The sequence below is a fragment of the Thermobia domestica genome, chromosome 1 (assembly GCF_964235325.1).
Source record: "Thermobia domestica chromosome 1, izTheDome1.hap1.1, whole genome shotgun sequence".
Lineage (NCBI taxonomy): Eukaryota > Metazoa > Arthropoda > Insecta > Zygentoma > Lepismatidae > Thermobia > Thermobia domestica.
Window position 1 is genome coordinate 164,728,411 of NC_137454.1, and position 72,089 is coordinate 164,800,499.

General features: G+C 35.9%; 2 protein-coding genes across 8 annotated transcripts in view; both read left to right on the top strand.

The window, feature by feature from the left end:
* Window positions 1-14,387: 14,387 nt before the first annotated feature.
* On the top strand, window positions 14,388-49,593 carry LOC145690646 (uncharacterized). Of its 4 annotated transcripts, none has more exons than XM_081765760.1 (5): window positions 14,388-14,559; window positions 23,757-23,894; window positions 34,564-34,732; window positions 38,877-39,090; window positions 44,331-49,593. In XM_081765760.1, the coding sequence occupies exons 2-4, from the start codon at window positions 23,771-23,773 to the stop codon at window positions 39,061-39,063; spliced, it is 480 nt and encodes a 159-aa protein (XP_081621886.1). In that variant the 5' UTR covers window positions 14,388-14,559; window positions 23,757-23,770; the 3' UTR covers window positions 39,064-39,090; window positions 44,331-49,593. The 4 variants fall into 4 exon arrangements, with proteins under 4 accessions (XP_081621886.1, XP_081621893.1, XP_081621877.1 ...); XM_081765751.1 differs by lacking the exon at window positions 14,388-14,559 and adding an exon at window positions 14,752-14,877 and having other exon boundaries at window positions 44,810-49,593; XM_081765742.1 differs by lacking the exon at window positions 14,388-14,559 and adding an exon at window positions 14,754-14,877.
* Window positions 49,594-70,963: 21,370 nt separating this feature from the next.
* The window catches only part of LOC145690662 (protein SERAC1), a 95,997-nt gene continuing 94,871 nt past the window's right edge, over window positions 70,964-72,089 (top strand). For 2 of the 4 annotated variants that reach the window (XM_081765792.1, XM_081765800.1), the window contains exon 1: window positions 70,966-71,274. Coding sequence is in view for 2 of the 4 variants with exons in the window: in XM_081765810.1 (XP_081621936.1) it covers window positions 71,208-71,274 (67 nt within the window). In the remaining 2 variants the exon portion in view is untranslated. Of the gene's footprint in view, window positions 71,275-72,089 lie in introns of all 4 variants that reach the window. The other 2 variants (XM_081765810.1, XM_081765782.1) reach the window with 2 other exon arrangements.

The window sequence follows — 72,089 nt, forward strand, 5'->3', positions numbered from 1 at the left end:
GAGAAGATCGAGAAGAAAGCACTGGAAGTTAAACCCAAGTCCAAAGAAATTGAAATGATGACTGATAGGAGGAAGTTTAGACCTGATGAGTCAATTTGGGATAATAATTCTAACAGGAAAGGCGTGCAGGAGAAGGAGGACAATGAATGCATGGTTTCCAGGGTTGCCAGTGGTGAATGCATGAATCCAGGGTTGCCAGTGGTGAATGCATGATTTCCAGGGTTGCTAGTAGTAAGCCTACGAAGAACATGAGCAAATTAATGCCTAGATTTATGAAGTTTTTGGTAAAGAAGCACTCAGAAGATAGAGCTAAAAGAAAGGATTAGAGACAGACAAAATGTTCCTTAAAGAATTGTTGTTGAAGTTTTGGAAAATAAAAACAAAAATGTAAAGGGGGGAGAGTGTTGGTAGAAAGTGTCACGGTAGACTACACATACTGTGTAGCGTAAGATTTATAGTCTGTGATTGTCAAGAAAAACTAGAGATGGCCAAGATAAACAAGATATAATGAAGATTCAGATTGTATGTCGTGAGGACAAGAATAGAAAGAATAATTAAGTATATGAATATGTAAGATTCAGAGAGAAACTGCTAAGAAGTATTCAAAATAAAAGTACGATTCCAAGTAAGATTATTCTTTGTTGATTTATATGTAGTGAGCACAGAAGTTTAATTACTTGAGATATACTATTTCAGATAGTTTATGATAGTAGTAATTGAATCTACTAACACTAGCCAAATTCTCCTTGTACATTTTTATAAAGTAACACGAAGTCCTGTCATCTCTGAATGCCGGGTATGCTAAACTCTATTAATAAAGGGAATCTGGGTAGTTCGATTTCCTTTGGAGAAGTAATAGCACTTACAAGTAGAAATTTAACTTGTTAACTGCTGTAGCAGTTACTTTTCCTTATTCTTTTACTTTATCCCATTAATGTTTTGTATATTGTTATTTTGTAATTTAACATGTTTATGTATTTTTATGTATATGCTTTAATATATTGGATACACTCAATATATTAAATTGTCTTCTTTCTTTAAATAAATAAATAAATAAATTGAGGTAAGTGATCGCGAGCTCCAGTTAGCGTGACCCCAGTTGAACGAAGTGTGCGAGCGAACCTAGTGCAAAATGTTTATCTGCGATTTTTGCCCACGCTGTATTTGCTAGCGCTGTTTTTGTCCGCGCTATATTTGCATGTATTGTTTTTGTCTGTGCGCGGTTTTTGCTCACGCTCTATTTGTATGCACTGTTTTTGTCCATGCGCGGTTTTTGTCCACGCTGTATTTGTATGGGCTGTTTTCGTGCATGCGCGGTTTTTGTCCACGCTGTATTTGCATGCACTCTTTTGTCCATGCGCGGTTTTTGTTCATGCGCTGTTTTTTCCACGTTGTATTTACACATGCTCTTTTCGCTCAACGCTGTTATTGTTTGCGTGGTTTTGACCTAGAACCAACGTCCTTATAACGTTTAAACTAGTAGATTAAAAAATCGCTAAAAGTTTGTAGGATAAAAATAACAACAGTGGAACATTGTCTGCTAATCTTGCAATATCACATTATCATTGTTTCCAATCCAACATATTTTTTTCTTCATATGGCACTACGTCAGATTGTTATATTTAAGCTTCTCGTGCAAGCAAGAAATCTTTCTTCTTCCCGACAAGTGAGCTTTGTGGTGAACAGACATCTTGTGCGGATGTTCTCTCAGAGTTCTCCTGCTTCCCCCTACATTCTTCTTTCCACCATTATTATTAATCTCATTATTAACGTCTCCCATAGCCTCGGAACATAATCATGGGACGTAGTAAATTTTAAAAAGAGAAAAAGAAACCTTGTGCAAGAAAACGCAGCGGTCGAATATGTCCAAGTAAAACGTGGAGGGAAGCTTTCTTTTTATTGTGGATAGAAGCTCTCCTAGTGTAAACTTGTACCGAATTGTAATAGTCATATGCAGTTCTGTAGACTGCAGACGACTACTTTGTCGAGAGAGAAATTTTATTTGCTTGAGATAAAATTCAGAATAGCGTAAATTGTTTCGTATGTGTTTTGTTTTTCTTTCTTTAGGACAGTGTCGGATCCAGAAGAGAAGTACGATATGCGCGTGTGCCCCTGAAGATACATATAATAATTGTTTTTGAGTTATTTCAACGAGATGACACGATAAGAATATTTTTCTGTCAATGTAATTGTCTAATAATCTGCTTTCAGTGTATTGTTATAACAAATAAGCTAATATCCCCGAATGTTATACAGAGTAATATTTTGCGCTCCTTCCGAACCTGCAATCCTTTTGCGCAATAATAAGGAAATATAAGTCCTCCGTGGCCAAGCGGCGTCTCCAGAGGGTATTGCTCTTTCCCTTTGAGGGACTTTTTTGGATGTTTTTACAAGACAAGGAAACGAATACTTTTTTCTGTTAACATATTAGACCAATAATCTGCTTTCGGGTTATTGTTACTACAACAGGTAATATATTGCGCCCCTCCGAACCTACCACCCTTTCGTTCAAAAGAGAAGAAATATAAACCTTCCGAAGACAAAGACTAAGTCAGGGTTTCTCAACTGGCTGAAGAGATAAATATAATTAGAATCTAATACCGTAAAACGGGGTTACTTTGCACAAAATATGAAAAGTGTTTTACAGTTCTCTGTCGATAAAACCATGAACTGTGAAGGGGAAATTTCAACTGCCACCATAAGAATATCTAACTGTATTTTGGCTATAATATTGGGGGTTAACGTCAGTTATAATTACCCAGAGGGTTTGTTGTTGTACTCGTAGAGGTATGAAAAGCAGTCACTCCAAAGACTGTCAAAATTTGAAACATGTCACCTACAAGAATTTCCGTCAAAATTAAGTCAGTTTCTTAAATTACTACTGTGTATAATGTGACTTTGATGCAATAGTTGAAATTGAAATGTGAAGCATTCTAATGTAAAAAAAATAAAACTCGGAGAAGGCGGTTTCAGTCTCTAATCGGGGTTACTTTGCTTAGGTTTAAAATATCGCTTAGATAGGAAATTATTACTACTGGAACGTTCTGCATTCTCAATTTATGTAAATTTCGTATTTAGGTAGACGCCTGAATGAAATTCTTATTCGAAAATAAATTATGAACAGTGGCGCATCCAGAAAAATATTCTGAGAGGTGCTTAGTAGATTGTTGGACAGTTCTCTACATTGATTAATTGTTTTTAACCCTTGTAAGGGCAAGCTATTTTTGTAACGTAGACGGCAACTGGGGCTTTATTAACCCTGTTAGCCTTACCAACTCGATATGCTCATGACTTTAACTTCGACTAAAGATAGAATAATTCAGAATTTTATGTCAAAATATTCATGGTTGTTGAGAAATTCGAAAAAAATGAAGCTACTGGGCCTGGGAGTACCTGCTTGCCCCGATAAGGGTTAATTACATATTCTGAGGACATTCACTACATTTCACAGTTCTTAATTCTATATTTAATTATATGTTGTAGTTATATTGACGGGCGGTCGACAGCTTGAATAATTGATGCACCTTTCACCAATATTAATGATATTGTAAACAACACAGAAGAAATAGGTTAATATATGCAGCTATGAATTACTAAGATTACTGAGGTTGTATATGGGAAGATAATGCAACGCATAATAAATGTTTTCTGCTGTTAGAATGGTTAAGGAATGCTAATGTGACAAACAGAATAATAAAAACACCTTTAGAAAATTAAATATGCAGATAACACGTATAAGAATGGAATATATTGTTGTTTCATTTATATGCATGACATTTAACACGTCAGCAGATGTTCGTTGGAGAATATTGTGGAATTTTGGTCGTTGAATTGGAGGAAAGAAGATTCAGTAAGTTTCCAGGTTACTCTCAAGGTTATTAGAGTTATATAAATAACAATTCATTTGCATGATCTGTACACGTACGAAGAAGAACGCATGAAGAGCAAGTGTTAGGTTTGCGAAGAAGAGAATAGTTTAGTACTACCAGAGACTGGAAGAGAAAATTATTGGTAAGTACAATCTTTGTAGTTTTCTTGTTTTAAACGTGTTCATTTTATATGGGACGGGACATTGAAAACGAAATACACGTAAAACATATTGTAATTGTCGAGCGTATAAGGGGACAGAAGTGCTTGTATTTTACCGGGAATTGATTGCACATTTGCCGGCATCGAATATCATATGACTCGGTGTACTTATATGTAATTATAAATTAACTAAGGTATAGTGTAATGTAATATGGAGGGTACAGGGAATCAACATTGTTTATTGCAAAGAGACTCGAACCAGGATTCTCCCACGAGGAGAACCGTATACTAAATCTTTTGCTTGCAGTGCGGAGTTTTCACTTATAAATGGAATAAACGTTACTGTGTATGAACAAACTTATATTGAACGGGAAGTCAGCAGAATCCGCGCAGGAAATCGAACTAGAGCTCTCCCACGTGGAAAACCGTACGATAAACCTTTTGCTTAGCAGGTTTTGTTAATTATATGTAGCTATGAATTGTGTAAGACGTATAACTGGTATTTATAATGTATATATTAAGAAGGAAGTTATATTGGGCAGGGTGCCATGACACTGCCGGGATTGAACCAGGGGTTTTCCACTTGGAGAACCGTACGCTAATCTTTTTTATGCTTGCACTATGGACTTTTCAGTTATAAATGTTATAAATTGTACTATGTAAGAACAAACTTATATTGACAAGAAAGTCAGCAGAATCCGCACCGGGTATTGAATTTGTGTTTCTAAAATGCAAAGCCAATATGGTTGGGAACGTTAGTGCTACTTTGAATATTATGTTTTGTTCTTGTAATTTGAAAAGTCGTAATAAGGTAAGTAACTAATTGCATTTTTTCTGTTCTAGATGATGAAACAAATAGAAACTGATATAATCAATAAAAACACTGGAGAATAAAACCTATTTTCGTGAATTGTTTTCTGTTGAAATATAGCGGTGTTCTTAGGGTAAACGAGTTATAGACTGGTTTGAAAACATGGATTCATTGAAACGTTTGGATCTTAGTAAAAGTGGTGAAAGTGATTTTACAGGGTCATCATTTTTGCAGGGGACAGAGCTTTTATCCCAACCGGTGGTAAGCCCGAAACCTCCGCCACTGGAAACAGAACTTACCCCAGCCAACTTGAATGTATTGACGTATTTATCTGGAACATTTTAACCGGTGGTGAGCCCGTAACCTCCGCTACTGAAAACAGAAGTTACTCCATCACTTGATGCATTGTGCGCGGATAATGAAAAAGAAGAATCTTCCCCTACACCTTCACCGACAGTAATTCCCTGTTGTAAGTAATGTAAATAAATTACACATAAAAGCGATTAAACAAATTTTGGGGGAGTAATTGTCGCTTACGGTATGGGAAGAAAATAGTAGGTAGGTTCCCCAGATACATGTCAGGCATGTACCTAGTTGCGGACATAGACTGTAACTATCCATGAGATTCCTCTCTAGTAGATACATAACGCACATACTGGGCACATTCCCATGTACCTAAGGAAACATAATTGTGCTGTTAGGGTTATGGTAGCCAATGTACACAAAAGAGTCTATAAGCATTATTTTCAACTTTAACATATGATTATATATCAAGTACATGCGTTCTAAATATGAATTGATGGCATCATGCAAGAAGTCCCCTGTGTTCTGCTACTTCCACTAATCAGGTATCTTCGAGATAAAATAACATTCTTATCAACTTCCAGAATCATAAGTAATCTGATTCCAAACTTTCTATAAATAATTTGGTCATATATAATTTTATAAAGTATGTTTTTAATTTATGAAGTAATCTTGGTAAATTATTTCACCCCATCACGAATACCTTAAGCAAGTAGCCATTATGATGTTAAACCAGATACTACTTTCAATTACACTTATGTACGAGAACAATGATGCATACGTAATAAAAGGATGTGTTGCATTTTGCTGACGTTCCATAAACTTTTCCTGATATACATAATTGTATCATGATGATGCAATTCTTCTGTAGAGTGTTGCTAGTTCTCTTTGTTCTCAACAGTTATGATTCTTTAGAAACGATTCTTTTGTCCAGTTTGTACATTTTTTATTGAGATACAAATTCATTTCAAGTAGTAACAATAATTTAAAGAAAATTTTCAAACTCAGATTTCTAAATAAAATTTCAAAAAAAATTTCAACAAATGCAAACAATTTTCAAATTAAATCATTTAATCAAAAGTTTTTATTAAAAACTCTTCAACGAGTGCATACATTTTTCAAACTTCAAAAAATTTAAACTATTGAATGAACAATTCTTAGGAGTAAAAACCAGAAATCGATAATATTAAGTACATTCAGTTAATACTATTAAGTGAAATCGAATATCAGAACTTCTTAATCGAATATCATAATACCAGAAATCGATAGTTAGTAAGTACATTTACCAGTGGAAGGTAGTACTATACTTTTACACTTATGTAATGACATTTTGAGAAAAATAAAAATTCTTCAGCTGTGGAAGAAAAGTATAGTGATGTCCATTTGAAAACCTAACAAACCAATACATTTGTCAGGTAGTTAAAGGCTTATAGCCTTATTACCTTATTCACTTAAATTATTTGAACAACTTATTTTAAACAGATTATTGTGGATTTTAGAATACAATCAACTACTTTTTATCAATATCTTTGGTTTAAGGAGAAATCATTCTACTTATGGTGTTCTAGGAATGTACGTAACTGACATATGGTTTGCCATATAAAATAATTAGGTATTAATTGCTATTGCTATAGATCTCCGGAAAACCTGTGACTCGGTAGTTGTTGAAATACTTTTACAAAAAATGTACGATCTTAAAATTCCCTCAGACAATGTTAGAACAGTTTTTAAGTTATTCTAGAACAGAGAAGCTCTTATCAAAGTAAATAACCGTTACAGTCAACCCACAGAGATATCGACTGTCGTTCCGCAGGGTAGCAAAGTAAGCCTAATCTATTTAATATTTACATGATTTACTTCATTAGAATATTATATGAAATTTCATCCTTTTTGTTTGTGAACGATCTAACAATATATTTTATTACATATGATTTAGAAAAAAGGAAAGGTTAAATTAGAAAGTGCATTGCAAATAATAGACAATTGGAGTTTTCAACAAGGCTTGGACATTAACTGGAACAAAGTTAATGACATCGTTTTACAAGGAAGAGAATCTCCACTTTTCCACCTACCTTAGTAAAGAAAGATCAGTTACAAAGCTCAGTTAAAACAACTAAATATCTAGGATTAAAAATAGACTATAAATTATATTGAAGAAAACATAGTGTATCTTAAAGTAGAAACTTCAAAATATTTTAACCAGGCTAAGTGGGAAAAGCAGTACACCAGACACTGTTAAACAGAGTTTTCCAACAAATGGTTGAAGCAAAAATGTTATATGTCTGCATATTCTCCTTGGAAATCATAAAGATCGACCATTTTATACTATTACCGTTTGCCCAGTTCATTGCGCTGCAGTTCTACTATTCCTCTCGTAGTATAGAGCTTGGCATAACACCAACGCCAACAGTCCGAAACCCTGATCGCCGTCAACCAAAACATCTCACGTATTTCCAACTCTAGGTGCTTTCATTAAATCAATATATAATTATCTATTAGGCCTACCTATAGGTCTAATTATGAAAAGTGTATAGCTGCTGAATAATTCATTTTTATGTTTGGGCTATAAATAGTTCAAATCCGCTACTTTTAAAGGGAATGAAAAACGGAATAATTTGTCCAACAAATTCTGTATTTTTTAAAAGATCACAAATTTTATGCATAAACCATATAAATGAGATTTCACTATGTTTTTGTTCAAAAACTTCAAAAAGTTCACTAAGAGTTTTATCAAGAGATAAGTACTTCGTTGCAAATGTTCCAGTATTGTGAAAATGAGTACAATCATGAGGAAGATTTAACTTGCATTCCATGCATTCAATTGGATTTTCGTTACGTAAGTATCCTTTTATAGTTTTTAATACACAATTCACATTAATGTTTTCATCACTACATAACACACATGAAATACTAGCTCTATTCGAATACATTTTTTTCAATCTGGAATGTTCGATTTCCGTCTGTCCCTTCTTATGCAAATATCCAGTAATTCCGGAAGATAATCTGTATCACTTAATAATTCCGCATACATTTCATAGAATTTTTCTCTTGTTAATATTCCAATAATATATGTGTTTGCATACAAGTAAAACACATCTTCTTCAACACTAGGACTTGCTATAATACTCCAAGCACGGGTGTCCAATGACTTTGGGTGTACATTCATACAATCATGAGCAAAATCATGAAAGGATCCTTCTCTACATCCATCTCACATTAATGTATCGTTGAAATCACATTTTTCAATAGCCTTCTTTACACATTCACGGTCCATCTTTTGACTATTACAACAACAATATAAACCCCAAAATCGTGATGTTCTTGATAATACAACTGGAGATGATGGTGGGGTTGGTGAAACTGTTAGCACTGGTGATTCTATTGCATCAAAATCATATTCTTCATCTGACGATGATTCGTAAATTTCTGTTTCCTCATCAGATATTGCTTCAGTGTTAACTTCGTAGGGTTCTTCTTTCTCAAAGAGATGCATGATGTCTCTCTCTATATTTCCCGCAATAGTTCGTATTTAAAGTATTTTCATACCCGCAATGTAATCACGTGTTCACCATTTGTGGCGCCAAACTTCTTTCTTATTGCCAATTAGCATAGGGGCATGATTCAACATGTTCACCTAGCATAACCTTAATCTTCTTTGTATTCTCCGCCAGCAATGTCTTGTGTTCACCTACCGCGGCGCCAAACTTTGTTTTTATTACTCTGTCGGCACTCTGTGATGTCTACCCGACGCGGCGTCGGTTTTCTTTTGTATTTGTCTTCATGTTTCAACACGCACCTGTAAGGTCATTAGCCGAGAACGCCATCTTTCACTTTCGCTCAACCGGTCTCCAAAAAGCGCGCAAAAAGTTCTGTGTATGTCTTGAGTTCACCAGCGAAAGACGTACGAGAACCACGCTCTGTATATGTACCAGCATAGCGTATCGTACAGGGTATACGTGTACACGAGCTTTTTTAGTACGCTTACACTCAAATTTAACAACGAGTATGCTATGGATACGATCCGTCGAATTAAAAAGTCCCGCATGAATAAACTTTATTCCCTCCCCATTTTTAATATGACCACAATCAGCGATTGTTCTGAATTTGCTATGCAAATAATCCAGTAAAATAAAATAATACGATCCAATTAAATTAATTAATATGATCACAGCATAGGTGTTCTATAAAGTATTATAACATACAATCCAACACATATCCCGAGATTCCTATAGAAACGAGTCCTATAAAAGTCATGTAATACAGGTCATTCAACCTTTTCTAGAAACTACTACATCCCTCCTTACGGTCAACCTTTTCCAGGAACCCGTTTGACCACCTAACGCTCAGGGAAATAAATCTTTCCCCCTAATGACCTGTCCGACCACACCTCTCCTTACAGACAAGGACGCACACAAATACCAGTTTAATTAGACAACCTGCGGTTCTATTGTTGTGTACAAATCTAAACTTTCCTACTTAATAGCACACCTTTCAACTAACAATCATAATTTTACATCGCTTTCCATACTAAGGACGTGGGTGAAACAGACTTAAGGTTGCACCTCGATTGCTTCCGAATTCGATGGGGATTGCGAATGCGAATGCGAACTGTGATTTCATGTGCTTCTACTACATCCGAAGTTTTATGAATGCGAATCAAGTTGCAATGTTTCAAAGATTCAATGTGAAATATTTTTGCTTGAAAATTTGTACCTTAAAGTCTTGAGAGCCTAAACAATAATAATATCTATTAATTTCCTTTGTGTGCAAAATAGTGATGAGCAAAAGCAAGACCAAGACCAAGACCAGGGTGGTCTTGGTCTTAGTCTTGGTCTTGCACACCCAGTCTTGGTCTTGCTTGCAATAGTCTTCCAAGTCTTGCTTTTAAAAGATCTTATTCTTTTCATGGGTAAATTTAATCTGGACATAAGGGATAATAAATTCTACAATGCGCCAATAGTAACAGAAACACAATGAATGTTACTACATGTAATATAGTTTACTTTCGTGTAAGTATGATGATAGTGTATAACATAGGTGATGACGTTTATTTGTTTATGTATCTTCACTACTTATAAGATAAATTACAACGTTTCGTAATCTTTTTACTTTTACACTTTTTAACAGATCCAACACTACATAGGTTCAAAAACTGGGGAGGCTAATTCTGAGACGCATGAAAGAAAATCAAGACGGCACGTATTATTTGAAATACCATGAACTACAACATTATTTATACACTCTAAAGGGGTCAGATTTATCTTTTCAATCACGATTAGCTAATTCTTGTATTTAGAAAAAAAACTTCCAATTAAGTATTGAGATTTTGTTTTACTGATTCCAATATGTACTCTATGGGGCAGAAAAATGGACATTACGTAAAAACGATGAAAGAATAGCAGACTTTCGAAACTTTGGCATGGGGAGAAAAGGGTAGAATTAGCTGTGTTGGACGGAAAACGAATAAGAAGGTGTTAGAAATATTAGCAGTAGGAGGAAAAAGAAGAATTTTAGATATTGATAAGAGGAGAAAGAGGAACTGGTTGTGATATTGGCTGAAGAGGACATGCTAGAGGGTATGGTGGAAGAAAAAAGAGAGAGGGAGCAAAGGATACTGTAGTTGAAGGAAGGTATAGTATTAGAACAGAAAATTGTTACGTTAAGACGAAAAGACTTGCTGAGGACCACCGTACATCGAAGTTTCTGTTGCAGCAAATAACCTGCTAATAATGGCAGAATAGCTCTAATGATGATGGTGATGATATGTTTAGCAATATTGACCAAAAAGGGAGAGAAAAAAATTAAAATAATATTTATTATAATCAAAACTCGTAATATTTTGGAATAATTTGAGAGAAAACTGAAAACGACTCAACTGTCTGTCTTTTCTGTAAACTCAAATTATGTAAACTTTTGACCTAAATTAGAAATACAAAATAACGGCATCAAACTCCAAGTTATTTGAAATAACTGTATAAAATCAGTCTCACTTGTGAATATGGATTACTAGCATCAATTACCCACTTCGTTGGGTTAAATTTAAATAATAATAATAATAATAATAATAATAATAATAATAATAATAATAATAATAATAATAATAATAATAATGGGCCTAATAATAGTATGCAGAATCGTGCTGACGCGTGATTAGTACCGTACTAAAGAGTTCGACTAACATATGTTTCCTTCAGTACGTAGGCCCTAGTCGGACCTTTAGTATGACGTTAATCATACGTCAAAACGGCTCTGCATAAGGCGGAATGTTTCGTTAGCCAGTTACTTTTTATTATTACTAAAGCGCTCTCTGATATCGGTCATTTTCGATTATTTTTATATTTCTCTCCCCTCCTTCTCCTCAAGTTGCGGGGCTAAATTTGGATTTAAATGGAATCAGAAGTGTCACTGTTCATCTTAGAGACCCCGAAAACTATGGATTTGGCACTAATATCGGTCATTTTCAATAAATTTATATATCTCCTCCTCCCCATACTACAAGGAATGGCACCGCAAGTGTCACTGTTCATCTCAATAACCTCGAAAACCATGGATTCGACATTCATAATAATGTGTTTTTTTCGATCATTTTTATATATCTCCTTCCTCCCCCTAGCCCAGTTTGCGATGCTGAATTTGCATTTAAATCGGATCGGAAGTATCACTGTTCACCTTAGCGACCCCAAAAAGTATGGATTCGACACTAATATTTTGTCATTTTTATCATTTTTATATATATATCCCCCTCCTCCAAATTACGAGGCTGAATTTGGTCGTAAACGATATCGGAAGTGTCAGTATTTACTCACCCACCTCGAAAATTATTAATTCGACACTAATATTCGTCATTTTCGATCATTTTTATAGATCTCTCCTCTCTTCCGCCAAGCTATGGGGTTGAATTTAGATTTGAACAGTATCGAAAATGTCACTGTTTATCTCAGCGACCCCATAAACTACAGATTCCACTCTAATATCGGTCATTTTCGATCATTTTTAAATATCTCTCCCCCCTCCCCTAAGCTGCACTAACAAAGTGATATTACAGAAACCATCTCAGGTCTGAACCTCATATATGTTCAAAATGTGATCGAGATCGGTTGGGTGGTTCAAGAATTATTAAGTTTCATTTATTTTTGTACACTTCCCCTCCTCCCGTCAGTTCTACCGTCAAAGCAATATGATAAAAATCATACCCCATGTTCGAACCTCATCTATGTTGAAAATTTGATGGAGATCGGTTCAGGAGTTATTAAGTCACAAACTTAGTCACTTTTATTTTTATTTATATTGACTTTTGTATATCTTCCTTTCTTCTTCCTCCCATACGTTGTTCCGTCAAAGTAAACTGACAAATAACATTCCAGGCTTGAACCTCATCTATGTTAAAAATTTGTTCGAGATTGGTCGTTTGGTTCAAGAGTTATTAAGTTTTATTTATTATTTTATAACTCCCCCTCCCCTAAGTTTTGTCGTGGAAGTGAAATGTTGAAAACACTCCCCGGGCCCAAACTTCATCTATGTTGAAAATTTGATCAAGATTGAGATGGGGCTTCAAGAGATTAGGAGTCACAAACATAGTCACTTTCAATTTTACAATACAGATTCACTGTTGTAGTATAATGTTATATCACTCAATCCTCGATGTGCCGTATAACTAAGGAGGCTATATTGATAAACAATTATTCAACGTATAAGCATCCGCCCATGAAATCAAATTTGCGGTCACTTGCACTAAGTTTTTGTCAATGACTTGAAAAAGTTATTTCGATATTAATTTTATGAGCACACATTAAAAATTTCCAACGGATACTTGAATCTCGGAGCCAAGGCCATACTCAAGTAATCGGCACCTATGGTGTACCGAATTACCAATGTTCAATACTACATTTGTCTTTAATTTTGGAAGAAGAACACCACTAATATGCTTTGAAATGAAATGAAGTATCTAGTTTAATGTCCCACGTTTGTCATCAAGGCTAAGAGAGACGGTGACGATGAGAAATGACTGAAATAGTGGAATGAAGAAAGGAGGAGGAAAAGGAAAAACACTAAGAAAACCCACGCACACGGTGTTTGTCCATCAAAAAAGCTCATATGTCCAAGAGGACACCTGTGTTTCTTGAAAACGAGCAATATCTACAGAAAACGCGAACTACCAATTCAGAAAACGACATACTGTAGCTATATGCTACACGGGCAAATCGACTCACACGAATTACATAAACTACTGGGAACACATTCACTCCAGCGGCATTTTTACTGAAGCCAAGAAATGGTAGTAAAAGATGTAATGATTTTTCCCCTTCCGTTTTACATTCTATATAAAAAAATTCACGTAGTACCGGTATTTCTGCAAGACTCTTGCGCAAGAGTCTTGGTCTTGGTCTTGGTCTTGCACCCGTTGGTCTTGGTCTTGGTCTTGCATCGGGATTCCTGTTCCTGATCTTGGTCTTGGTCTTGCATGCACGACTCTTGCAAAAACTGCAAGACCAAGACTCTTGCGCTCATCACTAGTGCAAAATAGAGTGAGTATCGCTCCCGTTATTATTATGCTTCCATGTTAACCGCTTCTATTTTCACTTTAAAATAAATTAATTAAATAAAATTAGAGATTACAGAATCAACTTACTTTCTAAGAAAATTTTCTCCATGAGTAAAGAAACCCGTTTTTGTTATTTCAAATATGTTTGTCAATAATTACGTGTATTCGTAAAATTATTATTTGAGGAACAAGAAGGAAATATAAATTGAATGAAAAGTTATGGTTCATGTATGAATTAAATCTTCATATTTTAAAGACAAAACAAAGAAAAATATACATACTTTCCACTCCAAATTCCTTGCTCACATCTGCCCTAATTTGTTCACGACGCGTCGTTTGTGGCAATGTGGATTAGCTTTGTTCTACAATGGAACTTTTATGAAAAACACAATTTATTAAAGCGTCAACATCTATTTCCATTTTTCTTTTTCTTGTTATTTATTTATTTATTTTTTTTATCTCCGCACCGCGCAACGTCGTCTGCTTTCACGCAAAACACACCTTCTTCTCTCACGTAGCGCTCAATTCCTCTGCAGACGACTCTCCATTAGCACGAATTCGAACGAACAATCCCAGCAGGTTGGGTTTATTCGCATTCGCATCTTTTCGTATGTTTTCGCAATTCACCGGTCGGAACTGGTCGAGGCACTCCAATTTATTTACACGTGCTGGGATATTCGCATTCGCATTCGCAATCGCATTCGGAAACATTGAAGGCGCGGCCTGTCTGCACACTTCAATTTTTAACACCTAACGATAGGTGAAGTGGAACTGGAACTAGCAAGTTGTGGCAACAGTGATTTAGCGGCAAAATTAGTTTACGAGTTGATTTGACGGAGTTACTGCAAAAATTGCTGAAGAAACAGTTTATCAGGTATGGAATTATAGGCTAAATAATATTGAAATTTGATAATTCAGATGGATATAGTATACATGAAGCTGCATCAGTTCCAGAAGGAGCAGGACGCTCATACTTTTAGGGATTATTCATTGAGTATGTACGAACTTACAAAGGGGGTAACAAAGCGACTGTCATTTACTTATCGACTGATACGAAAATAAAAAAGAACGTACCTATACTTTATATCTGCATGTGTAGTGACCTTGTACTTTATGACTCTGTGTGTGTGGGGGGAGGGGGATTTAACGCATATCGCATGTCTTGTGCACATGGATACTTCTTACTATTGCAGTACGTAGAAAATTTATGGTATTTCATGTAGAAATGGTAATAGAACACAGAGGAAACGCAGATCAGGGAGTTTTCATGTATACTATTACCCAGACCTACAATGGTATACATCAAGCATTAAAAGAAAGTTTTGTTTTCAAATTCTAACTCGAATCATAAAATTATTAGTGTGTAATTTCTCGTTTCTGAGTGAGTATACCTGCCGGAGCGGACGTTATAAGTTAAGCCATCATTTCTTCAAAACGTTATTACACCAACATAAAACATTTTATTTTACGGGTAAAATGAGTGAGTGCATATGAAATAGGGGTGCAGCTTTACTATACGGACCCAGAGATTGAAAAATGTACGGAAAAATTTGGGGAAGTCTTGCCCATTTTATATAGAGAACAGAGCCCAACAAGCCCCTGCGGGGCTTCTAACCCGTGCCTACTACTACTGCTATTGCCGCAGATGGCAGCCCCGCTCTCTTATTAATTACCCTACAGTAATGGCCTTTCTAACGTTTGTTACTCTCGTTATCACATTTAGTTTGAACCAGTTTATTTCTTCGTAAATTTTATATTTTTCGGGGCCGCCATCTGCGGCAGTTAAGAGTCTTCATCCCAGCGAAATTAAAATACCGCTAGTTTTACAGTAATTATGTGATATCTTCAAATAGATAAAAGATAATTGAAATATGGAAGAAGAGCGCCTTAGACAATATTATTTTGCGTGAGGTAGCATTATCACAAGTCACCTAGTGGCTTTCCGTTTTCAGATGTTTAGAAACGCGAAAATAAGTGCCGATTCTCAAAATGGCACGAAATCGAAATCAGATAAGTGAGTCGTGATAACGGTTTCTCATGTAAAATAATATTGTCTAGGGCGCTCTTGTTCCACATTTCGATTATCTTTTATCTATTTGAAGATATCACATAATTACTGTAAAATTAGCGGTATTTTAATTTCGCCGGGATGAAGACTCTCAACCCCAATTTTTATGCAATATAAAATGTTTTATTTCGATTATTCTCGTTGATGTGTGCACTGCGTCGCTAACGCTGTTGTTCGACTCGGTTAGATATCATTCTGTTCACTTCTGCGTAGGGTTGACTGGTTTAAACCAAAAAGCGAAAAATAACAGTGTCCTACAAATTTTAACTTGTTTCTGTTATAGAAATGAAAACACCCGTTCTTAACTGATTTCGAGGTGCTAAATCCGAAAATGATAATTAAAATTTTCGATTGGCTCTCGTTTCGGCGTAACGGGAGGGGGGGTTGATATCCAAGCTTCTCACGTTCTCATTCATGAGGCAACACCTCGGAAGGTCTGGCAACGTTGCATTCTATGTATATTACGTCACCATTGGTATCTAAATATAACCGAAACACACGCCCATAACCTGAAGCATCTAAGGGGGCCCAGTCCCCCTCTGTTCTACAAAATTTTCATGATTTAATGTTATGGGTTAATGAATATCTTTTGTTTATTGTTTTTGGGTTGTAAAACACGAAAATGGCATGTACAATCAAAAGTTACCTCTTTTATTTATGACATACCAAGACCTGAATAATTACCTATGTATACAATACATATTAATATAAATGTCAATCTTAATAACGTCTCTTCTTTGCCTGTCTCCTGTATTATGTTTCGTTAGTATCACTTTTTATCATTCAACAAAAATCACTGAAATGTTCTGATGGAAGCGTTCTTCATTCTCGTCACTGACACTCCCACAATTAGGCGGGAAGAAATCCAAATGTGAAAACAAAAAGTGCATTTTCATTGACACATTGCATCCAAGCTGGTCATAAGTGTTCATTAGATCTTGAATAAGTTCTCTGTAATGTTTAGTTCTAAAATTGCCAAGAAAACTACTGGCTACATTTTTAAATGAACTCCAAGCTGCCATTTTCTTGTCACTTAAGACTGCTTCAAAGTTGCTATCTTTAAAAAGTTCTCTAATTTGTGGCCCAATATATACATCTACTTTTACTTTTTCTAAACTAAGTTTTGGAAATTTGTTACGTAAATACCTGAATGCAGAACCCTCTTTATCTAATGCCTTTACAAAGTTTTTCATCAAATCCAACTTAATATGAAGGGGGGGGGGGGGGCAAAACTTTAACAGGTTCTATCAAAGGCTTGTGTATCACATTTTTCGTACCGGGTGTTAATGACTTTCTTGGGGGCCTCATCCTGGAATAGTGTGAACCTCTCGCACGGCTATCCCACTCGAATAGGAATCACGAAAACTTTGTATAGCCAGACTGAAGTCCTAATAACATAGTAATCACTTTAAAGTCACCAAGCACGTCCCACTGATATTTCTTTGCACTAGTAGCATACGCCACAGGTATGGAAGGTAAAACATTTCCATTGTGTAAGAGTACGGCTTTTAAACTACTCTTGGAGGAATCAATGAACAGACGCCACTCATTAGCACTGTGTTTAATATTAAGTGCACCCATCACATCTTCAATATCTTTACAGTATGAGAATTCACCTTCAGTCTCGAAGAACTGCTGGAAACTTTTGTTTCTGGTGCAGTGTGATGTCACTTTCACAGAATCATGTAGTAGATTCCACTCCTGCAACCTTGATGCCAACAGTTCAGTTTTGCTTTTTGAAAATTCCAAATCCCTCACGAGGTCGTTAAGCTCCCCTTCTGTGATTTTATGAATGGAGTAATTTGAACTTCTGGGCACGTAGTCTGTATCCTTTGATGTTGATGGCTCCTGTTGCCCTTCTTCTTCATTGGTTGAAGAAGCACTGTCATCATCAAGCGAGACTGAATTAATATCTGCTCGGGGAACAGGAACAGGAAGTCCATCGCCATGGGGTACAGGATGAATTGTGGATGGTATATTAGGATAAACTTACTTTGATTTCTTCTTCATTGAAATATCAATAACTTGCAATAGAAGGTACCATACAAAAATAACAGTCAGTGATATGATTTGTTGGCTCCCTCCAAATCATGGGCACACCAAACTGCATAAAACGTCCTTTTTTGTTCATCCAAACATTTAGGTTGGATGTACATGAACTACAGCACACGTGTGAAGCCCACTTTTTATCCTGATCGCCTACCTTACATCCGAAATACAAAAATTATGCTTTTCTTATAGTGAGGGTTATAGCACATTTCCTATTTGCAAATGTCACCTCACCACAAATATAACAAAAGTTATCCGGACTGTTTACACATTTTCGCGACATGTTTATAAGTACACTATGCACAGCTCTCGTATGAAGTAGGCTTAGTACATCACCACAACACGGTTTTCTCTCCACAAACCTTTGAAAACTTCCACAGGAATTGGTTTCATTTCATACTAACAAAGGGAGCAATATCAATAATCACATTGACAATAACAATTTTAATATCTACAAATCACGCCATTTCATTGTTTGACAACAATTACCGGTACAGCGCCAACTGCTGAACAACAAAAAACACTGAAATACTGGAATTTTGACATGGCTGTAACTTTGAAACTTAAGATTATACTACAAAAGCAACTTTTTTTTTTTTTTGTTATAAATTTATGAATGTTTTTTTGTGATCTTTTATAGTTTATTATTATTGTTATGCAATTGCAATCAAAGAAAAATTCTAAATATTTTTTCGTTTTAATAATGTTTACTATTGATAAAATACATCGAAAGACCGTACCTTTTTGGGGGAAGGGGTCATACAAACCCCACGAGAGGCATTTACTGAAATTAGAAGTATCTTTGCTATCTATTTATATATAAATGGATCAAAACCAAAGTAGACTTAAATAAGTAATTCTTATCTATATTCACTTTTCTTACTGATATGCAAATTAAGTCGTCGTATTTCTTTAACTTGGACTAATAAAAGTCGTAGTGAACTACGACTTAATTAGTTCTTCTGTATTCTTCAGTATTTTGAAATTGTCCATGTGTAATTCTTTATAATGGTTTCACTTGTGCAACTGTTTATCTTTTTGTCCTTCTCAAATGACTCTTGACAATTAGACAATTATATTAAAAGTATGTAAAGATCAGTACAAATTATCAGTAGTCCTTCTTGAGTGAGTCGGCAGACGTATCGCATTTGTGGCCAATTAGTCCTGGTTTCGAATTCAAATGATGGAGAATTTGTTTCGGATGTAAGTCGAGAAACGATTTGGACTCCGTTTTAAGCTTATGTGACCCCTTCCAGGATAACCCGGTTGTTACATAATAACACCAAGGTGAAACAAACTTATTTCTGTCCATATGTGATATAAATACATAGAGCAAATTATTTTTTTAAAAAATAGAAAAAACTTTTTTTTTTTTTTTTTTTGTTTTTTCAATAAAGACCGTGGTTTTTTGCCAACCTTGCTTTTACGGTATTATCCGGACATTAATGCTGTGTCTCCGGACCAATTTGAAAATCGAAAAAAGTACGAAAATGTATTGCATTCAATTATAGTTGGTTAAATTACATTAAGTTACGTTAGATTATGTTACATTAGGCATGCAGTATTACTATACAGATCCGTAGTATAAGAAGTAGGAGGAGGAGGAAAAAGGGCCCGCGTGGTAGGGAATAGGTGCGTCAGCGAAGGTGAGTGTATATAAACGAGGATAATGACAAAACACGTCATATGGAATAAAGACACGCCTTGCGTGTAGCACAACGTTGCAACACTTTTTCTTATAGCACTTCACTTCATCATGCCTTCCTTAGGAGTAGTACACTTTCCATTTCGTATTTCTACCTTTTTATACGTGTGAGATTTCGATATATTTTAGAACAACAAATGGTTTCGTATAGAAAGCAGAGGCTTTTAGGCAAAGAAACAGAGAAGATATCGTAAAGAGGATAGGTACGGTGGAAATGTTACTTTTTCAAGGATATCTTTTAGTTTCTCTCCCAATCATGCAGATATAAGACCTCCAGTGTTACTTACTTTACAAAATATCGCTCAGCGAGGGAGGGGATTAGAAGCCCCGTAGGACTCTTTGTTTCCTACCTTTGTCACAATTTAGACAAAAACAAGGTACTTGGTTCTGGAGCCTTGAAAGTGTCGGGGGAGATCTTAAATGCCATTCCTTTTTCAGTTATGGTGTTTATATTTGATCGAATTATATACAGTGTACTATATTCATATAGGACGCAGGTACCACAATTGAAGACTCGCAGTAGAAAACAATGTAAGTTTGCAAGTACTAGGCAGTCAAAAAAATCTAGTAGCCAAACCATTTCGCAGTCACATTTTTTATACAAATAAACAAAAACCACTTTGCGACACAGTAAACATATCAATACATTTTTTTTATTTGTTGTGTGGAATAAAACGCTTTTTGATTGATCGGACTTTACTCGCCAAATGCAAAAAAGCACTCGCCACTGGCGGGCAGGCGCGTGGATTTTTCAAGCGTGATGTTCTACACTGTAGAATATCGCTATGTAAGACAAGCTCATTTTTGTTGTCGGTGAGAGTAAAAATGAAAATCATTATTTTAATTTTATCGAAGCCTTTGTTTGTTTTATCCACCTAGAATACTTAGTTTATTTATTTATTTTTCCACCCGCTAATATAAATTGTCCAGACAAGCCGGAAGAGGATGCCTACATGTGTGAATTACTATGGTAGAACTTCCGTGTCCGTGTATAAACCTGTGTATTCAACAAATTGTAACAACTGTAAGAACTAGCTAGTTACATTATGCTGAAGAACATATTTTTTTCAGACACATTTTTCTACACACTTCGTGTTTTTGAATTCGAGACAACGCAGGTAGTGAGTTTCTACGTTTCAGAACTCTTCCGTGGTATATAGTTTGAGGACTTCCTAGTTTAATGCTTTCGGTCTCCAGTATAGTCACCTGTAACTGGTAAACCAACACCTTAACCTTTCACAGATAAATAGCTAAGTTCTCAATGCTAACTCTGCAATCAACTTATCCTATAAGAAGTAACGCTCTCAATTATCATCTATCCTGATTCTAAGTCCCACTGGATAAGTGAATCCAGTTTACTTCACGTATTAATTTAGTCCGTCGCAATACCAGGACAAACCGTTTCCAGGTTCATAAGAAGGAGGCCATCTGCATCATTAACAGCAGGTTAGTAAGAGAGAAACCTGTGTTGTCTCAAATCAAAAAACTTGAAGTACATATGCAGAAAAAATCAGTTTAAAAGAAATGTTCTTTAGCATAATGTAACTAGGAAATTCTTACTATTTGTTGCATATACACGTTTATATTACACGGAAGTCATACAATACGGATAAATAACATAATTCACATATGTAGACATTCTTTTCCGGCTTGTCTGGACAACTTACACTAGCGGATTTGAAAGAAAGAAAGAAAAAAAAACTATGTGCGTGAAATAAACAAAGATTTCAATAAAGTAAAATATTGGTTTCCATTTTTACTTAGTAAGTCAACATCTCCGACGGCAAAATTGAGCTTGCCTTGCATAGCGAGCCACCAGCCAGACATACCATGGACATCCTACGGGGATTGTTCTTGATCATGTGATTTCCTTCGGAGTTGTACCTTGGCCGCTTCAATCTCTCGACTTGAAGTATGTGCGACTTCATTCTGTAGGATACTTAAAGAAGCGAGTTTACGTCAACAAACTGTGTTCATTAGACTAAGTGAGAACAGCTATTTGTAGAGAGGTGCGGCAGACACTGAGGAGACATTGGAACGCCTGTAGGCAGCTTCATCTTTCGACCTGGAATCTGCGTTATGGAAATCGGACATCAACTTCTAGATATTTTTTTTTTTTCTGCGTAACACAAATGATAGTCCTTCTCACACCTATTGAAACCGAATAGTAAATATAATTATCTGTGAAGTGTTCATTTAAGAATGAATACACTTCTCTCTGTCACCCTATAGAATATTGTATTTCCTTCCCAGACAGCAAGAAGTACCATTTTTTTTTGGGGGGGGGGGGGGCAGCCTGTAACTTTTGAGGTATGGGCCTATTTCCGTACATGGGTCATGTGAGGATGAGAATTACAGAAATCATCCGTATGAGTTCTATTATTTGCATAACTTTATGCTTAAAGTGTGATTACAGTTAAATAATTGCTACTTGATTTGATGGAATGCAGGGGGCCGCGGTGGCTCAGTGGTAGAGCGTTTACCTCTGGTGCTTGGGGTCCCGGGTTCGATCCCCGCCCCCGCCAAGTGAACTTTGTGGTGGACAAACACCGTGTGCGTGGGTTTTCTCGGGGTTCTCCCACTTTCTTCATTCCACCATTTCATTCATTACTCATCATCACCGTCTCCTTTAGCCTAACCGGCATAAGCGTGGGACGTAAAACTCAAAGATTTCATTTCATTTTTTTGATGGAATGCATATTCAATACTCTTTAAAGAGCTACGTACCACAAAACTACCAAGAGTAACCATATTATGACAGTTTCGGCAAAAAAGTTATTGCCTTCCTCAGTATAGATCCTTTCAGAAAACTTAACGTTGTCTGTGGGACTGTATCCCGTTGATTAGCTTTTCCTGAATATTGTTACTTTCCGTAAAAGTGAGACTGAGAAGCGATGTTCCTTTAATTATTATTTTTCTACTACATAAGATACTGCTTGATTCAATAGGATGCATTTCTTTTCTTGTTTCTTTCTTTTTCTTTTTTTTTTTATTTAAAATACTGGAAAACATTTATACAGCTATGTTTCGACAAATAGTTATTGCCATCCTCAGCGCAGATAGTTTTGGAAAACTAATATTGCTTGACAAATTACTTCACGTTATTATTATTTTTCTGTAAATGGACTTCCAGTAATCTGTTAATTATGACTTTTTTTTCTTTGCACTAACTGGTATCTTGTAAAACTGGCAATTTGTAATTAATGAAAACTTTCTTCGCAAATCCCCCCACTTTTTTTTTTTTTTTTTTTTTTTTTTTTTTTTTTTTTTGCATGTATCTAATTGCACTTTATTGATAAACATAATGGGTCGAAGAAAACAGTCCTGTCCACTAGGCTAATGACTAGCGCGTATGCCTTGGATCTACATGGTCCCGATTTCCATTCCTAAGGGAGGAGCACAAGAAATTTAATGTCACAATCTTTTACTTTCATTAATCATCCGCCTCCTTTCGCCTAAAGTGTATAACTGTGGGACGTTAAACTAAAAAAATCATTTCATCTTTTCAAATGATTAGATTTAACTTTTAAAGAAATTGTTTGAATTCTGTCATTTAAACATAGAAGCCATATGTCATAACAAATTCAATTTTTATTTTTTCGTCTTGGCGTTTAAAGTGTTCAGTCTTAGTAAAATCTTCAATCTTTGTAAGATTGCTAGCTTCAGATCTGTTCCTTAATTAAAACAAAGTAAATATATGTTGTACTTATGATTATATCGATATTATATTATTTAAATCTAATTTTACAATTCTTTCAGCTGCAGTTCCTGTTTATCATTTTGCTCTTGAATAATACGAACGTAATGGAGACATAACGAAAATCACTTTTGGTTGAAAATCCGACACATTGATTGCTGGTAGGAGCTTATGATTTGGATCCTACAGTATACTATAGATCTACTTCTTATATAGCCTTGATGCGGAAAGGGATGTTAAACTTCAAACCAACAAGAATAATTTAACATCCAATTTGGTTATTGTTATAGCCAATTTAGTGTTGGTAACGTATTGAAGTGTTCCTGGATGAAATATATTTTTTTCGATGTTATTTTCACTTAGCGAGTAACTGTTAGATTTACATACTGAAGAACTGTTAGTGATAATCATTATCAAGTACACTTCTCCAGCAAGTATGTATGTTCAGAAGCAATTATTATTAGCAGTACTTATATACGCACTCTGGAGACTTATGATAAGGATAAGATCAAGTTTTGCATAGTATTATTAAATGGATCACATTTATTTCAGGTTACTGTGAGATAATGTCGACCGTAGATGTCCGAAGTCAGGATTATATATTGCAATGCAAGAACTGCAGAAGAGTGATAGGAAGGAAGTTAGACATTGTTCTAGGTGTTTCAGATACAAGACATTTTGTATTAAAGTGTAAGTTATTGTATTCGTATTTTTTAGTTGGAAAACTACAGTATTATTATAAAGGAGGTTCTTTCGTATTAAATTATACTGCATGTGGCGTGGCCTTCCATGCCACAATATATGAACTTTTTCTCGGTATATACCCCTGCCTTGTTATGATACCATACTGTAATATTATTCATCTATGCTTTTTACTTCCGCTAACGTACAGGGTTCACTCGAGAGATATAATGACGTTTACGTGGAAGCGTACAGAGTCCCAAGGATATTGAAATTTCATTTGAAAATAGACTTAATCAGCAAAATATGGATATCCAATTCAAGTATCAGGATCGCCATGTTTGACTTCAAGGACAGGTTTACAGTGCTAGTGATCTAACTGCTGAATTATGTGATCTTATTAAACGAATATCTGCTGATTTTAAAACGTTTAGGACATTCCTCTTTGACCTTCCAAATTCATTTAGGGTACGATAGCCTGTCCAAGTATAGTTCTGTATATGTAGTATATATGATTTTTTTAATATGGCGGCGTATGTAATTTCTTTTGTAGTTGAGTTAAATTTCATTATGTCAGCGTAAGTTCTTACAGGGACACTATATACTCCTGAATTGACCACAGCTTCTGACGTATAATGAGTTGAATAATTTTATCATAATCAGGAAAAGGATCTTTCTTCCTTTATTAATTTTGGTATGTTCTTCTCGGACTATAAATAACAGTTCTGTAACCGAAAGAAATTGGTTAATTTTGAGTATCAGGGCCATCTGGCCCAGATTATTTCCCTTCCATCCTTTATAACATCAGAGCCGGTTTAGAATGAAGTAATTTTAGTGATGTGTTTGGACTATGTATGTAGTAATTAATATGTATAGGGATATATGTAGTTTTAGTTATGTGTGATATAGCATGCATATGTGTAATTTCGTATGTAGTTAGTAGAAGTGATGTGAGTGAACAAGTATGACTAATTTATTTAAGGACAGTGTATTGTTGCTTCGTAACTATTCATCTCTTTTGGTCCATTTTCATAAGTAAATCGGTTCGTAATGCAAAGTTATCATGGTTTTGTATCGTTATTTCATAGTATACGACTTAGAGTTAACTGTTAAACGTGCTTAGAGTACAAAGCACGTTTCTCTAGTACAAAGTTCATTATCACCGTGTAGCGCCCTCTAGCGTCAACAGCCGCTCGTCGTCAGTGTCTTGTTACGATGAACACTTAAAAGAGTAGTTATTCTTTAAAACGATCATTTTCCTTTATTAGAAAATATCTGATAGCTACGGTCAATAAGAATATTCCAATTGATAAAGGACATTGCAAAGTAACTATATTGAAAAGTACGAAACATTAGGTAGTTCCATAATTAAATGATTAATAAAAATGAACTTTACACTCGTTCATTCATACATAACGCTACTCGTCGCCAGATGACGATTTCAAATTTTTCTCTTCGTTGTGCTCCGTAATCAACCTCATTGTTGTTTTCAGAATATAAATGTATTTAGTTAAGAGTACAGTCAATAATATTGAATTCTCGTTGCATATATAAATAATATGAAGCTGTGAAGTGTAAATATACTGTGCTTTGTATTGAAAGAATTAGTTCATACAAATTCCTACGTATTGATCAGTGTGCGATAGTTTATATAGTAGTTTATTGATTTTAATATATGTAAAATAAGACTGCTTTGAACAGTCGTGGGCATAATTGTAGAGCATGGTGTCTAAAAAGGAATATACATTATAAATGTGAATAAATATAAATGAATAAAAATAGTATATATATAATATTATAGTAAGTGTGATTAAATGAGAGGACACCTGCAAATTTATGTGCCCAGTAGTATTCTTTGCCACGAGATAGTGATTATTTATATATAGTGATGAGCAGGGCCCGGATTTTGTTGATAAGTCAACTTTTTTCTTTTACCCACAGGACAAGGCAAGTTCAAATAGAAACGTTATCCGTCAACTCAAGGTTCTAAACGTATATTTTTTTAGAGTCAACTTTTGGTCACTTTTTGCTGTTTTGAAGTTTCAGGTCATTTTTTAATATTTTAAGGTAACTTTCAGGTCACTTATGGTCTTTTTAGTCCTTTTTCTTTTACATAAGGAAATCTTAAAATGAACACTGTTTACGGATTTGAAAAATACGAAGTTATCTCTTTTCCTGCTTCCTGACTATTGGGGTGGAAAACTGCATTCTTAAAAAGCTAATGAACACTACGCTGCAGCTGGTTAGCGAGAGGTAGGGGTTGGTAGGTGGCCAAACACATGGTTTGGGTTGTTAACCACAAAAGATGTGATCACGTGAATAACTAAAAATGGATTAGAAGACACAAAGATTTTAAACAGGGTTTTTATCTATTATTCTTGTGTATACAGTCTATACTTGCGAACTTCTATTGTTGTGTGCTTCCTAGTTACAACTCTGGAGTGAATTGGTGCTTTCAGTACGTACAATGCTGTACAATGGACTGCAACTAACTGAAACAAAAATTTTGAAAATGACTGAGAAATGGTATTAATTAAAGTCTAATAGATATTCAAAAAATGCCAATGTTTAACGAAATAAACGTTTTAAAAACGTATGTGTTAAGGTTAATTTTTGTGAATTTTAGGGTCATTTTACAGGAATTTAATGTCATTTTATAGGTCACGTTTTAGAAAATTTTAGGTCAACAAGATCCGGGCCTTGGTGATGAGTGTTTCGATCACTGACCATTTCGTCAGAATTTCGTATGAAGAACTGTTTTGTGAAAATGACGGGCTATATTTGCACTTCGTGGCTTAACATTCAATCGTAATAGTGCGCACTAACTGATCATCTGGTCTGACGATGTGAATAGTGTACATGTGGCAAATGATTCCAGATAGTTTTCAAATAATTATGAAACAAATAGTTGTTTTCCTAATTGACACAGTTTACCTATACGAGTATAGCTTTGCATTTGCGATAGTACTCTACAACTTTGAATTTTTTTTTCCACGTCACCTGATTAAGCCGAGTTCAACACTGTTCGCAAAGATTACGAGATAGATAGGAGTGAATAACAGTAAATTTATTACAGTAGAATACCGTTATCCCGTACCAGAGCGTCCAGAAATCCTTATGTCCCCGAATTTTCACTTCCTTTATTTTAAAGATATAGTGTTTGAAATCAGTTGACGCCTCAGGGCTGGTAGCAACTAGTAAGAATTTGGCAAATCCCTGTTAGGATCTTTTTTATTTTATCGACTTTATTCTAGTTTTTCCATACTTTACTCGGAACTCATCTCAGCTTCTGAGGGGTCGGATGATTTTTTTTTTTTTTTTTTTTTTTTTTTAATCCTAAATTAAGAAATCATATTGACCTTCCGGGAGATTCTGGGGTCTCCAAGAGCTCGCCCGGATACAGCGCGAAGTAGGATTTCCGTAAAGACCCTGTCTTGTAAGAATCCTATTCTGGACACAGACTAGCTCGTGAGCTTGGAGATATATTTATTTTAGGCCACGCATTTAGTAGGCCACCTGTTTTGGCATATATATATATATATATATATTTGGCTCTGAAGTTGACGATTGTCATATATAAAATTCGACCACTTATCTTTGTAGTCTTAGTGTCCTAGCTTATTTCCTTGGGCGCCGCTGTTTCTCTAGCTATCCTTCTATTTCTCGTCTTAATATTTTTTTTTAATTCTCAATCTCCCCAAGTTTTAACTTGACAGATTTTTTACCATTTGACATACATCATTTGAACCTGAATTTCCAATTGAGATGTTGCGATACACGATTCGTGGAGGTATTCATTTATTTCAAATATCAAGGGACCATTTCCATCACAATTTGACCCGCCGCAATAGCGAACGATAGTCCCGTATACAATTCAACTTTCGCTTTCTTCTCTTTTATCATTATCCGCTTGAAATCCTCCGTTGTACTATTCGTTATCTCCACTTTTGTTTCTATTGAGCACCAAAGAGATGAATGCTATGTAGATGTTTGGGCCCATAAGTATTATTAACATTTTTAAAATTTCATTATCCAGATAGTAATTTGTATATATAATTTCTATGTTTACGTGCCTGCCTTCACTTTAAAAGTCCACTCTTTTGAAATTGTTTGAAAATAGAGATGTTCACCATTATCTGCGGTTTATCAGTATTTATATAGTCGAATTTTATATGAAGTGTTGCAACCTGAAAATTTTATTAAGCGGGGTCATTGATTTGAAAGATTAAATTATAATTGAATATATGTATGTTGAAATATAAATACGTGTCGAATATAAATGAGATATTGAAATAAAATGTATAATGGTGAGTTATGTAGATAAGTATGTGTAAAGGGTCTTGGTACCTACCGCGAACGGTTGTTGGTTGCCATAGTTTCGAAAAATTCGACGAATATGAAATGTAAGGTATACCGCCTCATGTTAAACATTCTCTTTAATCTTTGTAAAGTGGTTAACTAATATATGTAAATATTAACATTTCCTGTTATACTAACTGCATGTGGCATGTAATTAAAGCAGGTCGTCGTAACCCTAATCTATCGTTAAATTTACCCTCAAGTCCATAAACCTGAAATCTCCCTGTACAGTTACATTTCCATTTCATTCATCATATACGAATCTTCGAACCTGGATAGTGTTTTCCGTTTCAGTAATTGTGGTCTTGATAAAAAAATAAAATCTCTTTGAACCTAGGAAATTTTCGTCTTTCTCTATATTGTGCTAATATAACTACCAATGTGTGCACCCAATATAATATAAGAAGAAAGTGATTTAAAAGCTATAAATGGACGAAATAACAAATAAAATGACAAAATGAGTGACGTAGTCACTGTGAAATTAGTGGCAAAACTTTGTTTTATTAATCTCGGAATTGGGAAAATGTATAAACGAATAAGTCTAGAAACTGTATACAAGTTATTCACAATTTTATAAATATTATTTCATGTGTGTGTATAGCTAAATAAAGTGAAATTAAGTGCATGGACTCCAAAAAAAGTGCCTTACGGACATCTGAATTTACGAGAAAGGACTCGTTTAACGATTATATTTTTTTAAAACCTCATACGAGATACGACTAAATTTTAAATCCATATTTTTATTTTTATTTTTTTATTTTTATTTTTTTTTTTATTTATTTTTTTTTTTTTTACTGGTATCCTCCTTTTAACATTAGCTGTATACTGATGTAATTTAACTTTTCATGTGTAGTGATATGTCTACATATGTACTCAATTGCATGTCATAAACATTTTCTTTGTGTGTAATCTCTTAATAGATGTAATAAATGTTGATCAACTGTAGTTAGATGATAGTTTCTTTTTAAACTGATTTACCTATATAAATACATTGTCCTGTATGTATTCGTGTGTGAGTGAGTGAATGACAATTGTAGCTTTAAGTGGTAACCTTTAATCTTGATTTACGATAATAGTGCTTACTATGTGAGTGTATGTTATTCTGTGTGTGTCATGAAAAATAAGTAACTCGATAAATCAAAATCGGCTCCGAAAGGAAAGTTAAAACAACAGAATAAGCCGGGATAACGACAGTCTCTTCAACAATTTCAGGAACTCTGATCTGTGCAAAATATCTAAATCACTTTGATTTTGTTTTTCTTGGCTTACTCAACAGTTTTCTCTCCGCTGTGGATATTCAGCTGCTAGATAAAGGTTATTTAACGTTTGGAAATAACAGACAAACGATTAAATTAAAACTTCTCATTACCTGGGCTGGGTCAGGGTAACTCCACTTGTGCAGTTATCTGGATCCAGGTCAGGGTAGTATGAGAGAACATGTCTCTTCAGGATCAATTCAGAATTAATTCTCAAGTAATAAAATTCGGGTACGAATCACCTTTTCAATAACTATTAAAGCTTTTTTACCATATTCCCGTTATTATCCAGTAATTCTTCAAAACTAGTTCCTTCTTTCTTTCTTCTTTTCCTTCTTTCCTCCTACCTTTTTCTTCACTTTTCCTTTTCCTATTTCTAATAAAAATGAAGAGGGGTCGTGACTGGGAGTTGTCGCTATAGACACGGTCAATAAATTCATTTGATATTTATCTTCGGAAGTCCAATATAAACTAACCAATAACAAAACATACAAAGCAAAATTCCGAAATTCATTTTAATTTACATTTACTAAATTATCCGATTGAAGATTAAGTTTAAAACTAGCAACTCCCAATCACGACACAATTCATCATCATCTCTCTCTCGTTACATGGTGGACAAACATCGTGCTCGTGGGTTTTCTCGGGGTTCTCCCGTTTCCTCCCACTTTCTTCATTCCACCATTTCACTCATCTCTCATTATCACCGTCTCCTTTAGCCTAACCGGCATAACCGTGGGACGTAAAACTCAAAGATTTCATTTCATTTTTTCTCTCTCGTTACATTGTATATGGATGATATCTACTCGTACTTATCAGCTCATTTTAGTGGCTTTCAGCTTTTTGCTGACGATTGTAAGTTATAAGAGAAATATCATGTTTGCATGACACAATTGCTCTACAGGAACATAAATTACCTTATAGGCTGGTGTGAAATGACGCACTGGCACTTGAAATTTAACAGTAAGAAATGTGACAGTATTACCATTACTTTGAGAAAGTTTCCTGTTCCCTCCACATACCATATCAATGATTCCCCTATTATACATTCTGCTAGTCATAATAATCTTGGTGTCATCTTTGATTCGAAACTTACATTCTCTGACCACATCTCCTCAATACTTAAGAATTCAATGCGCATGCTGAGGTTTCTTTATTGATTTACTCAATTACGCACTGTTTCATCATTAGCAACTTTTCATAAAACTTTAATAGCGCCCAAGATCGAATACTGCTCTCCCATATGGGCCATGACATCACCTACACATCTCTTCAGACTTGATTCTATTCTCAGTTTCTTTATTGCTTTAGTCCATTTTCGTGTTCCCGCACTTCAAATATTATCTAAGGAGGAACTCTTGTGACATCTCAATATCCAAACTCCGGGAATATACAACGATAACGTTGTTATGTTGTTGTATATAGTATTGGCAATCTGTGCCAGCTTATAAAAAGGCGATCAGAGGCGAATTAGTGGAACAGTATCATGTGAAAAGAGATTATTCTTTTGTAATCGAAAATTAGAAAAAAAAAGAGTTGTTGCTATGGATACATAATAAATAAGTGTGTAGAGATAGACATCTTGTTATGTACGCTTCTCATGAGTGGATATTAAATTCAGTTCAGAAAGGGACAAAACGTGTATGAGTTATTATTTATGAAGTGCTATTCTTCTAAGTACGCAGAAATATCTCTGATCTGAAATTTCTCCATAAAATAGTTAATGGAAACTTAAGATCGGAAACATTACTTCAGGAACTATCCTTACGTGTCCCTTCCCGCATAGCCCGGAATACCCACCTATTCCATCTTGCCCGCCCTAGGTTGGCAATTATACAGTTTTTTTTCTTTCTTTAAAAATACCGAACTGTTATAATCAAGTAACAACAAATGTGAACATTTTTTTCGAGCTATCCGGTGTTTGAAAGAGCAGTTAAACGAGTTTTGACGAAATAATATTACATTTACACTATTTGTTTACACTTCTCTCTCTCTCGTTAACATTTCCCCGTGTAAAATGGCTAAGTTATGCTGTATCTGGGAATTTGTTCAATAAATAAATATGTATGAATGTGGTAACAGAAACTGGTTTAATGTATGGCAAAATTTTTCATTGTTTATAAACCTGTTCAGGCCAAAAGTGGAAGTTTTCCTTTTCAGGGCTGGATTTTTTTTTTTTTTTATTTAGAAAAAATACAAGGCTACAGCGTGACAATTTGGACACACACACACAAAAAAAAAGTAATAAAATATAAGAGTAAAATAAAATCCACATGAAAGAAGTTCTTTTAAGAGTTCAGTTCGGTTAGTTTAAGTGTGGCAATGTGTAAAAGTGTTTTTATTTGTAAATAATCTCACGATGTGCCACTGGGATGGTAGAATAATTTTTCAGCCATTTATAAAATAGTATACTTAGCTGTATAGACATATTCATAAATTAAAAATGCAATATTCAACAACAAATTTCTATAATTGAGGAAGCACAAAAATCTACATGTTTAAAGGGTTTCCAGATGGTCATGTATTCTTCAAATATTTCAGGAAAATCCTCTTTGGGGATGAATTTATAAAAAAAAAAATAAAAATAAAAAGAGTAGCTAAAGAAACGTTACATAGAAGGCCCCAGAGAGAGCTGGAATTACACAGAGAAGATAAAATGACAAAGCTTACCTTTGCATCTGTTTTCTTTCTTTTAGTTTATGTCAATATTTCGATTCATGTTGAAGTCGTTTGCAACCATTTGTTACTTTTTGCAGGCTGGAGCTCCTATATCATTGTAATCTGTCTATATGATTTCTGTGAAGAAAATGAATCCCTAATTCCTGGACTTCACTAGATATCTTTAACCTTATTCATTTTAAACACTTCGTTTGCAATTATAATCGGCCCACTAACATACGAATAAGAACTGCTATTTGTAGTAACTGTTTAAGCATAAAATGTTTTCTTGAAGGTTCATTTTACTTGTTAGAATGCAGACTGGTTTTCATGTATACTTACTTATTGTAATAAATGAAAAATATAGTAAAACTCTGTCCTATATAGGTTGTACGTAGAGTAAGGTAATAAAATGGTTGTCCGGAATCTATTCCCACTACCGGCTTTTATTATAAAATTCACTAAATAACAGTACTTACAGAAATACTGCAAAGTTATTCTCCTCTAAATTTGTTATGTTAGAAGTACATAGTCCTTGACCATGAGGTCGCGGACAGGATCTCCACAAAGCTCCATGGCAAGCAGTGAGAAGGTTAGTAGTCACAGAGCTCCGTAGCAGGATGAGAGGAATAGCCAAGAGTCCCGTGGCAGACTAGAGACTTGGGGTTAGGTTACTCCTAATTTTCCGTGGCAAACAGTAGGAGGGACACCAGTGAGCTGGTACTGGTCCGCTGGTTGCTGCCGAATTTATAGGCATCCAGGCGACGGTTGCGCTGCTGCTGCGATGTCATCGTCTGCTTCGTAGGAGGAGCCAGAAGTGCGTCGTCTGCTGGTTGTAGTGAATCCACGTGGTGCGTAGTATTCCGACGTAAAACCATGTGATGGTCTTTGTAAACACAAGCGTAAAGTATTGTTTGTATACAGTACCACGTAGGATATTACAGTATACATATAGAATAATTTATCATATTTGGATACAAGATAAGTGCGTGTTATTTAAATACAACTATTTCATTTTGAAATATTTAGGAAGTATTATTTTAATTCGCTTTAGATTCTTAAAAAATAAAATTGTTTTGATTATTCAAAGTTGCACTTTGTGTAAGTAACAATATTCCTTTTCTTATGTTCCTTGTTTAGTTTTCAAGAAATAGTACGCAAGATGTTGCAGTTTTTGACTTTAACTTATGGGGCATTGATTATAAATATATACATTGAACAAACATTGCGGAAGTAGGCGTGGCGAAACTGTGACGCATGGCTACATGATTTTGCTGGATGGTTATATCTTCTGTTTACAGACTTTGCGAAATTATCTCGCTTGACGAATGCAGTTGCCTGACGCAATCATATTTTGCACTAAACCAACAACGATTGCGGTTAGTATTGTTTCCGCCTTAGGGTTTTTTCCACCACCTTTCGAAGAGCTGTGAGCATAATCTCTATCATTCAATTCTGTTTATATATATATAAAGAAAATTTCCCAGTCACATACTGCTTACATAATTTCTTCGCTTTTGTTATTCTTACCCAAAGTAACGCCTTTGTCAACTTCTGTCTTGTGCATTTTTAATATGCTGTAAGTGTAACATTTTCTCTAATATATTTCGTGGTGGGATTCTTATTTCCTAGGTCATGATTCTGTACTTAAGGAGTGGATTTTTCGGGTCTCTTCGGCAATGTTTTAATGGTTGCTGGCATTTTTATATCACATGATAAACCTCTTCTTACCCACTGAGAAATTCTCGTATTATTTGAGGGTTCGATGCGTAGATTTTCAAGATATTTACTGTGTTTTGTAACAACTTAGTCTGTGCATTAATATCTTGTTACACTTGTATAAAACGATCAAAGACCCGTGTTCTTTCGACTCTGTGCTTCATGTGTACTGTGCGGCGAATAATCTCGAAATATTTCAGTAATCCGAGTTCTCAAGCTCATATATTGTATACACCCACGGAAGTGTCCCATACAACTAACATAGAGACTACATGTATATGGTCTTCTCAGTCTCCAATATAAAATCTTAGGAGAAACTAAAAATATTCAGTTCACTAGAACTCAAAGGATTTAAGCAAATATATTCCCTTTTGCATATATTTCTGTGGTAGTATGTGTCACTTTCTCGCTGCATAACTATAGTCCCGTTTATATCATTGGGTTTTCCGAAAGATAATTAATTTTTGATACACAAGTGATGGATTGGATTATATTCATACAGAATATAGTCTACTGGTAAGTTTTATCTACATATTTCTTAATCCATAAAGTTGATTAATACCATAAGTTGTATCAGTTCAAATTCCATGTAACACTTACAAAATTAAGTCGTATATAGAACTTAAATACTTATTCCTCCTCCTTTATGCTTTTTGTTTCTAACTTCCGTATCACTTCTGTTGCAGCCTCGTATAACACTACAATAGGGACTGAAATGCGTAGTGACCAATGTGGAGTGTGCAGTATGATAAAGTGTGATTGTGGAGAAGTGGTTGGCTGTTACTACAAAGAAACTACACAGGGCTGTCATCTCTTTCAGGGGAAACACATAATTGATTCTCGAAAAGTGTTTGCGTAAGTAATAGAGATGCCTTTAAAAAACCCGGCTTTTTTGAAAAAAAATTCGTTTTTCTCTGCTTCGCTTTTTTGCTTGGGAAATTTTGGACTTTTTTCAAAATTTTGCTTTAAATTGATAGAGCATACTTTGTTTCGCTTCTCTACAGCACAAGAACTCATTTGATTAGTGGTTGATGTAGATAATAATCTCTAAAATAAACCATGAATTTCGAAAAGATTTTTTAAAAATTCTTAACATATTTACATTATGAATTCCAAAGGATTAACCAGTACATATATATATAATTTTTTAACTTCTTATACACAAAAATAAGTACTTTTTTTTAAGAGAAAGATACACAAATAACTAGAAAACTGTATGTATTATTTTTACTTCAAAATATCACACACCCTCTTTTTAAAGCAAAATAAAGAAAAACATGAGAGAAATCTGCACATCAAGAGCTTCGTTTCGGGTGGTTCTGTACATTCTTGAAATTTTTCAGTTAAGTTTTAACTTTCATATACATTGTATGAATATTTCGAACAAATTTTTCATTCATTGATCACATACGTAATAATCTGTTACCACCTATCAGGTGCTTGGAATCTGCAAAATCGGTAAAATTCCAAATTCTATAATGCACTGACTGTTTCTTAAGCTTGTTCAGAATCGGAAAAGTACCAAATTTGCTACTAATGGATCATATGCGTAATAGACTGTTCATCTGATCATAAACTCCTAAATAAAAATTAGGAAATTTTAGAAAACCAAACATTAAGCAGAGAAACACTTCCCAAAATACTTTTCTGAATCCGCTGCTGATTATTTCTATCAAATGGTATTCAAAGTTGTATCTGGAAGGTTATTGCTAAATCATTGCACAGCTACAGTATATCAAAAATGTGGAAGTATGCTTTTACAGACATACTGACAAACGTACGCTCTGACGTATATATTAAAAAACAAAAGTTTAACTTATGCACTAGAAGCTAGAGTAGACCTACTAATCTCTAGGAAATGAAACACGGATGACTAAAAAGAAATGATGTAGAAAAGACAAAAATGTCGATAACTCAGAAGTTAAAATAAAGTTAAATATCTTCTACAGTTGCCCTCAAATACTACGTACTTTGTTTACTTTAATTCATGAAACATGTGTGTCCATCCATCATGATGGTGAATTCTAGAGCGAAATATAGCATTTAGGTCATGAAATCTTATTTAACTTTAGAGTATACTATAAGAAAACTATTTAAATAGAAAAATCATGAAAATGAAAAAGAGCCAAAATTTCCAAAATTCTCGTTTCTTTCCCAAAAAAGTCTGCTTTTTATGTGCAAAAAACCATCGATTCAAAAAAGCAGGCTTTTTTGCATCTCTAGTAAGTAAAGGTTATGTACAAAGCTTAGTGGAAATAAGACTTAAGAAAACTATAACTTGTGAACAGGTATATTACTAGTGATTAAATACTCTTCCTTCCAAGAGAAGAAAGAGTATTTGTGGAGTGTGACTACTCGAAATTTGAGTGAACTGACTCTACTTTAGATTATAGAACAAACGTGTTAAAATTATTCTAATAGCTCTATAACTTTTCCCTCCATTCCAATGGGATTATTGACATTGTAACAAAATTATTTAAAATGTTACAGAATTTTTTGATTAAGGGAGTATGAGCTTCCCCTACTGTTTTTTTTTTTTTTTTTTTCCAAAATGTTGATATAAACATTGTTATAATTTTCTTATCTAGATTTAATTCTCTTCATGGCGTCCAGTTGTTTTCAAAATATTTTAAAAAGTAAAATAAAAAAATTACCTATACACTTAAATAAATCAATACCCGATTCATATCTATTAAAACTTCCTTGTTGCATTTGGACAACAAAATTATATAAGAAGTTTGTTCGCGCATTACCTAACTGTTGTTTCTTACGTAATTTACGTAAGGAATTAGTACAAATATATTCTTTCGAACAAGAATGTCTCTATTTATTTTATTTTCCATATAGACGATTTACATGACAACGATAACAAGCAAATACAGCTTAGTTATCGTCTTCCTTATATACGGTATGTATATTTTCTTTAATACTTATCGCCCAACATTTCTCCCTTTCTATTAACCCCTTAACATACCAATTATATCTGAAAAAGCGTTTCAATTTTCATCTCTCTCTCTCTCTTTTTTTTTTATTTTTTTTATTTATTGTTACATTGTAACAATCATTGAGAGAAAACTCTAATGGCAAAAATGAAATTATTTTTAATGGAAGCAATAATGATATACGTAGCCCTAAAATCTTCCTTTAATAAAACCTCGAGTATACTCGTCAGAAACTGGGCAAACGATCATTTTCGAGCTTGTACAGTTCAACAGTGATGATGCCCAAATATACTCGAGGTTTTATTTATTTATTTATTTTTGTAAATATTTAAAGCTCAAATATACTCGAGCTTTTATGTTAAGGGGCTAAATTTGAATACTGCCTTCTTGATCTTCCATCACTCCCCTAAAAAAAGAGTTGAGTACCTTTCTTTATCTATGCCTCTGTCGGCCACCTTTTTCTTCCACTCTTGATTTGATGCACGTGATATGTTCGGCATCTTCCCTTTATGAAGAGTGGTTCGTACTAATTATCTTATAAGTTTGGGTAAGTTCTGCTCATGATTCTTGACCCATACTATACTTCCCGACACAAGGGATATTCGCATTTCTTCCAGATCCCGCTAGACTGGCGTCTCCTTCGATATCTGCAACAGCATTCGGATTGGTTTTTACCTTCGTCCTTCTATCTACAGAAAATCATGATATCTGGTTGAATTTCTAATGATAACAGGCAGAAGATTACCCATTCTTTGCCGAGGATATGTGCCATAAAGTATAGTTTATTGTCTTCAATCAGTTCTTTAGGATGAATTTAGAAACATGATTTCCTCCCTGCAGTCTTTTTTTCCATAATATCTTTTTTATAACAATTTTGGACTGCCTTTTCGACCGTCCCATTGCTCTTCGGATTATAAGGGGGTATATGTCTGAGATGTATACTTCTCTGCGAACAGTAAGTAGCGAAATTTTCGTCCTTGGGATCAATCCGTTATCAGCTACAATATTTTCTGGGAAACCGAGGAATTGGAATGCTTCCTCCAACTGGTTTAACGTGTCTTTATAATTCATAGAATCCACGAGGAAAACTCGGATCCAGTCGATATAGGCATCGACCAAAGAAAGGATAGTATATTCAAATATAAAGAAATGATGTAGGTGAATTCTATATATATATATATATATATATATATATATATATATATATATATATATATATATTAATCTCTAGGTGATTCCCGTGCAACATGGATAGATATTTAATTCTGAACCCTTTTGGCACGAAAATCTTCATATTCACCGGGAAAGGATATGAAAGATAAAACCATTATTTATTACGTATGTACAATCAGTTATGATCTACTGTGTTAATCACTATGTATTATTAGAACATAATACATTGTTAAAACATAATATATATGTGTTATCTAAATTAAGTAGTAAGCTGTTATGTACAAAATTTCTTCTATTAGCTCGTGAGCTCCATTCTTTGAGGTGGAGTCTGCATTTCCAACCGAGTGTGATTTTCTGATACATAGTTAATCAACTTGTAGATGTGCAGATGCACTTTTCTGAAGTCCAGCTAACATGCTAAAAGATTAATGTAAATTGCGATACACGAATACTGTCAGCTTGCTATGTTAAATAAGTACTACATGCAATTTGAAGTCGCCCGCAAGGAAAATTTGTCAAAACATTTTGACACATATGAGTCCATTCTACATCTTCACAAAATATACAATTGAAATTTCCGTGGAATTAAATAGCTGAAAGTCAGTAACAGTCAGTAACACATTAAATTTATTAATATCTTTCTTGCGTAGATTTCAAATTACATTTGGTGAGTATTAATGTAATTTACATTACTTTTTTAAAGCCCAACTTCTATTCGTTTATCATTCAGTACTTTTCAAGTGACCTAGTGAACGAGATTTTGAGTTGACGTGTTAAAGGATACCACCTTATTGTGATTTGTTTTATTTCATTAATTTTAAAGTTATTGAAATTTCGTTTGTTATTGTTAGTCTTACATACTTGTTTTTCTGTGTTTCCTGTAGATTCATTTTTAATACCAACGAACCTAATCCACAGAACTGTGTGAATGAAAGACTGAGTGAAGTGGAAGGCAGAATAAGGGACATGGCTCTGGTCATGATCAAAATGCAAATGCAGTTACGAGCATTGCGTGATGTTGTTTGTGATGTGCAGACAGTGGAGGAAAATGAATCAGCTCCTAAATATTAGAAGAAAAACTTAGGAACAGTATTTTTTGTACGTATATTACTAATAATACTAATGTTGTTTTTGTGTGGATAAGTGAAAAATAAATACGATTTTTACCGAAACGTAATTGGGCACCAACGTGAAATGTTTGTTTTGATGTCTTATCAGAATCTGGTGGCCCATCACTTGTTGCTATTACAGCTGCCACACTTAGAGGCATTGTCTCAACTAGGTTTTGAAGCATATCACCTGGAATGTACCATTATTTCCTAAATAGATGAACAATAGAAGTTAGTCGCATCTCCTGAGACATAACCCGCCGATTCAGTTCGTTCAAAATATACTCTGCGAGATTGAGGTCTGGGCTTGTGCAGATTATTTCAAGCGTTGAACATTATTCTGTTCATATCAACGCATGAGCAACATTTGGCATTGTCATTCTGGAAGAACAGGGATCCGTAAAAAAAAGTTAAAATGTTAGGAGCATTTTATTCTCTAAAATTTTACAGCACGACTGAGAGTCCATATTGCTATGGACGATTAGCAGTAATCCCACATCGTAATGTATGAAACACTTCCATATCATAATGCCACCATTAAAAATTTTCTGATGTGCACTTTGTCTTTCGGTAGTAAGTGTTTCTTGGGTAGCCACTACATCCATACACGTCCACCGGTCCAAAACAATGTGAACTTAAAGAGTCATCACTCCACAGAACCGATTCTCATTATTTTAGTGACCAGTTGCTACGTTCCAAACAAATTGATCCCGTTAAGGTTTTTGGATCTTTGTAATATGGAACTTAAGTGCAGCTGCACTGTTTGAACTGACTTGATAAATCTCTGTTCGCAATGTCCTAGTGGAAATTGATACTCCTATTGCCGTCTGAAATTACCCTCATTGGTCATTGCCTGAATCCAGTTTTTGACATTTTCATGTTTCAGAACTGCGATCTCTGTTAGTTCCCCGAAATGTTAAACATTCTTTCAGTGTCCTTATACACGAAGAATGTTACAGCCTAACGGTACAGTTACTCACCTGCTCCCACGTTTATACTCTTACCGATGATTGACAGCTCTGCATTATGCGCAAACGTTTACAAGTGATTCTCTTGGTCACGAAGGGGGGGCGCGGTGGCTCAGTGGTAGGGCGTTCACCTCTGGTGCTTGGGGTCCCGGGTTCGATCCCAGCCCCCGCCAAGTGAACTTTGTGGTGGACAAACACCGTGCTCGTGGGTTTTCTCGGGGTTCTCCCGTTTCCTCCCACTTTCTTCATTCCACCATTTCACTCATCTCTCATCATCACCGTCTCCTTTAGCCTAACCGGCATAACCGTGGGACGTAAAACTTAAAGATTTCATTTCATTTTCTTGGTCACGAAAACACTCATACACGGTTCAGATTACATGACAACTGCATCTGTCCAGTAACATCCTGCTACGAAGTGCGTAATGAAATGAAATGCAAATGAAATCTTTGAGTTTAACATCCCACGATTATGCTTGTTAGGCTAAGGAAGACGATGATTAAAGCAAGAGAGGTGGTAGGAGACGGGAGTACCCCGAGAAAACCTACGAGCACGATGTTGTCCACTACAAACTTATTTGACCGGGGAGCGAACCAGGTATCCCACATACCAGAAGTAAGCGCTCTACCACGGAGCCACCGTTTCCCCCTGCAAAGTGCCTAGTACTTACTGGTAGATAGTGTACTATGTCATAAATTACATTAAGGTCAATCTAAAGCTATGAAAAAGTGTCATTACAATGAAGTACAATTTTACACTCACACGAGACAGTTTTCAGTTTTTACGAAAGTCACGAAAATAGATGGCAGTATTATCGTGCCAAAGTTTGAAGACGGGAAGTATTTACGTTATAAATTTCTCTTCCTTTTTTCTTTCTTTTTTTTTTCCCTCGCAAAAGGATGGAACAGATGGTATGGGGTGTCGCTCGTATGCGACCTTCGTAGGAATTTTCTTTCTCGATACTTCCACCCATATAAATAACTCGACACCCCTGACCACTGCCCAGTAATGTGCACCCTGTGAGTTCGTTTTTAAAAGGAGTGTTGCTCCTATATTGTCGCTAGTTGGGCAGTTTCTTCTGTGAAAATTACATAGACCTAAAAAGAAACTATTTTTTTGCACATTCATTTTCCTTGAGACTTGAACATGTGATTAAGAGTATCTGTGTGGGCGTAGATATTACTGTGGTAACTGTAATGTAGTCGTCTTCTTTATATGTTGTGAATAATAACGAGGTGAATATAAATGCTCATTATTAACAAAAATTAATATTTCATTCATCATACATTTATTAATTGTTATGTTCTACGTTTTGCAGTATTCACAGCCTTTCTATACACAAATAGCACGTATCTTGTAGTAAAAATATTTAGTCATCTAAAATCAGATCTCAATTTCTAGGCCATAAAAGAATTACACAAAATGATTTAAATTATAAAATTTTAAGCTACAATTTCCCTGTTAATAATATTAATTAGTGCTGTTCAAATGCGAATAATCTTATTCAAAGGATGAATTATACCAATATTCAAACAAATGAATTCCTCCAATAAATAACTTACAAAGAGTGAAAAAGTGGCTTGACTGGACCGGGACTCGAACCTGGGATCTCCAGCATACCGTGCCGATGCGTTAATCACTACGCCATCCAGTCCGCTTCCCAGAACAGCCAAACACTCTCTCACTCCTGCAGTCGGTGATATCTACTCAGACCACATGGTTTGTACCACAGCCTCGAATAAATATTTGAATTAATCTGAAAATCACACAATAAGGAATTATCCGAATGATTTTTCGACCTTTTGTTATTGTATTGGCCGATTACGATGGACAGGAAGAACGTAATTGTATTTTCTGATTATAAGTATTATAATAGTATGATATTGAAACAAGAGAATGTCAACTTATCGCTGTCCTTAAAATTATAGCTAATAAAATGCTGACTTCTTAGTCCCATGTAAGATAACACTTATAAATTTTAATTGGAGAGTAACAAAGTATCTTCTCACTTCACAATTACCTGTACAAATATAAGAAAGCAATATAAATTTAATTACTGCTTCAATTTTGCATTTAATGGTATAGATAAATTGTAGTAAGTATTTACAATGAGTGTAGAAGTTCAAAGTTTGCCTCCTACAATGTGGTTGTCACGAACAGATGGTTTTATCGTGAAATTTGGGCAGCAAAGCATTTTCTACTAAAATTCTCTTAGTGGGTAGCTGGCTGTTGAGTTGTAGGATGTATGGACAAACATTTCATTGGTTTCTTTCTTCGCTTTTGTGAATTTCATAAAAATAAAAAGCGCCTGATTGGCGTTTGAACTACCTATTGACCTGAAAATAAGCCGCACATAAAATCTAGAAGGCTGGAAAAAGAGAAAAATATACTCGAATGTAAGCTGAGGGGAGCAAAGAAAATGTCGATAAACATTTACCGGCAGATTCAGGGAAATATAATTAGGTAGGTAGGTATATATTTTATTTCATCATAAATACAGCACATACAAAATATAGTATTACTGTGAAAAATTAACGTTACAGTTGTGTGTTATACATATTTTAAAGATAGGTTTCTGTTAACCGCCGAAAGTTAGTTTCAACAAAACTGTTTTGGAATAACATTTTGGTATATACAATATGACCAGTTTCTACAGTACCATTGTTGCACGAACGGATCTTAATTTTTGACAATTTAAATTTGAATAAAATGTGCAGCTTATATTAGGGCCAATATGGTATTTAGCAGTTCGAGAAAATTATAGTTTCATTTCTTCGAAACGGAAAATAATACGATTTGGAGAGAAAAATATAGAACTAGAAATTAATTTCAGTTAGAAATAAAAGAATATTCACTAAGAGAATTTCATCCAACTAGAACAAGCACATTCCAAGTTCCCATACTGTTTCACATGTGATTAGTGGAGAAATCCACGAACACCCTGTCGAAACAGGCCATCAAATTCGGACAAAACAAATAAAGAATGGGTCGTATCTTAATATTTCATTGGCGTGGTTACTATTCCTCAACGTACACAGTCGTAGACCTCACTGCCATTAAACGATATCAACGAATATATAGCTTCAGGACGAACATAATGAATTTAACATCTTTACAGAGTCTTGGAGGCTTTTCTTACTCTATGTGCCCAAATGACCATAGTTAAGTTTTCTAATTAATAGCACGATTTCTCATAGATTTGTAACAAGGACGAGGCTCTAGCATTTGATCAGCATGTCTTTTGTTACAAAGAACTCTCGTCGTGCACACCCGCCTGATACTTTCGTGTCTCCTGATTGGCTGTGTCTTTTAAAATTATTACTACTTTTAACCATATAATACAGAGCAATCGAAAATTCCCCGAACCCAAACTTCAAAACAAATTTTTTGGTGGTAGTTGTTACGAGAAGGTAAATATTTCTGTGTAAACTGATTTGTTAGGGTCTTGGCTATACACAACACAAGAGGTGGCGAAGAAGTGAACTAGATAAAGTGCTGTTGGCAAAATAATCACGTTAACACAAGTACTAAATAACACACACATGAACACAGTAATCAGATAACAAGTTACTCAGGTGATCTCTCTCTTGGAGGATATCTGGGTGGACGTAAGCACATCACAAGAGATGCTGAAAGTGACCCTCTTCCTGCAGCATGCATGAACGTGTGCGACGACACGTTTTGTGCTACGCGATGCAGCATAGGCATACCAATTGCAGTAATGCGCTGAGTAGAGATGCAAAAAAGCCGGCTTTTTTGAATCGATGGTTTTTTGCACATAAAAAGCCGGTTGTTTGGGGGAAAAAAACGAAAATTTTGGTGTTTTCATTTTCATGATTTTTCTGTTTAAATAGCTTTCTTATAGTATACTCTAAAGTTAAATAAGATTCCATGACTTAAGTGCCATATTTCGCTCTGGAATTCACCATCATGATGAATGGAGCACATGGTTTATGAATTAAAGTAAACATAAAGTACGTAATAGTATTTAAGGGCAATTTTAGAAGCTATTAAACTTTATTTGAACTTGTTAATTTATCGACATTTTTTTTTATTCTCTAGATAATTTCTTTTTAGTCATCCGTTTTTTCACTTCTTAGAGCTTAGTACTCTAGCTTCATAGTGTTTCAAACACCCTTTTGACAAATCTGGTGGTTTTATGTTATCGAATTGATGAGAGTAAATTTACTGACGTGGCATGTTTGCTTCTTTGTTGGTGAAGGATAGTGATGAATAATATTTTTTTAAAAAATCATTTCAGGAAAATGTTCGAGGAAATAAGAACTCGCACAGCTTACACTGCTCGCAAGATATTCCGAGAAGTATACTTGATATCCATGTAACACATTGTTTACTTTCGCTGATGTAATGCAATATTATTATTTTCTTAAAAATTATAATTGTAACATTGAAATGTAAACATCAGTTTTCCTTGTGTAATATATGTATAAAAATTAAAATGAACGAATAAGATAATCATGTACAGTCCGCAGCAAAAAGCCTGCAACATGAGCATATAAGTTTATTGTGAAACTACGCCTAACTGCCCAGGGAATCAACATAACGTCTAAGTGGAACAAATCACGCCTCGGTGTCCTCCCCTGCACACTTATTTTCGAGCAAAAGACTTCGTCGTTTCATAATAAACTTACATGCTCATGTTGCAGGTTTTTTGTTGCTGACTGTATAAGGGTGGGTCTTTTAATAATCTGGTACATAACATATATGTATTTATTACAGTACAATGAATGCCGGTTATCATTCAAAGTATAGCCCCGCGTGTTGGACTATATGCATCCTGCTTCCTGGCAGTTCATCGATACCCCATCAAGTCAGTCACTGGTATTTCCGCCTCCTGCTGGTTAGTGAAGCATCCTGATTTAAGGTCAAGACCATATGCTAGGTATGGCATCAGTTTTGAATTTACTGTAATTTTTGTTGCGTTTTTCGAGCCGAGTGTTGTTTTACGTTATCCTGTTGCGGAAGGGCACACTTTCGGTTCACCAATGCAGGTTATTTTTAGCGTAGTGCAGCATACATCAGCTCCAATTGGGCGGAATAAAGATTGGCATTGATAGTGCCCCCTCGTAGTTCTACCACACACAAAGCATGACTTCATGTTCGGAATGGTCCTGTTTAACGACTGGGTCAACCATTGCTTCAGTACACTTCTCCAAAATATAATTGCGCACTTGAATTTTCCATCAAAATTGTGAGTTTGGCAAAGACACACTCGACGTAATAGGAGTGGAAGTCATAAGAAAAAAAAGAGTAGTGAAGCCTTCCCAACGCAACTTTGTTGTTTGAAATATCAGACCGTATTCTATTATTTAATGCAATGTAAGTGTCAGAGCAATATAGTACTTTAGCAAATACAGAAAACTTTGTTTAGTTAAAGAAAACTCATGCTTTTAAACCCAAGGAAAATCGGAAAAAATAAGAAAGATTTTAGTGTGTTTGCTCGCTAACAGTACAACTGAAAGGTAATTCTACAGTTTGTTTCTGTAGCCATGCGTGTTTAGTTCTTTCTTTGTTATTATTATTATTATTATTAATATTAATTGGAAGTAGTATTACTGTCTCTTTTTTAAAAATATTTAGTGTAATAGCACTGTAATTGATATGGCTAGTTAATCATCATCATCATCATCATAGGTATTCTGCCTTTATTGGCAGGTCACTTGCAGCAGCTAAGAAGCTTCCATGCTCCACGGTCCTCCACTAACTTCTTCGTCTTCGCGTATGATCTTTCTGTTTTTATATCATCCATTAATTGTAGTCTCCTTCGCCCCCTCCCTCCCTTTCCCGCCACCATACCGTCTAGGACGTCCCTCATGATACAATCTCTTCTTACAGTTTCTCTTCCTCTTCCTAATAATATCTAACAGTGTTATTTTCTTACCCACCATTTCTAACACTCTCATTCGTTTTCCGCTCGACCCAACTAATTCTTTCCATTCTTCTCCATACCCACATTTCGAAGGCTTCCAGTCGATTTTCATCACCTTTACGTAATGTCCACGTTTCCGCCCCATACAGTACAAACTCCACACGAAGCATTTTATGAGTCTTTTTCTCAACTCTATTCAAGGTCCCACAAAACACTTTTCTTCCTCCTAAAGGCTTCTTTCGCCATTCCGATGCTTGCTTTTATTTCACGTTCGCACTTCATGTTATTACTAAGAATACTACCCAGATATCGAAAAGTATTCACTTGTTCTATTTTCTTCCCTCCTACTTTTATATTTGACACAGATCCCTTTGTTCCAATCACCATGGCTTTTGTCTTTCTAACATTTATTTTCATCCCATATTCTTCAAAGCCCTTTCTCATTCTTTCTAACATTTTATTGATTTTCTTTTCAGATTCTGCAACAAGCGCCATATCGTCTGCAAATCTTATGCATCTAATCATTCTACCTCCTACCGAAATGCCGTTATCATCATATAGGCTCTTTTTTACTATCTCTTCTAGATAGACATTAAATAGTGTTGGCGAGAGGCAACATCCTTGTCGAACTCCCCTTCCAATTGCACTCTCTTCCGTCAGTTCTTCCCCTATCCTAACACTTACTTGTTGGTTCATGTATAAGTTTCTTATAGGTCTTCTATCTTTCTATTCCAACCCTATCTTCGTTAGAACTCCCAACAACAATTCCCAATTCACGCGGTCAAAAGCCTTTTCTAGATCAATAAATATAACATACACATCTTTCCCTTTTTCTATATATCTTTCACCGATCGCCCTTAATAATCCAATTGCATCTCTTGTGCTCTTGCCTCTTCTGAACCCGAACTGCTCCTCCTCCAACTTCTTTATTTGTTCTTTCATATAACCTTCTGTTCAGTATTCGGAGCAGAATTTTAGCTGCATGAGATATGAGACTAATAGTTCTATAATCCTCACATCTCTTTGGGTTCGATTTCTTAGCCATCGGTATCATGATCGTTTTCAGAAAGTCTTTTGGCCATTCTCCTGTTTCATATATTACATTGCATATTCGGAACAATTCTTTCTTTCTCTTGTCTCCTATATTTTTAGTTAATTCGATTGGTATGTTATCTATTCCGGTTGACTTTCCATTCCTAATCTCGGATATAGCCTTTTCAAACTCATCCCGAAGAATACTAAATCCTTTATCATCCTCACCTACTTCATTTTCTACTTCAACATTTAGGCTACACGGTCTATCCCTACTCTCATATAAGTCTTCAACGTATTCTTTCCACCTTCCTATGACCTCATTTCTCTCGCTGACTACATTCCCATTCTTATTTTCTACTGACATCATAATATCCCCTTGTTTCCTCCGAAATTCCATAGATTTCACCTCCTTGTACATTTCCTCATATTTCCCAACTCTTTCTAATTCTTCTATGTCCTCGCATTTTCTTTTGTAAAACTCTTCCCTTGCTCTGTCTGTTTCTCTTCGTAATTCATTATTTAACTTTCTGTACATCTTTCTGCCCTCTTCTGTATCAACCTGTTTCCACATCTTCCTCTCCCTCATTTTCTGCAACATCTGCTCTGTAACCCATGATTTCTTAGCAGTTTTGTGCTCGCGGTAACCTACTGCTTCTTCTGCAGCCTGCTGTAAGCAACTTTTAATATGTTCCCACCGTGTGTTACTACCTGCGCCTATGCTTTCCTCGTTTGAGCATGGCTAGTTAAAGCTAGCAAAAAAAAAAAAAAAAAAAAAAAAAAAAAGTTACATAATTCTCACCTATATCATTGATCCTACAATTTACTTTTGCCTCAAGTCCCTCAAATCAATAGAATGGCCCTGTGATTGACCAAAGAAGAGCGGGCGAAAAGCCGAAGATATTGAATATCTCTACATGAAGGATATGATTTAAAAAATCCATCTTAATATTACTAAATCGTAGAGGAACTATGAAACTTCTAATGCTACTATGAGAAACTGAACTGCAGATTTTCAAAAGTGTCAGAGGTTCATTGAAAATGAACTTCGCTCCGGTGCATCTTCAACGATACTAACCCAGAAAACATTGATGTCATCCATAACATGGTATTGCAGAATCGAAGGTCTTCGACATTTTGTATAAGAGGTTACAGCATCTTCTGAGAAAGTGCTGAACACACACATCTGTGGCAGACCATGATCAATATATCGGCGAGACAGGTTCCTACTGAATGCTGAACACAGTCGGCAGCGAATTGTGTTCTTTACCTACTTCTTCTTCCCCTCAAAGTTGAAACATCGTCCTGCGCAAGAGCTAAGAAATCAAATAGTGTCTAAGTGTGGCCCCCAACTCATTTTGATTTCTCCCCGGACATTTTTTTCTGTAGGAAAACGTGAATGAATGCTCCCTTGTGAGCAAATCATTTATGAAAAGGATGCAAGCAAGTTTTAATAAAATTCGTAATTCAGGGTATGACGTACATCCACCACTATGAACCTGAGACAAAACAAGTTTGAAAGCAATAGAAACAACACGTAATCTCTATTCCTAAAATATTCATGAGAGATTGTTTGGGATAAGGTGATGGCCGTTGTTTTATGGAACTCTGAGGGCATTCTTATGATAGACTCTAGCAAACGGTGATACGTGACTGGAGTATATACTATTGAGAACTATTAAGCCGTTTAAATGGGGAAAAAAGAAATAAATAAATAAAAGTAAATGTAAGATCGCCTTGAAAAATTGTCCAAAATCGTTCTGAGCATCAAGATAATATAAAGTTTACAGGTATAAGAACAAACTATATACAGAAATAAAATATTGTCTCACCAAATTTAGTACCGTCAAACCTTTTTTCTGTTCCCCAGATTAATAATAATGAAGTAGTGACGAAGGAGTTATTACGACTAATAGTGATTTCCTGAACATTATAATTCCAGATTTGCTTTCATGTTTACGAAAATTATATTGATCGATGAAAAAATTGATTTGCAGTAAGGAGGAATCATATTGGGATATATATAGAAAAGGTTTTACGCTTGTACGACTTCTTATTTTTAGATAGGTTCGAAAGTTGTCAATCACCCCCGTGTAATACATATACTATAAAACTGTACGACATGAATAACTGAAAAGTTACAACATATAAATAAATAAAATAACCCAGTGGGATTCAACCAATTCAAAAGTATTTAATGCGGCCCCCCCCCCTAAAAAAAACTCATGGCTATCGAAACAACTACAAAGCTTTCCTCCAATTCTGTGGAGAGCTCCTCCCTGGCTAAGCGGTTAGCATACGCGCCTTTGGCGCGGGACACCCGGGTTCGATTCCCGGCGGGAGCTCATGTGGTTCGGATTCCACGTTAATCAGTAGGTCCACGTCTCATCTAGCCTCGCTGCTGAAAGGGACGCTAAACTGAAATTCAATTCAATTACAATTCTGTGGATAGATAACGAATTTCTTAACTTTCCGTGTTTTTTTTAAAAGCTATGTTTGTTGTCGAAAAGTGTGTGTGTTTTACCTACAACAAAGTTTTCTGCATTTGTCAAGATACTACCTTGTTCTAAAAATATCATTACATTAAGTAAACAAAGAAAACCTGAGTATTTGAAAGAGTGAACTGTGATCTGTGTTGGGAAGCCTCATTATCTTGTTCTTATGATTTCCTCTGGTATTACCTCGAACTTGTTGTTGCCAAACTATCAACTTTAAAGGTCTTAAAAATATATATAGACGCGCAATTATACGTACGTGTTTTGGAGAAGTGCACATCCAGATTTCAGAAAAACACCCACTTTCCATTGCATGTGACAATCAGTTTCAGGAAACGCACATCACGTGGATGTTGCAACAGTTGTAGGCACACATCCATTCTCCTCTGTGCTTGAACTGAAGTCAACTTATGTTGCAGCTCCTGATGGTTTTCCGAAATTCGTGAATGTGACGCACTACAGTGTACAATGACAAGTTGGTATGATAATCGTCGTATGCTGGTGAATAGATTTTCCCCAATGGCGTGTCGTATGACCTCGGGCGGCCGGACATTGGCTAATCTTCGATATTTTTACGATCTGCACGAAATTTCTGGAACAAACGAATTGCTGTGCTGTGGTCCATTGCACTTCCCCTTTCACACAAATGTTTTGGGTTGCTGCTGCAGCGTTATGCTCGAGTTCGTACTTATGTAGTAATAGTTCACGTATGAGATATTGAGCACTCATCGTCACTGCCACTAAAAACTGACTGAAAATACTGACGGAGTGGCGCCCTGTTTTAAGTAGTTCATTTGCCAACTACGTGCGCCAGTTTGGTCTTGTATTTAAGGTCGATCAGGGTGTTTGAATGCGCCTGTTATTTGGGTTGTGGAAATATTGAAAGACCTTTGACTTACCTTTGTATAATTGCTTCAATGTATTTCCTCATTGCATTGAGGGCGCTTCGATAAATACTACAAACAGTTTTTAGTTATCACCTCTGATTATGAGTGAATGCATTTGAGCGACACCAGCTTTTTAGGTTTTGAATAATAGGTGAAGTGAAACCAATGAATGTGTTACTTCCAGTAGAGTTAGTGACAGACAAGTGTTGTAAATGGTGACATTTGAATAGAAAGTGCCTTCTCGTGTTGTTTAAAAATAAATAAAATAAAATAAAATAAAATAGACCAAAAGAGACACTTATTATTAGTAATCTGTGTTACAGTTTCGGTAATATAGCATTGCCTTCAACCTGATGAAAGCAATGTTATAGTGCCGAAGCTAATCAGATTAGTAATAGTAATTGTTTGATGTAGTCAGATGTTATCTTTATTTGTTGATTTTTGCATCTTTCCTTGTAAGTATTTAGTTACTTTAGTGCATTGATCTACATGTGTGGACCAAATTGAGAAATAACGCATTTCAAAACGTATGGAATACTTAAAAAAAATACGAGAAAATCTAAAGAAACAAAATAGATAAAGACAATATAGTTAGCGGATGTAATTGTGGTTAAGGTGACATTGTGAGATTTAGAAAGACAGTGAGTAGTATAGTAACAAAAACGATCGCGTAACAAGCAGAAGAATCAAATTCGAAGACTAGATCTTTTCATCAATACATATGAAGTTCTTTATAATTTAGTAAATTGAACACTCAAGCTAAAAGTTAAAGGTAAAAAGGTATTTTTCTAACTTCATAAATATTAATGATGCGTCCTTTCTTTTATTATTTTAATTGCCAATTTCCATGTTAAATTATGTGGGTATAATGTTGGGAAGTGTGAGCAAGTGTTACTTTCGTAAGATATTACTATTTAGCATTGTAGTAAATGTCTGATAATGTCAACATGGAAATTTAACTTGTATTTTTTTTTTCTTGTACATGTGTATATACGAAAATTTGAGCGATAGCGCATACACTGAGGAAATATAATCCAGCTTGTCTACCCACATAAATAGTGTAGAAATCTTAGATTTCATTTTTTATGCAATTTACAAAGTTACAACAGTATAAAATGAAACTTTTTTTTCCTATTCGGACCAATTTATGATGCCTGTATTGGATGAAATTTATGATTTCATCCAATTAATCTTCTGTGAACTTCATCAGGGCATACAATTACTTATGGTAGGTAAGTTTTGTTTCCTACATCTTGCTTTTTGTTCCCATTTTCTTTGTTAAATATCAGTTATTACGTTCTAGAAATGGAGGTTAAACAAAGAACTTTAAATGTTTTTTTCACAATTTTGTAGTAAATTTTAAGTATTTAGCAAAGAAGATGGGAACAAAAAACAAGATATAGAAAATTTGTACTTACTTGCCATAGGAAGCTGTAACCTCCGGTGAAATTCGCAGAAGATTAAGCATATAAAATATGCGCACTATAAATTAATCCAAACTTTTTTTAAAGTAAAGTAAAATAGTTTCATTTATTTCATTTTATACTAGTGTAGAGATGGGTTTGTAATATATATACATATTAATTTAAAAAGTTTGCAAGTGTATCTATATGTTTGGCAGTCATTGTAGTGGCAAGGATATGAAATAAAGTATATATTTAAGTAAAAAGTCTATGCTCATGAGATCTGCCAATGGTAATGAGAAATATTTCGTAGTTTGCCTGCCAATTTATAAGCTGTAAATGAGATAAGCACAAGTAATGTTTCTTGCGTCCAAAAGAAATATAGTACAACAGTAAGTAAACTGTCGTATGACGTTCAGTGCTGCTTTCACGTTAAACAAAGGTTGCAGCAGTTTGCGGTAGCAGTAAAGTGGAAGACTGGTTCGGTCGAAAGTAATATGGAAACGTTACACCCCTGATCTAATACAATAACTAAGAGTTTTAAAATACACTTTTCTGTGAATATTAGTGAAACAAGTATGATTCTAGCTTAATTTGTCCTTGTGTTATAGTACTTTTCTTACTTTCTTATCACAGGTTATTTTACCAATAAGAATTAGCATAAATAGATTAACCTTATGAATAACTTCTAATTTTAAATTTGCGTTATCAAACAGCATTATATCAGGCATAAGATCGGGTCTAAATTTAGGTAATAAAGTATCCAGACAAAGGATTTCATAACAACATAGTGTGTGAATGTGCGTTCTCCTGGTACTATATAATATTCAGAATTGTTCACGAACACTAACCTCAATTTTTAAATCGTGTTATTATTGTAAGTATAGATTATAACAGCGATTTCTAAAGGTTTTGTACTGCAAAGTCCTGGATCACCGCAAAATATTTGTTGATGTGATTATATATATGGTATGATTAATACTTTTCAGCTGTATCATAACTGTAAATACTATTTCAGTTGTTTATTTCATAGACGTTTTTTGCGGCTCGTCACACACACGGATAATCACTTGGAAATCAGTATTTTATTTGTAAATACCAACGTTCTAACCGCACTGGAATACCGCTTCTAGTGAGATGAGATGAGCGAAGGCAAGCAGTGCTGGATCAGATCACAGAAAAGATGGGTGATTGTTCGCCCTTACTAAATGGTTTTCGCGTTGCGGGGTCACCCAGTGTTGTAAGAACGATTGGGGAGTTACTTTAAACAAAGTAGCGAACTCCGGTCTAGCATTAATGGCGAGGAACACGACACGAATGCCACAAGCCGACTGGTACACCTTGGTCTCCTATGGGCTGTTGCGCCAGAAGTTTTTAGCTTTAAAGTTCCTTTCAAGTCCCTGCAACAAAAGGGAGAATTCCTTTCTGCCAATCGAGTGATGTAAAGAGATAAAAATAAATCTGAAATCAAAACTGATTTTTCATATCTTGGTCTTGGTTGTTGATTGGCCGAGACTGTGGCCAGAATTGGTAACTTATCGTTCCAAATACATGCATGATCAATTCCATTGGCAGTTTCTTCAGGCATATGCAAATTGAACAGGAGGTGGACCAATCACAGAGGACTTTACTGCATCTTCACAAGTATTGAATATCCATATTCAATGGAGAAATTTGTTCATCAAACACTAACATCACAGGAACATAAACACTGTTATAACGGTAACCAAAATAGTTACGTAACGTAAGAAATACATTTTCAATAACGAATCAGACGAGCCGGATGAAAGAGTTCAGTGGCCCGGCTGTTGCATATGGATAGTATATAATATAGTCATTATGTTAAAAGCTCCCGGTTCCATACAGTGCCATTAGCGGCTTCTGTATTTGTCGCTTGCGTGTGCGGAGTACAAATTGATTCATTATGGAGTTTTGAAATTCGGAGTGCATTATGTTAGAAAATGTATAAGTGAGTGCGTTATAGTGTTTTGTAATTTGGAGTATAATACACGGTGGCGCACAAGACACGCATGTATTTGAAAAATGTATAATTTTTTGTGTGTAGAAATAATTATTCCTGTTCCAGATACGAAGTACATGGTTGAGAAATGTAAAAACAGTGAGTGTGAAAAATTGTCCTTCAAATTACCGCCATTCGCAGCGTCATAGAGAATGGTTCTTTTCAGTACACTGTTCATAACTTTGCATAGAATTCCTGATTCTAACTCACGAATCTCGGTCCGAATGTTTTTTAGCTGCTCTATGGTGGTTGGATGGTTAATGTATATACATTCTTTGGGATATTCCCAGAGGAAAATATCTGGGGCTGTTAGGTCTGGGACTGGTGTCCAGTTGAAATCTGCGTACCTGAAAATCACACGCTCTCTAAAAACTTGTCAGCAGTGCCTTGGTTTATGCTGTGTGAGCAGTGGTTCCATCTTGCTGGAACTAATGTACAGGATTATTCGCTACAGCTGGTCGTAAAAAATCCCCAATCATTGTGCGATACCGTTCTCTTGCCACTGTTACAGCCACACCTTCAAAGAAATAAGGATCGATGATCCGTTCTGAGGTCACTCCACACTGTACACTTTAATGGATGCAAATCACGCCGATAAATGGCTTTGCGGTTTTTACGGCTCATATTCTGCAGTTTTATTTATTGACTACTCCATTTAAGTGGTAATGGGCTTCGTCGCTCATTATCAGATTCTGAAAAAAGTCCTCTTGTTCCGTCGCCAACTCTCGGAACCACACGGCTATCTGAGACGGGCTTGTGTATCTGTGGGACTCAATGTCTGCATCAGTTGCATTTTGTACTAGAGCAATTTCAACTGCGTCTTCAGAATTTTCTTGCAGTGACCTTTGCGTCTCCCTAAGCTGAGTGGCACGTCATCGGGTTGATTGATGTTTCTAGATTGTCATTAATGCTGTCTCCCACTTGTTGAATGTTTTCGGGCATCAAAATTAAACGTGGTTTATCCGTTCTTAGGCAGTCGCAGACTGAATAATGTTGTCGAAAGGGTGCTACCAGAAGAAGAATTGTTTGATGAAGACAGTTGCGCACATTTGAAGTGGCGATAGTATGCTCTTTAAATGAGGATAATGGATCTTTGCTTTTCGAAGTACAGTTTTGACAGTTTCGTGCGCTGTTCAGGACTAATGAATCTCCGAAGTTACAATCCCTGTATAACAAAATATGTCGCACAACAAACCTGGCACAAGTGGTATAGAACTTTGGAATTTAATGACACGGACTCAGGAAATGATAGTGCAAGTGTACACGCTTAAAAAAAAAATGTGCATCAGTCGAGTCGGAAAGTGAGGACAAATCAACTTGATGCTCTGATCGCAACGAAAAGAGACAACCATACAATACGTAAGTGCAATTTTATTTATATTTTACGAAATTAAATTATTTTCTTAATTCGGATCGCGGTGGAGTGTGAAGTCCCTGGTTCGATCCCATCTCTCGCAAAATAGGCTTTGGATGGATAAACACCGTGGTACATGGGTTTTCTCAGTGATCTTCCGTTTCTTCCTACTTTCTCCATGCCACCAAGTCGTTCGTTAATATAATCATCATCTCCCTTAGATTGTAAAAAAAAAAAAAAACGAAAGTTAATTATATATAAAAATTCAACTCCCGCATTTATGACCTGCAGGCTAAAGTAAACAGATAATAAATGTAGTATAGACAGTGAAAGAGTTTAGATAATGGGAGAAAATGGGAAAACCCCGAGAAAACAAACGAACATGTTTCCACCACAAGGCTATGATTCTTTGAATCAACACTTAGCACCAAAAGTATGTGCGCTATCACTGGGCCACTGTGTACTCCGTATGTATATTTCATGAATTGGTGCACAACACTAATTGTTTCATGTTCTTGTCTTGGGATTAAAAAAAAAAAAAAAAAAAAAAAAATACAATTGTAGGACACTGACCTATTTGAAGGGTTCTAAGTTTTGATCCTCGCATCGATCTGAATGTGGTTATAAGCAACGTATCTACGCAAAACAATCTAAAGTATATTTACATTCATTTGTGTCTCATGAATATCCGAACCAAACTAAAAATATTATTCATATCGCATTTGTAAAAACAACAACGACAACAACAAAAAAGTATTACTAATGAGATACATACTATGATGTTATTAGTGTAATTTTTGTATTGTGAGACTAGTACTTTTGCTACGTAAAACATTTGCCCGCTGAAAAGTGGCTTTCTCACCGGAGGTTTGGCTACAGCGCGCTGCAGACCCATTGGTTGATACCATCCGCCAGTTTGAATAACTCGGACTATACTTCTACTTACTTCTGCTTATGCCTGTCCCACTCATTCATCTTACATATTGTTGAATGTTTTACAACGTATACGAATAACATCAGGAGTATCAAAATTTTTAGAATATATTCACGAGCAGATAAGTTTCTTACAAGAAAATAGTCTAATGAATTCTTTTTAGTTTGGTTTCAGAAAACGTAGCACTGCAACAGCTCTAATCAAAGTATTCGATGACATAAGAGATGCAATCGAATACAGAAACAAAAATTACAAGTATGGTCTTTAGGTTTTTCAGAAGTCGTCGATATATTATTAGCTAAACTAAGATTTTAACTTCTCCAATTCTATTACTTGGATACAATCATATTTATTCAATCGTAAACAAGTAGTAATGACAGATGAAGATTCGTCTCAATGGATATATTTACAATAAGGGGTACCACAAGCTACAGTACTTGGTCCTCCCTTTTACTTATTATATACTCATGATCTTCCTAAAGCTATAAGTCATGCAAAATATCGTCTATACACGGTTGACGCCCAACTTTGTTTCAGCAAATGCACCAAATATTCGAGAAGCATTAACAAAATCAAATTATGACCTGCAGAACATCGAGATACAGGCAAAAGAAAACGCACTCGAAATGAACCCAAATAAATCTTACGCTGTTTTCATTGGATCCAAGAGAATTATGTCAAAAATGGACTTTAATGATATCCCAAACATATCCATAAATAACGTAATAATATCTGTTGATAAAATCATGTATGTAGATTTGAGCGACCATCTATCGAATAAATTGCAAAGAATTCAAAATGCTTGTGTGCGTTATATATTTGAGATATTTTAATCATTGAACTGGTTACTTTGAACAGCTAAAGTGGATGAAATTTGAAAGCACGACGTAGATATTACGTACTTACAACGTTATTTAAGGTATTAATAATAATAAGAAAAAAAAAAAACTATCAGGGTGTCTACTAAAATTCCGAAATGAAATTTCGTGACCTTTTCTTTCACAAACCATAAAATTTAGTAACATTCTCAATAGCAAATTTGGGTGCGAATTGGGCCGAATTTTCATGCATGCGACAGAAGGGTGCTTTGCTTGCGATTTGGTAGCATCTAAAGCCGATCATAAACATTTTTGGTGGTAAATTTTGACATTTTATAGAACAAAATTTTCCAATCTATACTTATATTTGTACAAATAAAAAAAATCGTGACGCAAAAGCTAAATTTCGTGACTTTTTCTTGACTTCCATGACTGTTTTCTGATTTCGTGACTTTTTCATGACTTTCGTGACCGATAGACGCCCTGGGTCACGTTTTCAAAATGAGCACGAATCTCGTCAACGCAACACCAGGAGTAACGAAATGTCACTACTTCCTCTGCGGAGGTGTAAAACTTGTACTATGTCAAATTCATTCACTGTCAGTTGTGAAATTGTGGAATGACCTTTCAGAAGATATTCAAAAGCCACCCTCGACAGCCATATTTAAAAATCAACTAAAAATTACTACTTTCAAACTTATCAGTACAAAACTAAATCAATACTTACACGTTAGTTCGGTGTGTATTCTATCTAACACATGGTCATTACTCTTATTATTATTTCTTTTGTATTTTTAAATTTGTTCTCCAATGTTCTTGGTACACTCGGTATTTTTTTCTTTTCTACTTTATTTTTATTCGTTCTTGTTGACATTGTAACTATGTATTAGTCTGAGTGGAAGATAAGGCACAAGTTTTAACTCAGTTTTAATAAATTGAAATTGAAATACACAAAAACTGCATGTCTATAACTACGAGGAGCTGTTTCTTTCAACTGATACTGATGAACATGTGACTAGTTTTTCGCACAGCGCAGCAGGAGACGGTCAGATCTTGTTCTAGCATTGACTTTGATTTAAATAATGTAATAATATGTATCTTTTGTGTATATGTGTGTGTGTTTGTTCTAGAAAATGTTCCAATTGAAGTTAGTATTTAAGGAATATGAAAACGTAAACAATTATCTAAATAAGAAACAGAAACGGGATACAATATTCAGGACAATTCTACAAGAAGTCAAAATTGTTTCTACTACTGGCTATTCGATATATATATCGTAAAATGGTGAGTTGTTGTTTAACTAGTACGCACATATCTCTAAAACAGAAAAAGAAAATGCTTCCATGGCCGAAAATCCAGGAATTTCCCTTAACCTCTTTAAGAAAAGAAAGAAGAAAAAAGTGTCGCATTAGGATTTGTGACAAAAGATTCCAAGTTCAGTTTGCTACCTGCCACGATTTTAAAATTTCTCTCAGGCATAAACAGCGAATATTCATTTCATTATTATAACATAATAGATTCAAAATCATTAAAAATGAAATGAAATCTTTAAGTTCTACGTCCCACGGTTATGCCGGTTAGGCTAAAGGAGACGGTGATGATGAGGGATGAGTGAAATGGTGGAATGAAGAAAGTGGGAGGAAACGGGAGAACCCCGAGAAAAACCCACTAGCACGGTGTTCGTCCACAAAGACAAATTAAGTTTCAGGTAGGGGATTGGACATGGTCATTTCCATAATTTAAATACCTTAGTGAAATATAACAGGTTTCCTATTGGCCAGGGAAATTTTACAAAAAATTTTTCTAACATTAATTTCAGCTTAGCAAACCATTATAATACATAATTTTATGGGAGGTAAGTGGAATCTACGTATGAGCAATCGATTACTATTTGTCTCTATAGAATAAATGTTCTCATGTATAAATATTCAGCTTTTTTATTACTTGTGTATCAACGTCATCCGACACCTGTCATGAAAGTCAGGGAAATAGATTTCTCCAGATCAGTAGAAACCCTGTATCAGGAGGGATGTCTGCATCTGGATTGATCTAAATATTTGATCTAGGAATTAATTCGTGCGGTTTTTAATAAAAATTGAAGCTTTATTTCAAAAACAAAGTAAATGAATACGTTAACAAAAATATTGTCCATCGCTAGCCACTACTTTCTCCCATCTTTCAGGCAATTTACGGATTCCGTGTCGAAAGAATTCCTCATCTTTTGACGCAATCTAATCAAAGATCCATTTTTCGATATTTTCTGAAGAAGTGAACCGCTGTCCAATCAAATCGTTATTCATGCAATCGATCAAGTAGTAGTCAGACGGAGCAGTGTCTGGTGAATATCGCGGGTGGAGTAATACTTTCCATCCGACATTTTCCAAATAGGTTTTGACCGGTTTTGCGACATGTGGTCGAGCGTTATCATCTTGATAAATAAGTTTATTATGCCTGTTATTCCATTCTGGTCGTTTTCAGGCCAGAGCTTGCTTCAAACGCATTAATTGTTGTCGATAGCGGTGTCCATTAATAGTTTCACCAAGTTTCAGAAGTTCATAGTACAGCACACGTTTCAAATCCCACCATATATACAGCATAACCTTTGCACAATGAATATCTCGTTTCGGTTGTGAAGGACCTGGTTCACCTTGCTTCACCCAGGCCTTTTTTCGTTTAGGATTCTCGTAATGAATCCACTTCTCATCACCAGTTACAATTCGATGCAAAAAATCCCTTCCTTTTCTGTCTTTGAAGCAGCAATTCGCAAACGGTTTTTCTTCTTTCAACGTCCTTCTTTTCAATTCATGTGAAACCCAATAAGACATCTTTTGAATCATTCCTATGGCTTTGAGACGTTTGGAAACTGTTGTTTTCTCAACTCCAAATGCTTCTGCAAGTTCGTCCTGCGTTTGACACGAATCCTGATCAAGCAATGCTCTCAATTCTTCATCTTCAAATTCTTTTGGCTGTCCAAATTGCTTTTGGTCTTCCAAGCTGAAATCACCACCTTTAAACCGTGCAAACCACTTCTGACACGTTCGCTCAGCTAGAGCATGGTCACCAAACACTTCCACTAAAATATGATGACTTGCGGTAGCACTTTTCTTCATGTTAAAGCAATGAAGAATAACTCCCCGCAAAAACACTTTATCAGGCACAAAATGCGCCATTTTCAGTTGAAGAAAAAATGTTGTTGTTTCCGCTTCAAGCAACTGACATATACTAAACAAGATGCTCAATGACAGTAGTTTTCAACGCATGTTTGGATCAACGAAACTATGCTACAATAAGCTAGTTACGCCATCTTTTGTAAAACCGCACGAATTAATTCCTAGACCAAATATTCTGTCATCCTACGAGATCGTATTAAAAACTTTCGAGACTAGTTCTGTAACACGCCAACACAAAGCAGCACAAAGCTGCATGCATAGGCACAGGAAGCACCGACCTCCATAACTCAGTATGCAAACATCGAGAGCTGTGCACCTGGTGCTATTCTGACCATGTACTTTACCACGTCTGCGATTTCATCATGGACCAACAAGCGAACGCGAAATTCTGTGTAAAACTGGGTGAATCCAACATAGAGACGCTTGACATGATTCGGCAAGTGTACGGTGATGATGCAGTGAGTCGTTCGAGATGTTTTGAATGGCACACGCACTTCAAGAGCGGAAGAACATCTCTGGAAAACGACGAAAGATCAGGACGACTAACGAGCACAACACTCAAAAATGTCGAAACCACTTAGCAACTTGGGCATGAGGGTCGTCGGAGAACAATCCACAACATTGCCGCCATTGTCAGTGTGCTATACAGAAGAGTGAGATAATCCTCACGTCTGATTTGAACATACGCCGTGTTGAACAAGTTCGTCTCTAGGCTAACCCAAGAGCAAAAGGAACACCGCGTTTAAGTCTCCAAAATTTCCGTTAGCGTGCCATTAATGGCCTGTCCTTCATATCGGGGACGAAACTTGGGTGTACGAATAGAAACTTGAGACAGAGCGCCAGTCTTCACAGTGGAAGAGCCCATCATCACTACGACCGAAAAAGGTAAGGCAAGTACACAGCTCGACCAAATGCATGCTCATAAATCTTTTTCGACATGTGCAGCATTGTATATCACGAATTCGTCCGCAAGGACCAGACCGTCAAACTGGCCAAGGTTTTAAGGTGTCTGGGGAGGATATCCGGAGAAAGCAGCCGGGTCTATGGCGCACGAAAAACTAACTGGCTGCTTCACGACACAATGCACCCTGTCACCGTGCTCTCCTCACACGTGACTTTCTCACTAGAAACAAGATGATTGCACTTCACCCACTCTACTCGCCAAATTTGGCTCAGCGGACTTCGCCATCTTCCCACAACTGAAGATCCAGCGCGAATCTCAGAAGGTGCTTGACCCGCTTCGAAAAGAAGGCTTCCAGGATACATTCCAGGAGTGGCAGAAACTGAGTGCTGTATTGTTGTATAAGGTAATTATTTTGAAGGTGACAGGGTGTAAACGAGGTAAATAAAGTACTCTCTTGTAAACAGAACTAGTCTCGAAACTTTTTGACATCACCTTTTATGTTCTACATTAGTTTTCTGTGAGCTCCCTCGGATTTTAATTCTTACAGAGTTCTCGCCTTTATTGTAGGATTTCGGTTCCCAGTACGATTACATATAGTTCAGATTCAATAGTAAATTTTGGGACCATGTCTTAGGAAAGAAAATTTAAAACGGGTAAAGGGAAACAACGGTCTTTTGCCAGAATAAGTCTAAGTTCAAAATACGGAAAAAGCGGACTCTAATATCAACAGAAAAAATGCAATAGCTTATAGGCTGCGAAAACTCATGCTTTCATGTAATTCACAATACACTCACAGATTTTCGCCTTAAATAATAATAATACAATCCTTAAAAGTTCAACAGGAGAATCAAAGCAGTTATCGTACGAAAACACGAGAATAGCCTGCAAATACGCCTTCTATAAATTATATAGTCCATTTCAAAATATAAAGTCCTCGTTACATACCTTCTTCTGAAGAAAGCTATATTTCCGTTGGGGATATAACTGTAATATGTTAATACTCTTCAACTAAGAGTCACGTTTCAAATTTTCATACTTTATTCAATATTAGAAAACTGCCAGCAGAAGAGTTCTGCGAATGTCTCCTGATGCGGAGGACGTTATGTTTTGAAATGAACTGTACTTTACAACCACCAAAAAATTTAATTCACTTGTTTTCTGTCCGTCTAGGCGTTGTGGTGTTGGACTTAATGCTGGTGTGCAGCTATAGTCATGTCCCTCGCTGATCAACTGCCCTCGAAATTTGGGAAGAAGGAAACGGCTTGGGACCATTATCTTAGGTACCATCCCGGCACTTGCCTGGTGTGAATGAGCAACATTCTCTATACGCTCTGCAAAAGACACCGAACGAACCGCAACAATACTTACCCTTCATCAACATGAAAGCTTTTCAGTATTGATATATGAAAGAATACTTAATGGTGAAAGTGGCATCCGAAGGAAACGCTCACTGATAAACTACCCGAGACTATTTAAAGGCATCAGGAGCGTTTTTTTTTCTCACTAGAAAACTTCGTAGCCATCGTATGTTGGCGGGAATATTATTATAATTCATTATTATGTATGCCAATTTGTCGATGTATATGGAGAAAGAGTGAAAAATTGTAAAGGTGCTGATAGAGTTGATTTCAACGTCCCTTTCAGCAGCGAGGATCTATGAGACGCGACTTACAGATCAATCCTAACCACATGAGCTCCTGCCGGGAATCGAACCCGGGTCTCCCACGCCAAAGGCGCGTATGCTAACCGCTTAGGTGCTGGTAGAATACGAGGTCTGTCATATTTGTAAGAACGCTGAATTTTGGCCAGTATGTTGGCCTGGATGTTTTTAATCTGAATATTGCAAAATTGCTAGGCAATCGCCGCTAGTCTAGCAGCTTTGGTGCACGGAAAGCCATACTGAATATCGAAAACAAACTATTTTGTTGTATGTACCCAAACCAGTACAGAACGAAATCCCGTTTCATATAGTTTTGGTGCTGAAAAGGAAGCTCAACTACAACCCAATCAACCAGGATAGCTTGACGGGGTTACTAAGCCAACAGCAAACGAATTCAATTTGCTTCCCTTGTGGGTCAAAAGATATATACCGGAAAGAACAGATAGTGACAATTTAGAAATATTGTGTATGAAGAAATTGAATGAATGACTCCTCCATAACTGCTTTAGTTTGCGACGACAGGGATAACACTTAGATTTTGCGATGTGATGTGGCTGCTTGCGAATTGAATCCCAATGTCTCAAATGCATGCTTACAAGTAATGTTCGGGTTAAGTTCCGATAAACCCCGCTATGTCAAACCTACGCACTAACTGAAAGAATCTTAAATTAACGTATTCTAGGGAGACCAGATTCTGACAAACGAAAAGTAGGACACAAGTATAATGTACTGGTGTACATAAAGATAGCATAATTAAGAAAAGTGGAAAAACGTGGGAACAGCGGCATACAGCCGTCATAGGACAGTGCGATCAGAACTGACCTTGCCACACAGAAGAAAGCGTACTGAAGGTCATACACGGGCGGCTGGAGGGAGGGAAAGGAAATGCTCGAAGAAGAGCTGATAACAGCACACCAGAGCATAGTCGATTGCTGAGTTGTGTGCAAAGCAGACGTGTTGGCAATAGTGTTAGTGCGTTGTGAAGGCTTCAACATGCCACGAGAACCCACATTAGACCCTGTCTCGTAGGGACAGGATAATCGGACGGCTGGAAGCTGGGCAAACAAACGGAGGTGTCCAGAACACTGCATCTATCACAGTGTGATCTCACGGCTGTGGCACAGGTTTCAAACCACCGGCAACATGGCACGTGCACCAATTCCGAGTCGCCCAAGAGGCACAACCCCTCGACAGGAACGGTATCTGTCGGTAAGAGCACGTCGGACTCGGTCGATATCAGCACAGCAACTGTCATAAGAGCTTGCAGCTGCTACAGGAGCACGTGTTTCAAGACAAACGGTGTACTGGCGACTGCACGAGGTTGGTCTTTAAGCAAGACGCCCCGTCGTGCGTGTCCCTCTCGTGTGCAGCGCAGAGCCTACTTGAGGTGGAGCCAAGAACACAGGCACTGGACCATGGAACAGTGGGGTCACATTGTTCTCGGATGAGTCGCGATTCAGCTTTGAGTCAAATTCTCGACGGACACTGATATGGAGAGAACAGGGGATGCGCTACAACCTGCAGGACATAACTGAAAGAGAGCAATTTGGTGGTGGTGGGGTGATGGTTTGGGCGGGCATCATGCTGAATGGCCCTACTGACCTACACGTCTTTCAGGGCGGTACTTTGACTGGCCAGAGGAACCGTGATGAGGTGCTGGAACCGTATGTGAGACTGTTTCGGGGTGCTGTTGGACCCCCATTCATATTCATGGATGACAACGCACGTTGTCATCGGGCAGGTGTGGTGAATGATATTTTGGAGGAGGAAATATATATTCGACGCAAGCCATGGCCTGCACGGTCCCCAGACATGAATCCAACAGAACATGTCTGGGATACATTGGGAAGGCGGATTGCAGAACGACAGCCTCCACCACGAACGATTCCGGACACTTTGGGCGGAGTGGCCAAGGATAACGATGGACCTCATCAACGAAGTGATCGGAAGCATGGAACGACGTTGTGCAGCCTGTGTAGCCGCGCGGGGTGACCACACGCCTTACTGATACTCTTGATCCACCACAAATTCATTTGTCTTCTCGCCACACACATTGGGTCATTTTCAACTATGGTGAGTTTTGTCAAATAAACGTGTTGGGACTGTGTGCTTTCTTCCCTTGCACACTTTTTTCACGCACGTATCCACGATGCCTTGGATCAGTCAGATATGTTTGGTGCATGTGGACTAGGATTATGCTGTCTTTTTGGACACCAGTGTAGTATATGATACGCATGCCCTTATTTAACGTTAACCTTAAGTTTATCATTCGTTTTTGTTAAAAAGAGAAGTACCGAACAAAAGTATTGAAGAAATTCAACAAAATTCCAAATGCTTTGATGAATGACAAAGTGGTTTATTTTTCTGAACTCTCAGAGAAATTTCGTGTAGGACTAAAGACTTTTTTTCTTTAATGATTTTCGGAACGCTATTATATTAAGGAATGGAGGAAAATTTCGACCAGCACGAGGGAACTACCACTTAGCTTGGTTAGCGTCACTGTCGTTAAGTTTGAAAAGAAACCTTTCCTATCTTACCAATATCTCAACGACCTCTTCTCAGTAAAACAATGCATTGCAAAACTATGGTTTGTTTATTGTTCTCCTTCCTTAATCTTTTCAATAGTATTTTTAAAAAAAAAAAAAAAAAAAAAACACCGGTTCATCATTCAGGAAAAGAGTGCCTGTGATTCAAAATGAAACATTAAAATATTGGTAACTTCTCAGGACAATTCTCGATTTTCTAGGCATCTTCGCAGCACGCAGGAAAGCTCTTTGAAAAACAGTACTGTACTGCGAAAATTAGTACTTCTGGTCACTCTAACGTAAATAATCACTGTCATGCAAAAAAGCTGGCGGGTCTTAACGAAATATATCTTGGAAATAAATGTCCTTACTTCTTTGTAAGCTAGATCTTAGAAGAATGATTCCAAACTTGGGTCGAGCATTCAATTTTCGGTGCAGTTTTACTATACGGATTGTAAAATGTACAGAAAATTTTGGGGGAGTCTTTAATTTGCCCTGTCGAGAACAGAACCCATCAACTCCTGTGGGGCTTCTACACCGTTCCTACTACTACTGCTTATACTATGGATCCGTATAGTAAAACTGCACACAATTTTAACAGAAGTAGTTCAGTTTGTCGTGCATGTGGAGCACAAGTAACTTACTGATCGTGACACAAGATTTAATTAAATTCATTTTTTTATCTTTTATTATTTATTAAACAAATCGCTTTCCAACTGCTTCTCAAATTGTTTCAGTAACTTGCTATTTATAATCAAGAGTTCACCACCAGGAAGCATTTGATTTACGACCACTGTCACTAGTTCTACATGAGTCAAGGGTATCACTGGATTTGTGGTAAAATGTAAATGTTTATCAAGTATCTTCACTATATTATCAAGCAAATTTTGAGCTAAAAGACTGTTCTCCGTTTTCCAACCAATTAAACTGAATCCCAATCCATTTACAACTTGCCAAAATATATGCAGCTGAATGTCGTTATCCCAGTCCGTTTCCCTGAAAATGCCACGAACAGACACATTTCTGCTTTCATCTTCAGAAAGGGGTGTGATATTTTGATTAAATCTTTTCATATATTGAAGTTGTACTTTCTTTGCAATATGATGGATAAAGTCTTTCTTTTGTGCTGATGTGTCAAATAATTTTGTCGATGCTATGTGAGAAGTTGATTTCTGATGCAAATATTCCAATTGTTTTTTCTCTTTCGATGTAACGGCACTTTCATTATTCCTATCATTTTCGCTGGTGCTACCACCATCGTACGAAGTATACACCCGATAATATAACACTTCCACTGATCTATCCTCTACTGTTTGAATTATAAATGCCACAACCATGTTTAAACATAACCAAATGCAATTTTCTTGCAAACGAAATTAACTAATCGTAGCCAACGAAAACTAACAGTATCAAAATATCACACACGAATATCTTTGTTTACTTTTTGTCAGGATAGGAAACATTTTATTGAGAAGTGTGCAAGGGAAATATACAAGCAAAGAACATCAAATCTAAAGTACAGTAGTGTCACTGGAGGGAATTTGTTGTTTCATAAAGAAATTCATAGTTTACATTGCAGAGTTAAAATAGGCGTGCCAACAAAATAATTTCATATACCATTTTTTTTTTTTTTTAATTAAATTGGCTCGTAGTAGATGCTTCCAATGTAACCACAAGCTAATTTCCGAGTTCTGGTGCAATCTTATTTTATGGATGCTTTAACAACTTACGTAAGAAAAATCAGATCAAAAGAGGAATATATATAAATAATAAAAATGTGGTTTTTACCCCTAACTCCAAGGTGTATGCCTAACCATGCGTTAGTTCAGTTGCGTATTTAGGTGGGCTTTCGGGCTTAAGTCCCCCCCGAAATCTTACTTACTATAGTAAAGTATATAAAGTATCTTGCAGAATTTTTACATTTTCAGGCAAAGCCCCCTCCCGAAAGTTAGCAAAACCCTCCCCGAAACAAAATCGTAAATACACCACTACGTTAGTTCATAAAGAAGCCATGAAGTCAAGTGCTACCTGAAGATAATGTCTGAAGCGGTCATGTAAAGCATTTTTTTTTTTTAATCCATAGGAAGTGCTTTTCTCTACCCTTGTTTATGGACATACTGTTCAGCGTTGCCAATGTGTGTGTAATTACACAAAATGTGTGCAATTTCGCCCTGTGTGTAATGCCAATCTGTGTGCACTTCGATGGATTCAAAATTTTTATCATTGATGATTTTTGCGAAGTTCCTTTCATTCAAATATTCATTATTTCCATTTTTTTCTGAAAATTGTTTTTCAAAAACTACGAGTGCCAACGTCTGACTTCAGGGCAGCGCAATAAAACCTATCTTATTTCCTTGGTATAGGTACCTCACTTTTCGTTTTTCAGAAGCGGGTGTCACGACCGTTAGCCCATATCCCTAAGCAAAGCCGCTTTGTTCAAGCCAAGCAATATGAATGAATGTTGACCAAAACATGAAGTGCGGTTTTTTTTTTTTTTTCACCACTAATCAGGAAAATCATTCTACAAACAGATGAACGACAGAGTGAACGAGAAGGATGGGAAATTTTTTATTGAACGAAAGACAAAAATAGAAAAAAAAAGATAGAAGTTAAATCAAAGATTCAACACTTTCTCTGACAATGGGCGGAAGGAATGTGACGGTTTTCTATAATAATAATAATCATCATCATCATAATCATACAGTGTGGCCCAAAAGTAAGTAGGGTACAGTAAGAACAAGTAATAAAGAAACTAAGTCTACCTGGATAACAATAAGGAATGATATAAAAAGCAATGAGTAGATTAGTACGGGCCTGTATACCTACTTTTGGACCACCCTGTATAATAGTAAATCAAATGCTGAATCTTTGAACAATGGCTGGTCGATGTACGTATAGGTATGTACATCATCAGACATAATATGGATATACCGGTATATAGATAGTTATGTATTGTACAATTTTGTGTGCAGTCTCTTCCAGTTTGTGTGAAATTGTACAATTTGGACGGAAGGTGTGTGTAATTTCGCATACCATGTCTGGCAACACTGATACTATTGTTAACTCTCTGCCTCGTGAGTCTCTGCTGTGTCCTTGTTTTGAAAAACTTTGCTTTTTAATGGGAACTTTGCACAAGTTGGGTAGTGGCTCATGCACTTTAGTTGTTAAACCATACATCCGGACACGTATTCATAACTCTAACGCTTTGTTTCTCTTATCTACACCAATAAATATCTCTCAGCCATCAAGGGATGATTACCAAGGTAGTATAATTTCATTTTGTAATAACACAAGTGCTGAATTAACCAATTTCACTATGCGCTAATAAAATAGGACAACAAAAATTCTTATTATCTTCTTTCCCGATTTTCTACTTACTTTGTCCAGTTTTCTACGATGCCATTGCGAAATTTGATTTTTAAAAATTAATTTGTTTTTTTTTTAATTAATTAAAATTAAAAATAAATTTGTAGCTAGTCTTTTTCAAGAATTATAATTACTGGGAAAGAACTTCTCTATGTCAGAAGCGTCATTTCAGACTTCGCTTGAGGGGGCAAAAGCACCACAGACATAAGACTTTCCGGTTTTGTACTAGTATATTAGAAGACAATCGATTAAAGTATATATATTCTTCAAATTCTTGGGGCGGGGGGCAATTGCCCCCTCCTGCCCTCCCTAAATGACGCCCCTGCTCTATGTTTAGGAAAATTTATTATGCGATTCATTCCGTACCAGTCACCGTAAAGTTCTGTGTAAAGAAACGCAAAATGCAGAAGTTCATAACTATTATGCCGATTATGACAAACCTAAATCGTAAATTTTGCAATACGTTGATGCAAAGTTTTACTCGTAGTAACTTTTCCGCATTGCTACCTGAATTTACATAGGCGTTTCGTTCTAAAATTTTCTGCATTCTATTTAGTTCTAAAATTTTCTGTATCGGCCAAATATTTACCATTCGACAAATACTCTAAAAGAAGTGGGAATACAATATCCCGGTACATCAACTATTTATTGATTTTAGAAAGGCCTACTACTCGGTTAGGAGGGAGACATTATACAACGTTTTTACAGAACTTGGAATACCGAGAAAGTCAATTAGATTAATTAAGATATGTTTAAATGAATCCCAAAGTAAAATCTGGGTAGTAACGTTTTTTTTTTTTTTTTTTTTTTTTTTTTTAACGAGCTTTTACGTTGACAATGGCCTCAAACAAGGAGATGCGTTGTCGCCATTATCTTACAACTTTGTTCTGGGATATGCTATAAGGAAAATCAAACATAGCAACCAAGGCCTGGAGTTGAACGGTATTCACCAGGTTATGACATATGCTGATGATGTAAATTTAATAGGGCATGATAGGAGAACAATAGAAAGAAATACAGAGATCTTATTAAATGCTTGCAGGGACATGGGTTTAGAAGTAAATGCAGAGTAAAATAAATACATGGAAGTGCGTCTGGACCGTAATACGGCAAATTATGGATGTCTTAAAATATTAAATAATACTTTTGATAAAGTGGATACTTTCAAATATCTAGAATCAATATTAACAGACGAAAATCATATTCACAAAGAAATTAAATGTCGACTAAAAACAGGAAATTCGTGTTATTATTTAGTTCAAAATCTCTTGTCAAAGCTTAAAATATATAAAACTATAATCATGCCTGTTGTTCTGTATGGTTGCGAAACATGATCGCTTACTCTGAGGGAAGAACATAGGCTGAAATTATCTGAGAACGAGATCCTGAGACGAATATTCGGACCCAAGAGGAACGAGAATGGGGAATGGCGGAAACTACATAATTTATACAGTTTACCAAACATTATTAGGGTTTTCAAGTTTACGAGGCTCAGGTGGACAGGTCATGTAGCTAGGATGGAAAAAGTTGAAACGCTTTCAAAGTTTTGACTGGAACACCAATCGGAAAGCGACCATTAAGAAGACCTAGGCGCAGATGGGAGGACAATATTAAGATGGATCTCGCAAAGATAGGAATATAAAGTAGAAACCAAGGGCGACGATTTCTCGTTAAATTTGGGGGGACCCATTCAGATGCAGAAGGTATATATATGAGGATTTTAAGACAAATTGCATTCAAATTATGCCAAATATTGTATATTCATAAATACAATAGGGGTGCCCACATGAGCTTTTTTTGGGGGGGTCGGCCCCCCCAGAATCGGCGCCTTTGGTAGAAACTGGATTCAGTTGGCTAAGGATAGAAGTCAGTGGAGAGCATTTGTGAACGCGGCATTTGAACCTCTGGGTTCTATAGGTCATTGAGTTAGAGTTAGTTAACACTACGCAAAAGAACAATTGTAACTTAAGGCCATGTCACAAATACTTTACGGATCACAAGTTATATTGACTGCTTTGCCAACTACCGCAAATTAATACACAAACTGTATTGGGATATAGTATACGTAAAACCGCGTCAGTTCCCGAAGGAGCTGGACGCTCATACTTTCAGGGATTATTCATTGAGTATCTACGAACTTACCAAGGGGGTAACAAAGCGACTTTGATTTACTTATCGATTGATACGAAAATAAAACAGAACGTACCTGTACTTCATATCTGCATGTGTAGTGCCCTTGTACTTTATCTATGACTATGTGTGTGTAAGGGGGGGGGGGATTTAACGCATATCGCATGTCTTGGTCACATGGATACTTCTTACTATTGCAGTACGTAGAAAATTTATGGTATTTCATGTAGAAGTGGTAATAGAACACAGAAGAAACGCAGATCACGACGTTCTCATGTATACTATTACCCTGTATTGCATTAAGGAAATCGCTACGAAATGAGTCCTTTTGTTCACAAAAAACTATGCGAGTACGGAAGATTACAAACGATAACTTTTTAGATTTTCCTACCATGTGTTACAAATGTTCTGTGATCGTATTATCGGATACCACAGACTACTTGAGAGTGCAGACGACAAAATTAGAATGAACAATTCGAGTTTTTTGATTGCGAGCACGAAAACCAAGAAATTTTGCATGGTGTAAAGGTGACATACGAGATTAGGCTTAATGCTTTTATTTATGACATGGTATTGTTCGAAAACGTATATTTGCGTTAAGAAGATAAGGATGTTCAGTAAGTATTTTACAGTGCGAGTTCAGAATGTTGGGTAAAATCGTGGCCAACGAGACCACGGGTTTAAATATATTTCCAGTTCTGATTTTAGGTACAGATTGAGAATTCCGTTAGTATAAGTAGTAGTAGGAAAGGGTTAGAAGCCCCGCAGGAGTTGGTTGGGTTCTGTTCTCGACATAAAATGGGCTGATTAAAGACTTGCCCAAATTGTGTACATTTACAATCTGTGGATCCGTATAATAAAAATGCGCAGAAATTGCTCAAAACCATTGACAGTTCAAATGTACAATTTCAAAGCAAGAGAAATAAACTTGGGCAAGGCAGTGACAATAAGCAATGAATCTGAACTGGTTCCCGCAATTATATTTACAGTTCGCAAGAAGGAAAGACAAACCAACGTGCCCTGCGGGGCTCTAACCCGCCTTCACTCGCTGACGCTCGCTTGGCAATAATATGTACTGGCAGTATATCACTGCCTTGCCCAAAGTAAAGAGTTACCTAAACTCTTGTATATAGGTGAGTGTGCTAACCAAATTAGAAGTAGGCTCTCACATTAAAGAAATAGTAATGCATTGAATTTATTTCAGAAGGAAAATAATGGAAAGTGGAAGAGATATATTATGAAGTCATACTGCCATTCAAGTTTTCGGTGGTTATTTAATTAGGAAATCAACTACTAGTACCTTATTATTTTATTTTCCAAACGGGAAAGTGGTAATCCTGGCTGCAATTTTACTTTAAGACTGCTCAGCCACTATGTACGTAAATACAGCGCGCAGACATACCGGATAAAAATGACATGAAAATACGCAAAC

Excerpts from the sequence above, each read along its gene's own strand:
- LOC145690646 (XM_081765751.1), top strand. The coding sequence starts at position 14,799 with ATGACTCTGTGTGTGTGGGGGGAGGGGGATTTAACGCATATCGCATGT. Across the intron at positions 14,878-23,756 it reads GGATACTTCTTACTATTGCA|GTTACTGTGAGATAATGTCG; the intron begins GTACGTAGAAAA and ends CATTTATTTCAG. Across the intron at positions 23,895-34,563 it reads AAGACATTTTGTATTAAAGT|CCTCGTATAACACTACAATA; the intron begins GTAAGTTATTGT and ends CTTCTGTTGCAG.